The sequence below is a fragment of the Ipomoea nil genome, unplaced genomic scaffold (genome assembly GCF_001879475.1).
Source record: "Ipomoea nil cultivar Tokyo-kokei standard unplaced genomic scaffold, Asagao_1.1 scaffold1250, whole genome shotgun sequence".
In the NCBI taxonomy this organism is placed as follows: domain Eukaryota; kingdom Viridiplantae; phylum Streptophyta; class Magnoliopsida; order Solanales; family Convolvulaceae; genus Ipomoea; species Ipomoea nil.
This window is the reverse complement of record NW_017617678.1, coordinates 2,921,158-2,982,105: the sequence shown is the minus strand read 5'-3', so window position 1 is coordinate 2,982,105 and position 60,948 is coordinate 2,921,158. Positions and strand designations below refer to the sequence as shown.

At 38.1% G+C, this 60,948-nt stretch overlaps 1 protein-coding gene, 1 long non-coding RNA gene and 3 other non-coding genes across 5 annotated transcripts; 4 read left to right on the top strand and 1 right to left on the bottom strand.

The window, feature by feature from the left end:
* The first annotated feature begins 1,283 nt into the window (after positions 1–1,283).
* Positions 1,284–1,365, top strand: TRNAS-CGA. The gene has a single exon. It is a non-coding gene; the product is annotated as a tRNA-Ser (tRNA).
* A 15,425-nt stretch (positions 1,366–16,790) lies between these two features.
* TRNAS-CGA lies at positions 16,791–16,872 on the top strand. The gene has a single exon. It is a non-coding gene; the product is annotated as a tRNA-Ser (tRNA).
* A 1,235-nt stretch (positions 16,873–18,107) lies between these two features.
* On the top strand, positions 18,108–21,427 carry LOC109184152. Its single transcript, XR_002054713.1, has 4 exons — positions 18,108–18,171; positions 18,603–18,826; positions 20,271–21,169; positions 21,366–21,427. It is a non-coding gene; the product is annotated as an uncharacterized LOC109184152 (long non-coding RNA).
* TRNAS-UGA lies at positions 20,210–20,291 on the top strand. The gene has a single exon. It is a non-coding gene; the product is annotated as a tRNA-Ser (tRNA).
* A 4,488-nt stretch (positions 21,428–25,915) lies between the features above and the next one.
* LOC109184147 lies at positions 25,916–27,817 on the bottom strand. Its single transcript, XM_019334192.1, has 4 exons — positions 26,825–27,817; positions 26,319–26,718; positions 26,124–26,276; positions 25,916–26,022 (listed from the first exon to the last, which is right to left on the bottom strand). The coding sequence occupies exons 1-4, from the start codon at positions 27,815–27,817 to the stop codon at positions 25,916–25,918; spliced, it is 1,653 nt and encodes a 550-aa protein (XP_019189737.1).
* Positions 27,818–60,948: the final 33,131 nt, after the last annotated feature.

Below are 60,948 nucleotides of genomic sequence, written 5' to 3'. Positions count from 1 at the left end.
TATCCCTATATAAAGAGAGGTAGAGCAGTAGCGTTTTACACACAGTGAGAAACAAAGGAATTCCAGTAGCTTTTCATCTCAAAACTCTGCTTCTACTCTCTTCTTTTAGCCAACCAGTGTTCTAAGCTTTGCTTTGTTTGCCGGGTTACTTGTTTAGGTGCTTAAACAAGGAATCGTAGCACGTTTTATCCTGGGAAACCTAGGCTACAACGCTCCTAGCACTTGTGGGAAGTAGCAAATAAGGTTTTAAGGAAAAGAGCTTTGCGTTCGAACTCGTGCTAAATCTATACCCAAACACTCAACCTTTTCCTTCCCAGTTTTTCTTTTTCCCATATAATATTAATCTTTTCGTAGGATTATTATTTTTGGGATTTTTCAACCTTATTACCCAACAGGACTGATGTGATGGAGTCAATAGTTTAATGGCAGACTTATACAATACGCGCCCCCAAAGAAATAACGGGTTTTCTACTCACCTTTTTAAATGGAAGATATGTGTAGACTTTTCTATGATTACGGATTAATTATAGTAGTTGTGGTTAATTATCAACAAGCCTGTCTAGCTCAGTTGGTAGAATGCAAGGTTCTTAACCTTGTGGTCGTGGGTTTGAGCCCCACGGTGGGCAGGTTTTTGCTGTTGCCTTACAATGATCTTAACATGAGTGTCAACTTGTCAATATGTCCGGGTGGTTAAGGAGATAGACTCGAAATCTATTGGGCTTTGCCTGCGCAGGTTTGAATCCAGCTGTTGACGTTACACTTATCAATGTGTTAAAAACTATTGGGTTTTCCTGCTGGTGACGCATTTTATTGGCTGGCATGGCGTCGAGCTTCGTAGACCATCGCCTGTGGCGAGACAACGGCAGCGAGCTTTAGTGAGCTATATATCTGTGAGGCGAGTAGCGGCGTCCAGCTTTAGCGAGACCACCGTTAGCCATATATCTGTGAGGCCACAACGGCATGGGTAATGAGCGATGGACTGATGTGATGGAGTCAATAGTTAAATGGCAGACTTATGCAATACGCCCCTCCAAACAAATAATGGGTTTTCCACTCACCTTTTTAAATGGAAGATTAGTGTAGACTTTTCTATGATTACAGATTATTTATTGTATTGGTGGCTAATTATCAACAAACCCGTCTAGCTCAGTTGGTAGAGTGCAAGGCTCTTAACTTTATGGGCGTGGGATCGTGCCTCACGATGGGCAGTTTTTTGCTGTTACCGGTTGTTTTCCCTTTCAGTTTGTCTTTGATGTATCTATTACAATGATCTTAGCATGATTGTCAATATGTCCGAGTGGTTAAGGATATAGACTCGAAATCTATTGGGCTTTGCCTGCGCAGGTTCGAATCCTGCTGTTGACACATATTTATTGGGCACATTCACTTGTTAATATGTCAAAAACTATGTTCCAATCTTGCTGTTGACGCATATTTATTGGGTAAATTCACTTGTCAATATGTAAAAATCTCTGGCTGACATGGCGTCGGTCTTCGTAGACCATTGGCTGAGGCGAGTAGCGGCATTGACGAGACAGCGACTTCAAGTTTCAACGACCATCTACGGCGCGAGCTTTTGCGAGACCACCGTTAGCTATATATCTGTGAGGCGAGTAGCGTCGTCCAGCTTTGGAAACCAACCGTTAGCTATATATCTATGAGGCGAGTAGTGACATTGACGAGACAGCAACTTCAAGTTTCAACGACCATCTACGATGCGAGACAACGGCAGCGAGCTTTTGCGAAACCACCGTTAGCTATATATCACGACCATCTACGATGCGAGACAACGGCAGCGAGCTTTTGCGAGACCACCGTTAGCTATATATCTGTGAGGCGAGTAGCGGCGTCCAGCTTTGGAAACCATCTGCGAGGAAAGAAGATAATTTTCTGCTCAGTATTTTACTTATTTTTGAAATATAACTTCTTTTGTGTGTCCAAAACTGAACTTGGTTTCTTTATGTTGATGTATCTCCTGGAGGTATTATGGTTAATTTTCTGCATATTATGCCAGCATATGAAAATTTCCTCCAGTTTGAATAATTTTGTTACTCTATTCTTTTGCTTTTCATTGTTAAATAATTAATACAATTGATGAGTGACTTTGAAAATTATAATTCTTCATTTTGTATTGTTTCCCTCCAGGGGTGCAACCACCTATTAATTGCAGGAGGCTTTGCCACCCCCCCCCCCCCACCCACCCACTAACCCCCAACCCCTAACCAAGCTGGACTTTTCATTATAATCATTACACTTTCTGTTAGTGTTTTATTTGCTCGAAAAGAACCCCAACTTATAATTGGCAATATTATTATGGCATACTAAGATAAGATTAGCTTAGTGTTAGTTTTGTTCCACAGAAGACTGATCAATCAGACACAACAACAAAAGGACTGACACTGAAGATTTGTTTTAAGAAGCTAATTTCTTAAAAGCTTTACGCGGTTTTACAGAAGACAGATTTGGAAAGAAGATCAGCGTATCTGCTTTGGAAAGGTATGGACCGAATCTTTAAGATTACATTCTTCAAATATTGTCCTACCATCTACAATCAAAGACATCTATGGAAAGAGTGTTTTATCGACGGATCTATAAGTATCCTCATTCGAAGTGAATTAGGGTTACGCCTTTAGAAAGAAGAAACACTCCACATCAGTTTTATGAGATCAGATCTTTGATTATCATGCCTCTTCTCAATACAACTTGTTCATGGTGATTAAGATGACGAACTTGAGAAGAATTACTGCTGCTTAAACGAAAGGACACTGTGATCACACTGTTGTGGGAACAACTGTAAAGAGCGTCATTGAAGTGGACTGCATCAGAGTTGGCTCTCTAAGTGAAGGGATTTCATTGGGCTTCTGTATGCATAGCTCTCCACCTTCAACAATCCACTAAACCTGTGTAGACTGGGTATGTACCTTGTGTGGGGCACTTGGGTGAGATTATTGTTTATCTACCTTTGTACATTGGATTATGATTTAGTGGATTGGACGCCTATGTGATCGTCCCCCAGACGTAGATACACATTGTATCAAACTGGGTAAACATCCTATGTCTTTTGCTTGTGCTGTTATCTTTTCTTTAAATATCTCTATGATCTGTTATCACTGACTGACTTCATCGCTGAATCAGTCAGTCCTTTTCATCAGTTGATTAATCCAGTTAATCTGATTAAAAAGAGGAAATGCAAAATTACATGTGGTATCATTGCTTTTAAGTCTACATAGTTACTTGATCTGTACGAGTTGTTTTAGTTTTGCATTGTTCTCTGTCTTTTGGAAGTGCCTCTGTGTGTTCGTTGGCGTGTTGTTTTTGTTCAGGATGGACGCAAGTATGGAACCACCAGAACTAGATGGTCACAACTACTCTTTCTGGAAGACTCGCATGGAGATATATCTCCAAACACAAGGTACCAGGGTTTATCGTACTGTCCTAACTGGGTGGAGCCGTCCAATTGTTCAGAATGCGGATGGAACCACTAGAGATAAGCCCATGGAGACTTGGACAGACGATGAAATGAATGCCTCTGATCTAACAAAGCTTTGAACTCGATTGTAGGATCTTTGCGTGAATCTGTTTTTACTCTTGTCACAGGGGTAAGAGAAGCTAAACGTGTATGGGAAATTCTTGAAACCAGATTTGAGGGAACTAGTGATGTCAAGCAGTCGAAGCTACAAATGGTACTGTCAGAATTCGAAGCTCTTAGAATGAATGAAGAGGAAACTATTTCGACCTTTCACAGTCGGGTCCAGAATCTGATGAACAGAGCCTCAATTCTTGGTGAACTATTCACTGATGAGAGAATAGTCAAAAAGATCCTTCGATCTTTGCCTAAACTCTTCCGGATGAAAGTAACTGTTATTCAGGAACACACAGGTTGGGAAAAGAAGACTGTCGAAGAACTTATGGGAAATTTACACACATATGAACTAGACGTGCTTGCTGATGATGATCTTGCAAGAAACAGAAAAGGAAAATCAGTGGCTTTTGTGGCTGAGGCTGATCGAGAATCTGACATAGACGACATAGATGATGAAACCTTGGCACTTCTATCCAAGAATTTCAAGAAAATATTAAAAGGATTCAACAGAAAGAGTCAAGGTCAGCCCACCAGGACACAATACAATGGCAATAACTCCTCATATCAGAAAGCCGAAACAACTCCTTTTTCACAAAATAATCAATCTCAGACTGGTCGAACAAGACAGAACAGAAACAGTTCCACAGATACAGGGAGGTCTCTCAACCGGTCAGTGCAGTGTAGAGAGTGTGAAGGTTATGGACACATACAGGCTGAATGTGCAACGTATCTCAAGAGGAAAAAGTTTATGTCAGTAGCTACACTAAGTGATGATGAGGAGGAAACATCTAATGATCAGTAAGATGACAATGTGGGAAACTTTGTAGCCTTCTTTACAGCTACAGACATTCAGTCAGACGAAAACCAATCAGATGAAGAATCTTACATATCAACTGATGATTTTGAAGAGAGACATACTCAACTTGAAATACAATTTGCTAAACTTGTTACAAGCTGGGAACAACTAGTGAAAGTCAATAAAAATCTGAATGACGAGCTGAAGCAAAGGGATGATCTTCTAAAAAAACTGAATACAGACCTTGTCATAAAAGGAAGATCTCATCACTCAGATAAGATCCAGAGAAGGAAAACTGATAAAGGAATTGGAAGGTCTAAAGAAAAATATCCAGATGATGGACACTACATCAACCTTAGACAAGATTCTAGACTCAGGCAGAAATCCTAATGATAAAAAAGGTCTAGGATTTGAACGAGGTGAATCTTCAAATAATGCACCTATGTTTGTCAAAGAGGGTATGTTTAAGGCCACAGCAGTTCATAGCTTTGAACAAGGACAGTCATCTCGGTCAGTGTAGAAAATTGACAAGAGAAGGAGATATGACCAGACTGCAGATACTGACCTTGCCAAAGTAACTCATCAATCTCGTTATTCAAGGTTCAAAAATAAGTTTGTCAGAGTTAGACAATACACTCCCATTTGCCACTACTGTCAAACAAAAGGTCATACTCGGCCTGAGTGTTATTTTTTTTACAGAGATCAAAGGAAGGAAAAATATCAGAACAAGACTATTACACCGTTTACTAGACAGGTTTGGGTCAGAAAGTCAGAAGTTATATGTTACCCCACTATAGTTCTGACTGCGTCTACAACTGAAGCTAGATGGTATTTCGAAAGTGGCTGTTCCAGACATATGACTGGAAATGTAAAGTGTCTCATCGCTGTTCAACCAAGCAATGGATCTGTAACATATGGCGATAGACAAAAAGGGAAAATAGTTGGGAAAGATACCCTGAATGTACCAGGTTTGCCTCAATTATAAGAAGTTCTGTTAGTCAGTGAGTCGAAAGCTAATCTGATTACATCAGTCAGTTGTGTGATCAAATTTGGAATGTGTGCTTCGATCGTAACTGCTGCAGAGTTAGTGACAAAGCAAATCAACTTGTCATGGAAGGAACCCGATCCTCGGACAATTGTTATGTTTTGGCTAATGAAAATGCATGTCACCTATATCTAAATCTGATAAATCAAAACTCTGGCATAGACGACTGGGTCACGTAAACTTCAGGGATATGGATAAGCTGATCGAACTGGAAGCTGTGAGAGGTGTACCTAAGATCAGAATAGATCTGGAAAGGGTTTGTGGTGCATGTGCCATTGGGAAACAAATCAGAACTCCACACAAAGCAGTAAGAGGTATCACCACTGAAAAGTGTTTAGATCGTGTTCACATAGACCTCATGGGGCCAACACAGACTGAAAGCATTGGGGGAAAGAAATACATATTTGTGTGTGTAGATGATTTCTCTCGATACAGCTGGGTATACTTTCTAAGAGAAAAATCAGAAGCATTCAAGGCCCTTAAAACTCTGTGCATAAGGGTTCAGAAGGAAAAGAATGGGTCTATAATAAAAGTTCAGAGACTAAGAAGTGATCATGGAAAAGAATTTGAGAATTCACTATACTCAGATTTCTGCTCCGAGCACGATATATCACATGAGTTCTCAGCTCCTAGAACTGCTCAACAGAATGGTGTGGTGGAAAGAAAGAATCGAACCTTACAAGAAATAGTTAGAGTTATGCTACATGCCTCTCATCTGCCGCAGCGCTTCTGGGCTGAAGCAGTACACATAGCCTGTCATACACTAAATAGGGTCTATCTTAGACCAGGAACGACCAAAACACCATATGATATCATGAAGGGAAAGAAGCCAAACCTGAAGTATTTTCATGTGTTCGGGACAAAGTGTTATGTGCTGGCTGATAGAGAACAAAGAGGGAAGTTTGAACCTAAGAGTGATGAGAACATCTTCCTTGGATACTCTCCAAACAGTCGTGCCTACAGAGTCTACAACAAGAGAACTCAATCTGTGATGGAATCAGTATATGTGGTTATAGATGATAGTCCAGAAGAATCAGTAGACACAACAGTGACAGATTCAGTGGCAAAGCTTCCTCTCAGTGAACTAAATACTGCAGACAGTAACAGTCAGCCCAAATCACAAGAATCCTCAGATGAAGATCAAGAAAGTTTGGAACAGGAGATAACTCTCATAAATGATACAGGTAAAGACAAACCCACCAGAACTCAGAAAAATCACCCATCAGATAACATCATTGGTGATCCAACAGATGGGATGAAGACCAGGAGCAAAATAAGAAATAATTTGATAGAAATATCTGGGTCTGCTTGCTATACCTCAAAGATAGAACCCAATAATGTAAAAGAAGCTTTACAGGATGATTTGTAGATCAAGGCAATGCAGGAGGAGCTACATCAGTTTGATCGAAATCATGTTTGGGATCTAGTTTCAAGACCTGATGGTGTCAACATAATTGGAACAAAGTGGATCTTCAAAAAAAAACTGATGAAGTTGGGAATATTGCAAGGAACAAAGCTCGGTTTGTGGCACAAGGGTACACTCAGATAGAAGGCATTGACTATGATGAGACATTTGCTCCTGTGGCTAGACTAGAGTCAATCAGAATTCTGCTAGCTGTTGCATGCATTCTGGGATTTACATTGTTTCAGATGGATGTCAAGACAGAGTTTTTGAATGGGTACCTGCATGAAGATATCTATGTGGCGCAACCTAAGGGAATTGAAGATCCAGAGCAGCCATCGCATGTCTACAAGCTTAGAAAGGCTCTCTATGGTCTTAAACAAGCCCCACGTGCATGGTTTGAACGCCTGACTTAGTATCTGCTACAGCATGGTTATAAACGAGGGAGTGTTGACAAAACTTTATTCGTAAAAACTACTGGAAGTCATGTCACCATTGCTCAGATCTATGTGGATGACATTGTGTTTGGATCAACTCTACAGAAATACACAGATGAGTTAGTAAAAGTTATGAAAGAAGAATTTGAGATGTCAATGGTTGGTCAACTGACATACTTCCTAGGACTGCAAGTTAAGCAAAGTTCTGAAGGGTACTTTATCTCACAAGAAAAGTATGCTAAGAATTTAGTCAAGAAGTTTGATCTGGAATCATGTAAACCATCCAGGACACCGATCTCCACCTCCACAAAAGTATCCAAAGACGACACAGGTGTATCAGTGTATAACACAGTCTACCGAAGCCTGATAGAAAGTCTGATGTACTTGACGGCTAGTCGACCAGACATAATGTTTAGTGTTGGAATATGTGCAAGGTATCAATCTGATCCAAAGGAATCACACCTCATAGCTACTAAACGAATTCTGAAATATATAAAAGGAACGATTCAGTATGGTCTATGGTACTCCAAGGACAGTGAACTGAGTCTGATTGCATACTGTCATGCTGACTGGGCAGGGAACATTGATGACCATAAGAGTACATCTCGTGGTTGATTCTTTGTTGGTAAGAACTTGGTGTCATGGCTGAGTAAGAAACATAACTCAATTTCTTTAAGTACTGTAGAGGCAGAATACATAGCTGCTGGTGGATGTTGTACTCAGCTAGTATGGATGAAACAGATGTTATTAGACTATGGTCTTACTCAAGGAATTATGACACTCTATTGTGACAATGTCAGTGCTATTAATATCTCAAAGAATCAAGTTCAACACTCCAGGACGAAGCATATTGATATAAGGCATCACTACATCAGAGACCTGATAGAATCATAGGAGATTGAGTTGGAATATATTCAAACTGAGAAACATTTGGCTGATATCCTAACTAAGCCCCTAGACGCAAACTGGTTTGAGATTCTCAGATCTGCTCTGGGAATCTGCAGAATTGACTAATAGGGTAGATCGTCACTCAGAAGGAGAGTGCAAGGTTTACGTATTCTGGTCAAATTTAAGTTTTGACTTCCTTTTAAACTCCCTTCATTTTTGTTAAGAAAATATCTTTACCTAAATTACCATAAAAGTGATTAGGCTTTTTCAAATTTGAAATATGCCAAGCATCCGTTTCTTGCCTAAAAAGGAGGTATACCGTTGCGTCAATCACATCAGCTCTGCATGTATTCTGACTAGCTGCATTTATTGGGGTTCCTCTCCCTTGGGTTTATAATCGAGTATCGAATAAGACTTGAGAGAACAAACAAGAGACTATCTCTGCACACAGACTATATTCTCTTTGATCTCCTATCTAGGGTTTACTTCTTCGTCTTCTCGAATCTGTCATCAATGGCGGATGCAGTTCGTAATATGATCATCAAGCTTGGAAGAAAGGTTCATTCACAAGAAACAGCCACCAAACATGTCAAAACCTTGCTTCTGTTGGCTATGAAGAAAAAATTGAAGCTTGATCCCCTTCTCCGCGATGAAATCATTGTCACTGTACTGTCCGATTATCCAGAGTTTTATGCCGACTGGTCCAACGATGACACCAGTGATCTATTGCTGTTGGCCTCTGAAGCAGGTGATGACATTAATCCGGCGTCTATTCCAGAGCCCTCAGATGGAAATCATGCTGGGGCGTTCCTCCATTACTTTGCTAAAAGAACCCTTGAGTCTGAAGAAATCTCCCGTCGTCAAGAAATTGCTCAACCCCTGTATCTTCAGTCTGCTGAGAATGAAGCCAGACATCGTATTGAGATTCTGCGAAACAGGTCAAATTCCTCTGACTCCCCTATAGAAATTTCACCTAATAAACCTGAGGATCTAGTGTCTAATGCTGCCCCATCTATTGTTCCTGTTGATTCTTAGAATGTGCCTGCTTTAGTCTCTGAGAAATCATCTGTATCTGTTGATCCTCCTTGCTTACCTGTTGAGAAGTCTGATCCCTTGAATAGTGAGTCTCTTAAAGAGTCTGTAGAGGAAGACAAACCGATTGATGAGTCCAACAATCTGAGTCTGGTTGTGTTCTCTGGTGATAATATTGATCTGTCCCCTGCTGTGATTGCTGATGATCCTAAAGAAATTTCTCCTGCTGATGATTCTTCTGCTGTACCTGCTGATGACTTTTCTGTTTTACCTGCTCATGTTGAGATTGTTAATTTCTCAAGCCCCCATACCGAGAGATTCACCCATCTGAATCTCAGTCTACATTTCCACATCGTTAGGTGAAAGCCTGGAACATGTGCGACACTTTGCTGGTTTACCTTCTGCTTCCATTCCTCAACCATACCGAGAGATTCACCCATCTGAATCCTCGAGTGAAGATGAAAAAATACTGGCTGAAGTCTGTGGCACCCAAGCTCCTACATCTCAGGTTCCAACTGTTGAGACTACTGCTCATCCTGATTCCACCACACTCAAAATACAAGAGGTCACTAATCTCCTTGGTGGTTCATCTGCTCATGTGTCTGATTCTAGTCACTCTGTGTCTCCTGTCCACTCCCCATCCAAGGAGACAAGAAGGTCGAAAAGAAAGAATGTTCCTGTGAAGGTTGTGGTTGAATCTGGTGAGGACACTGCTGATGTAGATCAACCAGAGAAGAAAAGGAAGTCTAGTGAGCCTGCAAAACCTGAGACCAATCCTCCTGTTCAACAAGTGTTTAAGACTCTACGGTCTTCTGTTAAGCAAAAGGGTTCTGTTGCTACTCAACCAACTGTTGTCCCCACATCTTCCACCAGAAAAGTGAAACCTGCTACCCGTGCTAGAGGTCGGAGCATTACACCTGAGGTTCAAGCTGTTGAAAGCCCTGACACATCCATTTACAGACCTCAGTTTGTTTCCCCTACTGCTCAAGCCAAGTGGTCCACCATGGTTAGAAGAGATCTGATTGTCCAAAGATCTATTGATGAAAACCAGATGAATTCGGTCTGTGATGTTCTGCCTTTGCTGAGAGAAGTGAGTCTGCTGAAAACTGTCACTGCCTTCTGTCCTTATTCAAAGCTGCTCACCTACGAATTTTACTGTAATCTCAATGATGAGATGGACAATTTGTCTGGAGTGCGTCCAATGCAGATTTTCATTCGTGGGAAATGGTATGTGTTTGGCCCTGACATGATTAACGAGTACTTTGGCCTGCAAAGAGTCCAAAAGGAGGCTATCACTGACTAGGATGCAGTGGCCAAAACAATCACTGGTGGACAAGCTGACAGATGGCCTACTGGTGATAAGGATACTCTACCTAGCTCTCAGCTCACCTCCAAGTATGTGATTCTTCATCATCTTGCTCTGCATAACTGGCTCCCTTCGGCGCATTTCCACACTGTCGGCAAGCAACTGGCCAGTCTCTTATTCAGAATTGGAACCAAGATGTCCTTTGATCTTGGGTCGTGGATCTATTATCATATTCTCGCTCTGATTCACCCGAGAGAACAAAAGGTACGGATGCCCTTTCCTAATTTGATCTTTGGAATTCTTACATCTCAGGGCCTTGAGCCTATGGCGAGTGAGGTGATCAGTCCGACCCTTCTCTACACGGTTGACCGACGTCTATTGACTGGAGATCATATATGCGATGTTACACCGGTGAATGCCCCCTCCAATCCTGAGACTAATACAGTGGCGGATGACTCACCACATGCACGAGATCTTCAACTCTCTATCCAATTGAAGGCGAGAGTCTCTGAGCTCGAGACAGTTCATGGCATAATCGCTAAATAGCTAACAGGGGCTCGCACGGAATTGGCCACTGTTCATCTTCGTTTAAGCCTGACTGAGGCCTCTGCTGCTGATCCTGTGAAGTCTGACAGTGAGACTCCCTCCAACGCTTGACTTGCCTTTGGCTCTCTTTTGGCAAAAAGGGGGAGTATGAACTCAAGAGGAGTTGTTTGTGTTTGTGTACCATCTGGCCCTGGCTGGGCGATTGACTGTGATGGCATCTCTTGTTTGAAGAATGTTTCTTGTCTTTGTTTTGATCCAGCATGACATGTATGCTGTGTTTTTATCTCTGCTATGTAATTGAATATTGGTTCTGTTTTGTTTTTAATATCCTATCTTAGTCTTTTGCAGTATTATACTTCTTTTTACGTAGTCGAGTTGTTTTGCCAAATAATAGCCAAAGGGGGAGTTTATTAGTGTTTTATTTGCTCGAAAAGAACCCCAAATTATAATTGGCAATATTATTATGGCATACTAAGATAGGATTAGCTTAGTGTCAATTTTGTTCTACAGAAGACTGATCAATCAAACACAACAACAGAAGGACTGACACTGAAGATCTGTTTTAGGAAGCTGATTTCTTAAAAGCTGTACGCGGTTTTACAGAAGACAGATTTGGAAAGAAGATCAGCGTATCTGCTTTGGAAAGGTATGGACCGAATCTTTAAGATTACATTCTTCAAATATTGTCCTACCATCTACAATCAAAGACATCTATGGAAAGAGTGTTCTATCGACGGATCTATAAGTATCCTCATTTGAAGTGAATTAGGGTTACGCCTTTAGAAAGAAGAAACACTCCACATCAGTTTTATGAGATCAGATCTTTGATTATCATGCCTCTTCTCAATACAACATGCTCATGGTGATTAAGATGACGAACTTGAGATGAATTACTGCTGCTTAAACGAAAGGACACTGTGATCACACTGTTGTGGGAACAACTGTAAAGAGCGCCATTGAAGTGGACTGCATCATAGTTGGCTCTCCACCTTCAACAATCCACTAAACCTGTGTAGACTGGGTATGTACCTTGTGTGGGGCACTTGGGTGAGATTATTGTTTATCTACCTTTGTACATTGGATTATGATTTAGTGGATTGGACGTCTATGTGATCGTCCCCCAGACGTAGATAAACATTGTATCGAACTGGGTAAACATCATGTGTCTTTTGCTTGTGCTGTTATCTTTTCTTTAAACATCTCTATGATCTGTTATCACTGACTGACTTCATCGCTGAATCAGTCAGTCCTTTTCATCAATTGATTAATCCAGTTAATATGATTAAAAAGAGGAAATGCAAAATTACACTTTCTTTCACCTGTTAAATTAATATTATAATGTTTTTTTTGCCCCCCTCACCAAGCATTGTCATACTTGTGAATATAACCATAAAATTGTGTGTGTGTGTGTGTAAATAACCATAAAATTATTTTGTTCTCATAATATTATACTTCACGTATAAATATAAACGGTTGACTAATTTGGTCTCAAGTTAACGGTGGACTAATATTATAAAATAGTGTAATACAATTCCTATTCTAATCTATACTATATACTATATATAAAAACAAAATCCAAAACTTTAACTTCCCGCCAAATTCCTAAAAAAGAAATCTCTCTTTCTAATAAGAGGAATCTGCCCAGTTTGAACATAATTCCCACACTACCGCCGTCTAAAGATTGAACCTTGGTCTTTTCTCTCAAATGCTACCCACTGAACCATTTAGCTAAACCCGTGCGGGCTTAAAAATTCCTATTTTAATCCTATATATAATAAAGCCATATGGTTTTGTGAAAATTAAATGGTGATAATCAACATTTAATTTTCACAAGACCATAATAATATTGTTATTGTGAAAATTAAATGGTGGTAATCAACATTTAATTTTCACAAGATCATAATAATATTGTTAATTATAATAACAATAACAATAATAATAATAATTGCAATAATAATAATGATAATAATTTCCACGGACAATTTCTAATATATATATATATATATATATATATATATATATATATATATATATATATATATATATATATATATATATATATATATATATATATATATATATATATATATATATATATTTATTTATTTATTTATTTATTTATTTATTTATTTATTTATATTTCAATTTCTACTGGCTAATTATTGTGTAAATGATGGCCCACATAATTGTATGGATCATTAATATCAAATACATTTTTAATATATTAAAAATACATTATTTTTATATTGAAAGTACCTTACATACATATATAATGTACCCTTAGTATATTTAAAATATACTTTTTATTGCATGCAACCCCAAAGTTCATAAGTTTGAAATTAATATATGGCATAGCTAGGCGACCTAATATTTAAGATTGTTGATGTGCATATTGAGGACTACGGAGACAAAGATGCGTTATTCGTGGATTCATCGGATACTATCCAACAACACTCTCCAACTTAATTGACGTGAAGTAGGCTTAGTAACATTAAGTGTTGGTCCCGAAAGGGTGGCGAGAAGTCTAGAGGGGGGGTGAATAGACTTCTCTAACTTTTTCAAACTTCTTCTGCAAACAACACTTTGTAACTTCAACTCTAAGTAACAAGCATAAACAAGTATTACAACTTAGAGTGTGCACAGCGGAATTGTAACGGCAAAGTGTTATGCTTTAAACTGTGTCGTGCTCAAGAGAGATTTTATACATGCATCACGTTAGAAACACTTGATATAGATGTAGGATGATGTATATAAAATTTCACTTGCATGCAAACGAGGGAACTATCAAACCCAGACAGATAAAGATACGCAATAAACCGTAACGGGTTAGTTCACAGATAATATAAGCATGCACGAAATATATATGAGCAGTAAGTAAATAGAGAGAGAGATTTATAGTGGTTCAGAGGTGGTGTAATCCTCCTAGTCCACTCTTCTCCTTTCACTCCAAGGAGGAAATTCACTATTCTTCGATCACCCAGATACAGTAGTGAATAAGTGCCCAGCGACACTTCTCCGAGTGCTTCGCACAAAGCTACACTCCACCAAGGTTTTGCGCAAGCTCCTCTTGTTACTCCGCCTTCCCGAGTACTTCGCACCAAGCTTTACTCCTACACCACGAGAACTACGCACAAAGCTACGCTCTCATCGGGTTTTCACAAGCTCCCCTTGTTACTCTGCCCGTTACAACCGAGTGCTACGCACAAAGCTACACTCCAACTAGGTTTTTCACTCTCCCTAGTTACTCTACCCCTTTTCTACACTCAGTAGAAGATTTACAATAGAGATAAAATTTTTCTCTCACTCAGACTTGAATTTAATCGTGTATAGCTCAATATATTGCTTCTTGGCTGATTTGAATATTGCTTGCTTTTCTCTTTGTTTTTCAGCCGTATTCCAGTTGTTGTTGTCTTCAAGTCTGCTTGGGCATTTTATAGCAGATGAAAGCTATTTGCCCGTTGATCAACTTTCGATCTTGATCGTCCAATTTGAATTGTAGTTGATCAAATAATTTTGCCAACTTGGTCTGCAAAAATCATTTCGCCGTCTGTCAGAAGATTTTGAGAAATCTCGTAGTTGCTCTCCTTTAATCTGACAAAGCTTTTCTTTGGAATGGGTAGCCTCCAAATTTGAATTTCTCTAGCATAACTTTTGTTGAATTATTGATCTGATGTGCCAAGTTGATCAAATAATTTATCTGCTGATTCTTGCTTGAGTATTAAAAAGATTTCCTTCGTATATCAGCTTCTTCTTCTCCTTCGACTTCTTCTGCAGAAACAGAGCTTCAAAATAATGTTTCTGTCTAATTCTATCATGATGTCATAGCTCTTTTTGATGATGTCATGTCCCAATAGTGTATCATGTTCCACCTTGTATCATGGACTATATACCATGTTCCACCTTGTATCATGGACTACATATATCATGTTCCATTTCATATCATGAGCTAGCTATCATGTTCCACCTTGTATCATGGACTAGATATCACGTTCCATTGTATATCATGGATCAATATCATGTTTTTATAAAATTGCTTCAAGTGGGAATTAAACTGTGAATCATTTGCTTTACTTGGCAAGGCTTCTTCCATCTCAACTGGATATCCAATTAATATAATCCAAGACTTAAATTCTTTTGTCTTGTCTCTTCCACGTGTTCTCCACTAGCATTACCACACTGTGATGTCATCACCCGATAGTAGTGACATCATCATCCGATAAATATACCTATCACGATATAAAATTATTCTTTCATGATAGTATTGCCTGATATTACTATCATGATATTTTCTTGTGACATCATATATTGCTACTTCATGATAGCAATTCATCTTTACACCAAAATTGCTCTCAATGAGAATTAAACTATGGATCATTTCACATTAGACATGTTTCAACAAGTCTTCTAACATCTCATCCATCTCAACCTTTGGTGACTTGATGCTTCATAAATGTGTTTAAGCTGTGATCCCGCTTTCATTTATTCTTCCTTCAAACTGCTTTCACGTAGACTTCATGTAGGCTTCATGGCAGTGGTGCACTATACTTTGTGAACCAGAACTGACTCAAATAAAATAAAATTGAGGTCTACAAAATACATTTGGCTCATCAAAACTTATACAATATATTCCTAACATTAAGATTATATTCTTGAATTATTAGTTCTCATCTTTTATTGATTACACACTTAATTCGATAGTATTTGAAAGAAAAAATCAATGTTCGAACTAAGATCTTGATTTTGGTCTTTAAAGGTCAATTGTATGTTGCTACATCTAGAGTTAGAAATCTCAAAGGTCTAAAAATTTTGATCTGTGATGACTCTAAAATTGTAATTCAATTACTATTGTAGTTTACTAAGTTCTTAAAAATTTGTAATATTAAATAGTATGTACTAAATTTTTAATATAGTTTAAGATTTGTAGTAATCACCCACCTTAAATATTATTTTAATTGTAAATATATTTATGTTCATAATTTTATCATAGGAATTCACATATAATAATTATTAAATAACAAAAATTTTATATATGAATAAACCTCATATAGGGTATTTTTTATAACATATTTTCCGTGCATCGCACGGGACAAATACTAGTATTATAAAATAGTGTAATATGATTCCTATTATAATCTATATCTATATCTATATTATATATAAAAACAAAATCCTGATCTTTCACTTCCCGCCCGATTCCGAAAAAATCTCTCTTTCTAATAAAAATATATTGTTTTCTACTTTTCTATTCGTACTATAATTCTAGGTTAAAATTCGTATTCTAATATTATAAAATTGTTTAATACAATTATTATTCTAATCTATAGTATATATAAAAAAAAATCCTGAACTTTAACCATGAGCTCGTATTAATTGTTACTCATAATTAAGATGTCTAAATTTTACTAAGTCTCCGTGTTTGGAAGTCAGTTTGCATGGGTAATGAGCGATGGACTGATGTGATGGAGTCAATAGTTTAATGGCAGACTTATGCAATACACGCCCCCAAACAAATAATGGGTTTTCCACTCACCTTTTTAAATTGAAGATTAGTGTAGACTTTTCTATGATTATGGATTATTTATAGTATTTGTGGCTAATTATCAACAAGCCTGTCTAGCTCAGTTGGTACAGCGTAAGGCTTTTAACTTTGTGGTTGTGGGTTCGAGCTTTATGGTGGGTAGTTTTTTGCTGTTACCGGTTGTTTTCCCTTTCAGTTTGTCTTTGATGTATCTATTACAATGATCTTAGCATGAGTGTCAATATGTCCAAGTGGTTAAGGAGATAGACTCGAAATTTATTGGGCTTTTCCTGCGCAGGTTCGAATCTTGCTGGTGATGCATTTTATTGGCTAAACCATCGGCTGTGGCGAGACAACGGCGACAGCCAGCTTTAGCGAACTATATATTTGTGAGGCGAGTAGCGGCGTCCAGCTTTAGCTAGCCATATATTACAACGGAGCTTAGCTATATATATGTGATATGTGAGGCTTACAACGGAGCTTAGCTATATATATGTGATGTGATATGTGAGGCTTACAAATGTGAGGCTTACAACGGAGCTTAGCTATATATATGTGATATGTGAGGCGAGTAGCGGCGTCCAGCTTCGTAGACCATTTGCAATGTTAGACATCGGCAGTGGCGAGACAACGGCAGCGAGCTTTAGCGAAACCGCCGTTAGCTATACTTCTGCTCAGTATTTTACTTATTTTTGAAGTAAAACTTCTTTTGTGAGTCCAAAACTGAATTTGGTTTCTTTATGTTGATGTATCTCCTGGAGGTATTATGGTTAATTTTCTGCATATTATGCCAGCATATGAAAATTTCTTCCAGTTTGTATAATTTTGTTACTCCATTCTTTTGCCTTTCATTGTTAAATAATTAATACAATGGATGAGTGACTTTGAAAATTATAATTCTTCATTTTGTATTGTCTCACTCCAGGGGTGTAACCACCTATTAATTGCAGGAGGCCTTGCCCTACCCCCCCCCCCCCCCCACCCCAACCCCTAACCAAGCTGGACTTTTTATTATAATCATTAGGCTTTCTTTCACCGGTTAAATTAATATTATAATGTTTTTTTGCCCCCCCCCCCCCCCCCCCCCTCACCAAGCTTCGGCAAATTATGTTGTGGAACCGTGTCCACCTTTATTCCAAAACGGTCATAATTGTGCATATAGAGTTCAAAAATTATGAACGTAGAGTTCTATCATTATGAACATTGAGTTCTGTAATTGTGAATATAGAGTTCGATAATTGTGAATATGAAGTTCAAAAATTATGAACATAGAGTTTTATAATTATGAACATAGAGTTCAGTAATTGTGAACATAAAGTTTTATAATTGTAAATATTAAGTTTAATAATTGTGAATATTTAGTTCAAAAATTATGAGCATAGAGTTCAGTAATTATAAACATAGAACCGTGTCCACCTTGATTCCACGGTAGATAACAATTGCCAAGCTTCTAGAGTAAGCATTCAACAAAAGTATCTGCCCCATCTAACAGCTTCTAGAGTAATCTTTCAACAAGATTTCAGCCGCACTCCCCTTAAAAGCTTCCAGAGTAAGCTTCCAAAACATTTCAACTGCTTGTGCGACTATGCGAGAACTCCGGTCTCCAGTGGCTTACCAGGTTTGTCTCTCTCTCTCTCTCATTTCTCTTTTCTTAATCGTTTTTGAAATTGTGATTCATGATTTTACGACTGAGCTTTAATGTATGCCACTGCAAATTAATTTTCCTGTTTCTCGAAATGCCAGTGTCATCCATACTTCATCACCAGCTAAAAGAACTCAATGTTATGCTTCAAGTTTCGTGAAATTCTAGTATTACCCGTTTTTAATTAAGTACGCTGTTGAGTTCTAGGTTTAGCTAGAATATTTCATTAGTTTTAACAGTAATCTACTCTCATAATTACAAGTATAATTGATTAGAATTTACACTGCTAAACAACTGAAATTACTAGTTTACACAACGGAAATTACTAATTTAACAGCAATTTCATTTGTTTAAACATTCAACATGTTTTATTACTAATTTACAATATAATTGATTGTAATTTGCAGTGTTAAACACTGGTGCAGTAAAAGCGGCTGACTGGTTTATATAATGCAAGGACGGGGCCAGGATTAAATAATGCGGTGATTGGCCCACAGCATTATTTAATCCTGGCTCCGCCCCTGTCTCCCTCTTCTTCCCGTTCTCTGTGAAATCATATCTAGCTAACTCTCTCATTCCCTTCTTCCACTATCCAGTAAATACAATTGATTGGTGTTAAACCCATAAAAACGTAAGTATCTTCTTACAGATCTCAAGTTTTCTTTTTCCTTTTTCTCTTTTCTTTTTTTTTTTTTTGGGGGGGGGGCGGGGGGGGGGGGGGGGGTTAAGGATTTCAGTGGTTAATGAAATATTTGTGTTTTACAACAAGTTGAAGAGATATGTGGTTAATGAATTATCTGTCATTCGTTTTTTTTTTTTTTAATTACAATTAATTTTGTGATAGTAAATAAATAAATAAATAAATATATATATATATATATATATATATATATATATATATATATATGTGTGTGTGTGTGTGTGTGTGTGTGTGTGTGTGTGTAACCATAAAATTATTTTGTTCTCATAATATTATACTTCACGTATAAATATAAACGGTTGACTAATTTGGTCTCAAGTTAACGGTGGACTAATATTATAAAATAGTGTAATACAATTCCTATTCTAATATATACTATATACTATATATAAAAACAAAATCCAAAACTTTAACTTCCTAAAAAAATCTCTCTTTCTAATAAAAGGAATTATACCCACTTTGGACATAATTCTCACACTATCGCCGTCTATTGAGGATTAAACCTTGGTCTTTTCTCTCAAATACTACCCATTAAACCATTGAGCTAAACCCATACGGGCTTAAAATTCCTATTTTAATATTATAAAATAGTTTAATACAATTCCTATTATAATCTATATCTATATTATATATAAAAACAAAATACTGATCTTTCACTTCTTGCCCAATTCCTAAAAAATCTCTCTTTCTAATAAAAATATATTGTTTTCTATTTTTCTTTTTGTTCTATAATTCTAGGTTAAAATTCGTATTCTAATATTATAAAATTGTTTAATACAATTCCTATTCTAATCTATACTATATATAAAAACAAAATTCTGAACTTTAACCATGAGCTCGTATTAATTGTTACTCATAATTAAGATCTCTAAATTTTACTAAGTCTTCGTGTTTGGAAATCAGTCCACATGGGCAATGAGCGATGGACTGATGTGATGGAGTCAATAGTTTAATGGCAGACTTATGCAATACGCGCCCCCAAAGAAATAATGGGTTTTCCACTCACCTTTTTAAATGGAAGATTAGTGTAGACTATTCTATGATTACGGATTCTTTATAGTATTTGTGGCCAATTATCAACAAGCCTATTTAGCTCAGTTGGTAGAGCGCAAGGCTCTTAACCTCGCGGTCGTGGGTTTGAGCCCCATGGTGGGCAGTTTTTTGCTGTTGCCGGTTGTTTTCCATTTTCAGTTTGTCTTTGATATATCTATTACAATGATCTTAGCATGAGTGTCAACCTATATCTATTACAATGATCTTAGCATGAGTGTCAACCTATATCTATTACAATGATCTTAGCATGAGTGTCAACCTGTCAATATGTCCGAGTGGTTAAGGAGATAGACTTGAAATCTATTGGGCTTTGCTTGTGCAGGTTCGAATCTTGCTGTTGACCCATATCTATTGGGCTTTCCTGCTGGTGATGCATTTTATTGGCTGACACGGCGGTGAGAAGAGGAGTGGCGTCAAGCTTCGTAGACCATCGGCTATGGCGAGACAATGGCAGCCAGCTTTATATCTGTGAGGCGAGTAGCGGTGTCCAGCTTTGCTTTATCGAGACCAACGTTAGCCGGCTACAACGGCAGCGAGCTTCCCGTTAACTATATTATATCTGTGTGGCGAGTTGCGGCGTCCAGCTTCGGCAACCATCTGTGAGGGGTTAGCCATATATCTGTGAGGCTACAACGGCAGCGAGCTTCCCGTTAACTATATTATATCTGTGTGGCGAGTTGCGGCGTCCAGCTTCGGCAACCATCTGTGAGGGGAGCTTCGTAGACCATCTGCAATGTTAGACATCGGCAGTAGCGAGACAGCGACTTCAAGCTTCAACGACCATCTACGATGCCAGACACGGCAGCGAGCTATAGCGAGACCACCGTTAGCTATATATCTGTGAGGCGAGTAGCGGCAGTGGCGAGACAACGACTTCAAGCTTCAACGACCATCTACGATGCGAGACAACGGCAGCGAGCTTTAGTGAGACCACCGTTAGCTATATATCTGTGAGGCGAGTAGCGGCGTCCAGCTTTGGCAACATCTGCGATTTGAGATTTTTTGCTGCGTCAATCAGAAACTTGAGATTTTTCACCCATCATAAGCTGAGCTCCGAACATTTTGGGCGGTGCAAGGCGGAGAATGATGTTGAGACTTGAGGATAAACCCTAGTATACTCATTACTTGAAATTGGGTTCAAGTAATTGGCGTCAAAAAACAAAGTTTTGGTGGGAAATAATTTTCAGACATCAATAGCGAGAGGAACAACATCTTTCATAAGTATAAAAATAAAATTTTGTCACTAAATCATAAACCTTTAGCTAGAGTAATTTTTAACCCTTGCATAAACTATGCAAATAATACATTTTGTGAGGGGTTTTTCCACCCGTCACTAATTTTTTGTCACTAAAGATTGTTTTTCTTGTAGTGTTAGTAGCATTATTCGCTAACGGGTGCTACCCCTTATGTTTTACAGGTTCAAAGTAGATCGTTGCGAGCGCGCTAGAAGATGGATTAGTTTAGCGTAGCTCCCTTTTGTCTCGTAGCTTGTTATGGAGGCCTATGTGCCTATAGATTTGAACTTGTGAATTCGATACTATGTTTTGGATGGTTAAGTACTTGTCTCCTAGCCTGTGCATCTAGCTCTTAGTTAGATGTGGCGTGACATTCCCGATTTGACTGTTAGCTTCCGCTTAGTTTTAATCAAATGGTTAGATTTATCTTTATTCCTAAGCTTTAATTGTTTTATAAAATCGGGGGTGTTATAGGTAAACTAGAGAATAATTAATGATTGCCATAGAAATCCTAGAAGAATATAGAATACAAGAATATTTAATTATGGTTATATTATTATTGTGCCTCACGAAATAGAATACAAGAATATTTATTTAAGGTTATATTATTACTGTGCCTCACGGTCATTATATACTAACAAGACTTGACAGGAAAATAGTAATAATATTAATGGTAATAATAATATCTAAAAGTAATCAAGTGTTAATTATAATAATAATAATAATAATAATAATAATATTATTATTATTATTATTATTATTATTATTATTATTATTATTATTATTATTATTATTAATAATGTAATAATTATGACATAGAATAAATCTTAAATATATATATATATATATATATATATATATATATATATATATATATATATATATATATATTTATTTATTTATTTATTTATTTATTTATTTATTGTTCAAGTATAATAAAAACAATATGTAATAATAATAATAATAATCCAAACAACACTACATACAAAATAAAATTAAAAATAAAAATAAATAAAGAGAAGAAGAAGAAGAAGACAAAGGGCTCTCCTTTGTAAAAGATGCGGGATCATTTTTATCCCACATAAAAAAATGTTACGAAAGAGGAGCTCTTGAAGGTCCTCTATATAAGAGGAGCAATGCTCCTCTTACAAAAATAATTGCTTGCCCATTAATCTGGGCAAGTATTAAAAGCCAAAAAATTCTTATGTAAGAAGTCTTAGCCTAATGACTTTTTATTTTAGTTTTTTTTTTTAAATTATTTATTATTAGGGGTGTTAGATTAACCCAATTTGTATATGTGTTGTTTTTGTTGTTAGATGTTTAGAGTAAAAATTTTGAGTTATTAAATAATATTTTTTGTGTTTTGATTAAAGACAAAATCTTAAAATGGCAAGTTTGTTAAAATTTTGGCGAACTTTCAATAACTTAACAAGGTCATTATCTAATAATTATTATGCAAGTTAACAAGTGAATTGTATAGATATAAAAGTTCGGAAAGTAGGAAAATAATTTCTGAAATAATGAGTTATTTTTAAAAAAAAAACATTTTTCTTTTTAATGTTTGACTACACAACAGAAAATTGTTGAAAAGAAAATTTATATTATTATTTTTATTATTATGTAATAAATTAATAATAAAATAAAATTACAATAATAATATTATTATAAATATTAATAATATAATAATAATCAAAACAAAACTATATACAAAATAAAATTTAAAAAAAAAAAAAAAAAAAAAAAAAAAAAAGGAACCACGGGCTCCCCATTGTAAATGATATGGGATCATTTTGATTAGACATCGAAAATGTTGGAAAGAGGAGCTCTGAGCAATGCTCCTCTTCCAAACATAATTGTTTGCCCATCAACGTGGCAAAGACGCCAAAATGCTCTTATTTAAGAAGCCTTAGCTTAATGGCTTCTGATTTTAGTTTTTCTTTTAAGAAAATATTTTACAAACAACAATGATAAATAAAATCTTCAAAGTTATAGCACCGCATGTGTACATCTAGATATTAGCTAATAATTTGAGCAATTATTTGCACAAATTCAAGCATTGATAATATCAAAACACATAAACAATCCAAATCATATCTTTAATTGCACTATATAATATTTAATGTTCTAATTTAAATAATTATATATCAATTCAAATATTCTTAATATATTATAACAAATCCATTCTGTGCATCGCACGGGTGAAAATACTAGTATAATCTTTAGCTTTATATATATAAATATAATAATGCAGAATCTAGCCACAAAATTTTTCCTCCAAAGTGTTAATGCATTTTTATAGAAACAAGATTAGCAAGTATGAATGCATTCATTGTGTGGGTAGATGTATTTATACTTATTTTTTTAAAGTTATTATGTGTATTTATATTTTATAAATTATATTTTATTATTATACCACTATCTCTATCTCTATATATATTAAAGCATAATGAAGTATGAAAAAAAGTTTATTGTGTTCAAATTTATTTGTAAAATTTTATATTTAATAAAATTTGTGTATATATTCATTTAAACCTCAATTGTAATGAATTTAACTCCACATATATAAAGAAGAGAAATTAGATAAAAATAAATAAATATAGTTCTTACATAAATAATCTTTTTCAAATGAATAAGTTTTTGGTAGAGATTTTCGAAAAATATCGCCTGTTATTTTATTTACAAATTTTATTTTAATACGTTAGTTATATAATTAAAGTAGTTATTTCAAATTCAAATTCCTTTCAAAAATATTCAAATTCAAATTCATATAATTAAACTTTTAAAATATTAAATATTATATTGTATAGTTATACTTACATTTTTAATCAAACTAATTCTAAGCTCAAGAACTCAAGTACATTTTTCTGTTTCCACAATCATTTACTTTCTTTGCTAATTCACAGGATGTCAAAAATTTAATTGGTAAATTTGTTAAATTAATAATAGTTCGTGCATCGGACGGGACAATCACTAGTTAAAAGTAAAAGGAAAAAGGGCCAAATTGGCCACTGAACGTAACACAATAGTGCAATCAGGCCACTGGACCTAAAAAATGTTCAATCACCCCACTCAACAACGCAAATCAGTCCAATTTCACCGTGTAGCCGGTTACAAACTCTTCTTCCGGTCATGAAGCTGAGCTGGCAGATTACATGGCATTAGTAGGCATCTTTTATTTCTTTTTCTTATTTTTGTTTTCTTCCCACGTGAACAGGCCTCCATAGCCATTCAAATCCCCAAATCCATTTCCTCTTCAACGTTTGAAACTTGATTCCAGAAAACACTCCATAGGTGTCTTCTTTCCCTTTCTTCTTCAACGCTCGAAAGCTTCTTGTTCTTGTATTTCTCTTGTTGTTACAGAAACCCTAGGCGCAGGTGTATTAGTAACGTAACTGCAATGGCTTTTTCCGATTCACGGTCGTCTTCAACTTCTCCAAAAATTCTAAATCGCAATTATACTCTTCAATACGAGCCATGTTTGTACTGTAAATGTGGGTTGAAATCCCCATTATGCACAGTTCGGGATAGTGGAAGAAAATTTTTTGGATGTCAAAATTGGAAGGTTAGATTTATTGCTTTTGTTATTTCATATTTTGTTTGAGTTTGCATTAGGGTTTATCGTGTTTTTTCACGGCAATGGATGTGGATTTTTCGTTTATGTTGAGGATATTATGCACGGAATGGGAGCTATAGAGTATGAATCTACCAAAAATGATTTAATCGAGTTAAAAAGAATTGTTGAAAGTTTAAGAGATGAAGTTGTGGTGGTCCAAACGAGTTTGGGGAGGATTGAAGAAGCCACGAAGAAAATTGGTACAATTGACAATCATAAGTCAGTGAAGATGCTTAAAGTTGTAGGTGTTGGTGTTGTAGTTATTTTAGCTGCAATTGTATGGCTTAATGTTAGGCTTATTCCTAAATCTGGACTTGCTTGTATTATGTAGTTTTATGGTTGTTTGTGATGAAAGAATATGAATGGTTGTTTATTGATTTGGTTGTGTTCACTGTCAAGAATAAATGAAGTGAGTAAATGATATGATTTCAATCATGTTTAAGCCTATCACTGCCATGTGAATTTCAACATTATTGCATTGCCATTGACAATTTACCATAAGCCATAAGGTGAAATAATAAAGTTTAAGCCATAAGCTGAAAGAATAAAGCTTAAGCAATAAGCTGAACCAAACAAATCATAGTTGTATTTCACTGCCATAAGCTGAAAGAATAAAGCATAAGCCATAAGTTGAACCAGAGAAACCATAAGTGTATTTCACTGTCATTCACAAGTTAATTCATTCACAAGTTACAAAAGAGTAGTACTGACAGCAATTAACAAAAATCATATTCAACTACATTCAAATGCCATTCACAGACCATTCTTAACAAAATACAAGTTTCCACAGGCAGATTCCATTCACAGTGCATTCTTAACAAAAATCATGATTAACTAATGTGTCTTCTTGGCAGAGGCACTTTTTTTCATCCCAACTGAAAGCACTTGTTGTCCTCTTCCTCCAGGCTACATAACGCATAAAGGTGAATACATTAGTCATGCTAATTATAACATATAAAAGTATCTAAATATAAGAACCATGATTCACTTACATTTAATATTTGTGCTCCAGTATTTGGGTTGATGTATACACCAAAGCCACCCGATCTCTTCCTTTGTTTACTTTTCCTAGAGGTTGAGGCACCACCACCAACTGAGGTGGCAACAGATGATGAGGCATCAGCTAGCATTGGAGTTGAGGCAACAATAGATGATGAGGCAACAACAGATGATGGGGCAGCAGCTGGCATTGAACTCTTTGCAGGACAAACTTTCTTTTGATGTCCCTTTTGTTTACAAATGGAACATGTCATAACTCGACCTTGCCTTGAAATTTTCCCAACGGAGGGTTCATTAGGCTCACGGGTTCTTTTTTTCTTTGGCCTACCAGTCATTGGCCTGGGTTTAGGGGCTAATATTTCTTCACTATTAGTCCTAGGCCAGCTGATTTCACCATTGAGTGGTTGGATAGTGTGGCTATAGATCTTCTTGTACACTTCATTGGAGTAGCAGTCATCTATGTATTGTTCTGGATCTTTGCCTAGATCAAATATGGCACAACATGCATGTGCACAAGGTATACCTGTGAGGTCCCAAGATCTACAAGAACAACTTTTCCCTTTTAGCTTCACTTTGAATTGTTGTCTTCCCTTCTTGATCTCATAGCCATCATCCCCGTTGAAATCCACATGCCAACCTATACTTTCCACTATGTTCTCATTGAGTTTTTTCATTATCCTAGGTCCAAAGTTACCAGGCCATTTGTCTACCACTTTTCTACACCTTGCAATCCTTGTCATAGTAGCTACCCTTATATCTTCCAACATCTTCACTATTGGTTTGCTCCTTGCCTTAACAATTGTTCCATTAAATGCTTCACACATGTTGTTATCTACTGAATCACATTTCACTTCAGTTCTCATAAAAGCTTTGCACCAAAACTTTGCAGGATAGTTGGCCAAATCCTCTTTAGCTTTTGCATCCTTTAAACCCAGTTGATAGGCAGGTTTTCAGCTGGAAACACATATACCTTTCTTCCCAACTACAATGGCAAAGAAAAGGACAACCCTCAACACATTTTACTCTCACCCTCATACTCTCATTTTTGTAAAAGTATACATCCCTTTTAAAGTGCACTGCATACTTGATCATAGCAGCCTTAAACTGTGTTACATCCTCAAATAACATCCCTTTTTCAAGCTCAGGGAAATCACATTCTGGATTATAAGAGGGCAGCCTAAATTTATTAGATGGAGGTGTTTTATGTTGTGTAACTTCTTCTTCTTCTGACTCCTGGGTTGGTGGGTCTGCTGAGTCATAATAATAGTCATCACTACATGCCTCACCCTCAGTTTTTTTCTGTTTACTCCCCTCTAGGCTCACTTCAATGTCCTTAGCCTTGGTGGTCTTAACCTTGCCGTTTCCCTTTCCCTTTCCCTTACACTTAACAGTACAATCATTTTCCTCGTCATACTGCAAATTCACATTAATGTGTATACCATCTTCTTGTGTAACTCCTCCAATATCATTATCAAAATCAGTGTGTTGATTGTCTTCTTCATCAGAATCATTGTCTTCTTCATCACCTTCATTCCCTTCATCATTCCCATCCCAATTCCCTTCATCATTCCCATCCCAATTCCCTTCATCATCCCCTTCACCTACATTACAATCTCCCTCATTTGTTTCCTCATTAACCTCATCATTCCCTTCACACCCAAGTAACAAATAGCTTGGGATTAAATCAGCTTCATCTATTCCATGATCTACATATATATCACATGACTTAAATCTAATTGCTAGTGCAGTGAGGTCTAGCACAGTTGCATCATTCCACAAAACTCTTAGTTTATCCAATGGCTCATAGACTGCTTTATAATAGAGTGTCTCTATTTTTCCATACTGCCCTTCTTTTATGAACTTCACTAAGTGTGGGTAGGAAAGCAAATCTGAGTCTATATCAACATTCACAACATCTCCATTTATGTACTGTAATTCTGACCCTTTAACAAAATTCCCCCCATGGTGTATTATTAGATGTACACTGCACATCTCTAGGAAACCTAACAACAAACAATCCATTCTCAGTATTTAAATTACAAATTCAATTACACAATTTATCCATTCAATCTATTAAATTTAGGGTTTATGTTTGACAATTCTGACTCAAAACATAGGGTTTATGTTTGACAATTACACAAATCTGACTCAAATTTTAGGGTTTATGCTTGACAATTCTGACTCAATATTCCACTTTTCTACTTTAATTGTTAAGGGTTTAGGGACCACATCACTGACTCACTATTCCATTCAACAACGCAAGCAATTTTCTACTTTATCCTTAGGGTTTAGGGACCACAACTCTGACCCAATATTCCATTCAACAATGCAACCATTTTTCTACTTTATTCTTAGGGTTTAGGGACCACATGAATGAACTAAAGCAATGCTCAACAAGAATGGACCACATAGTATAACAACAAAATAGAGACCACATAGCACACCAAACTCAAAGCAGAGATATCGGAATTTCTGTTAACAAACAATAAAACTCGCATGCTTTTCACACCAAAAAAAAAAATAATAATAAAATTGAACTAACAATGCCAGAGTACCTTAACTGCAAATGCGGAGTGGAATCCTTTGAACTCTTCAAACAATGAACTAACAACGCCAGAGTAATTTTTGATTTACTTTGATTTGGGTTCGACTAGGGTATTTTCTAATTGCATTGGGGATGTGGGGTTTTCTATATAATAGCTTTACACGTGGGAAGAAAACAAAAATAAGAAAAAGAAATAAAACATGCCTACTAATGCCATGTAATCTGCTAGCTCAGCTTCATGACCGGAAGAAGAGTTTGTAACCGGCTACACGCTGAAATTGGACTGATTTGCGTTATTGAGTGGGGTGATTGAACATTTTTTAGGTCCAGTGGCCTGATTGCACTATTGTGTTACGTTCAGTGGCCAATTTGGCCCTTTTTCCAAAGTAAAATCCTCCATCTAGCATTTTCCCGCCCAAACTCATTTTATTGGTCAAAATATTTAATTATGGTGAACTATCGAATAATTAATGATGGTAATAGAAATCCTAGAAAAATATAGAATACAAGAATATTTAATTAAGGTTATATTATTATTGTGTCTCATGGAATAGAATACAATAATATTTAATTATGGTTATATTATCATTGTGACTCACGGTCATTATATACTAACAGAAATTGACAGGAAAATAATAATAATAATATAATAATATAGGTGGTAATAATAATATTATCTAAAAGTAATCAAGTGAATAATAATAATAATAATAATAATAATAATAATAATAATAATAATAATAATAATAGAAATAATAATAATAATAATAATAATAATAATAATAATAATAATAAGAATAATAATAATATTAACGTCAGAATTATAACATAGAAAAAAATATAATAATTAATATATATATATATATATATATATATATATTGTTCAAGTAAAGTAAAAACTGTATGTAATTGACGATAATAACGTTACCGGTAAATAATAATATAACAATGCTATAAGAGAATACGATAGTTGTATTGCTTTTGTCTCAGTATAGAAAGTACAATGTGTCCCCTACTCAGCTGAGGGAAGTTTTATTTATGCTAGGTCCTAACGGTAACAACATGAAGAGTCATCATTGTGGAGCTGAGCTAACGGCAAGAATATGAAGAGTCATGAATGAGGCGTTGAGGCTTTAACTCTCTCTCATCAAAGGTGGCATCAATGGTGGCTTCAAAGACAATAAAGGTGACACCTGTTGGAATTCCTAACCGTTGGAGTTCTGCCCGTTGGGTTCCCATGTGATGCTGAGTCAATGCCCATTTGTGATCCGGGTCGGGTGCCAGCCCTATTATCCTGTCACCAGTCCCCCTACTCCTGAGGCAACGGATGTGTTTGAGTTGACTTGGGAATAAAGCTGAATTTGCTTGATATCGTGCAGAATCCTGATTGATCCCGAGTATGTGATTTTATTTTCCAAATCACACATGAATTTTTTTTTTTTTTTATGCTGGCCGAGACGGGCTGCGGCTTAGGCAGGCCGAGGTGCGTGCCTCCGGCCGAGGCGTCGCTTCAACCGAGCGTGGCCGAGGCGTCGCCTCGACTGATCGTGCCGAGGCGTCGCCTCGACCGATCGTGGCCGAGGCGTGCGCCTCGGCTGACCGTGGCCGAGGCGTCGCCTCGACCGATCGTGGCCGAGGCGTGCGCCTCGGCTGACCGTGGCCGAGGCGTCGCCTCGACCGACCGTGGCCGAGGCGTGCGCCTCGGCTGAGGTGGCCGAGGCGTAGCCTCGACCGATCGTGGCCGAGGCGTGCGCTTCGGCCGATCGTGTTTTTTTTTTTTTTTTTTTGCCGAGACGGACTTCAGCGTTGGCCGAGGCGCCCGCCTCGGCCAACCCCTCGACTAATCGTGGCCGAGGCGTCGCCTCGACCGATCGTGGCCGAGGCGTAGCCTCGACCGATCGTGGCCAAGGCATGCGCTTCGGCTGATCGCGGCCGAGGCGTAGCCTCGTCCGATCGTTTTTTTTTATTGTTTTTTTTTTCGGGGCCGAGGCGCAGGCGCGGCCTCGGCCTTTGGCCGAGATGCGGCCTTGGCCTGTGGGGCCGATGCGTGACCTCGGCCACTGGGCCGAGGCGCGACCTCGACCAGGAGGCCGAGGTGTGTGCCTCGGCCTTGGCTGAGGCGCGACCTCAGCAAATTTTTTTTATTTTTTTATTTTTTTATTTTTTATTTTTTTTGAGACAACATGGGCGGACCACAAGCACGAGATATTATTCCAAAAGATTTCAGAATGCAAAGCGGGCGGACCGCGATTTCCAAACACCAGTTCCAAACGACTACTAGAATATTAAGGAAAATACTTAATCAAATGTTCCTAGCTCCATACCCGATTGATCATCCTTACAGATGGTGTGGACTTATAGATCATTTCTGCCAATCTTTTTGCATGCTTTAACGTAACAACTGCGAGCCGCTCGCTGGTCTCCTCTGACGACCCCTATCCCATTCGGAGTGGGGAACTTCATACACAAGTGTTCCACCGACACTCTGGCCTTGAGGTTCTCCAGTGCCGGTCTCCCCAATATGATGTTGTGCGCGCAAGTGAGTCTTACCACGATGAATTCCAAGTCAAGTTTGCGAATGTTAGGGCTCTTGCCTATCTCCACTGTTAAGACCACTAACCCCTCCGTCTCCACTGAATCACCCGTAAATCCAGAGAGTGGGGCACGTACTTCTTTGAGCTGGTTCTTAAGTATCCCTAACTTGGTGAAGGCATCGTAATACATCACATTGACTGAGCTTCCCGTGTCGACTAAGATGCGGCGGATAATGACATCATTGACGTCCATCTCAATTACCAGGGCGTCACGATGGGGTAACGGTCCCTCTGGGAGGTCATCATCAGAGAAGGTGATGGCCTCCTGTCTCTGTTTCTTTTCTCTGGGAAGACTCGCCACTTCTCCCATGTGTAGCCGCCGGCTCCACTTCTTTCTTTCCGCGGGCGTGTCGCCCCCTGCAGGTCCACCATAGATAAAGTGTATGGTGTGCTTCTTTTGTCGTCTGGGCGCCACCTCGGTTTCTTTCTCGCTATCACTCTGCTCAGATATTTGGTCGTGGTCTCTTTTTTTGGCGTTTGAGGTGGACGGCTCGGTGCTATCCTCATTCCTCCAGACATTTTTTGGTGGATTGTGTTGCGGCTGTTGCTGCTGCTTGGATCGCTTGACGAAATGTCGGAAGTAGCCCTGCTGGATGAGGTCTTCTATTTGTCTCTTCAAAACGTGACACTCATCCGTATCGTGTCCGACATGCCTATGAAACCTGCAGTACTTTGTTTGGTCTGCCTTTGGGGAGACCTTCATGCACTCCTCGGGGAATTCTACCATTCCCATCTCCCCAGCTTGCTTTAAAATGACACTGACGGGATGGGTAAGGGGAGTCAAATTACGCAAGGGGACCAGGCGAGGCCGTTCGTGGTCTCGGCCTTTCCCTGCGGTCGGGTGGTTCGAGAGTGGTGCCTGGCTGGGCGGACCAGCTCTCCCAGGCTTCCCATCTTTCCTACCATCCTCTTCGTCCTTCTTCTTCCTGTCGACGTCCTCTGCTTCGGCATAGCGGCTAGCCGTCCTCATCAGATCTTCGTAAGAGCGGGGGTGGTGAGCGTTCAGCTGCTTGTGGAAATACCCTGATCTTAAGGCATGGATAAATATCGGGATCGCCGCCTTGGAGTCGAAGTCGTAGACATTATTGACTTCCTTTTTCCATTTGATCAGGAAGTCTTTGAGGCTCTCGCCTCTATCTTGCTTCACTACACAGAGGTGAGAGAAGGGTTTCTTGCGATGTATGCTACCGGAGATGTTAGGAAGCTCTTGGATAACTCCCCAAAGTTTTGGATCGACCCATCTGGGATAGTGTTGAACCAGTCTTGGGCCGCTCCATCCAGTGTGGACAAGAACGCTCGGCACATGATGGCGTCCTCTGCCCCGATCATTACCATAGAAGCCTTGTACCTCTTCATGTGGACACGTGGGTCAGTGGCCCCCGTGTACTCCTTGATGGCGGGCAACCTAAAGTCCCTCGGCAAAGGTACGTCCATGATGCTAGGGGAGAATGGTGCTGCCATCCGTACCTCAGGTTCCGGCGACTGCTCCCGTGCCTCCACCCTTCTTGCTAACTCCTCGATTCTTCTCTGCAGCTTCTCGACCAGGGCCGACTCGTCAGGGTGCCGACGCGGGGCCGGCTGCCGCTCCTCCATGTGTCGGCGTGGAGCTAGTTCATCGACGTGCTGTCTATCTGAGTGTCGACGCGGAGCGGGTTCCTGGACGTTCCGTCCATCCAAGTGTCGGTGTGGGACCCGCTCATCAGCGCGTCGCTTCTCCGCCGAGTGCCGACGCAGAGCCGGCTCATCGACGCGTCGCTCCTCCAAGTGTCGACGTAGGGCCGACTCATCAATGTGTCGGCGTGGGGTCGGCTCCCGAGACTCGCCCACCTCCTCTGTGGGTGATCTCTCGGCTTGTCTGTTCTCGTGTTGGCGAGGGCCTCTGGTAGAGGACCCCTCGGCCCGTGATCCTAATCTTTGCCGCACGGGCGCCCTCTGTCCCAATCGTTCTGGCGCAGATTGGGAAGGGCCTGGTTGTCGTCTGGCTGGTCCACTTCTTTGGGCCTCTACCCCTATTTGCTGGGGCCGCGGCGTGGGCACTTGGCCTTGCAGTCCCACCGCCACCTGATTTAGCGCCGCCGTCACTGCTTGCTGAATGATATCGGCGGTCGCCTGGAGGTTCACGGCTTGGTTCACCCCCCCATTGTTGAGTTGGTCTCGAAGGTCCCCTGGCCTCCCGTTCACGGCTTGGTTTACCCCTCCATTGTTGAGTTGGTCTCGAAGGTCCCCGGGCCTCCCGTTGTTGAGCTGTTCTCGGAGGTCCCCTCCGCGATTGTTGGTGAGTTGGTCCCGGAGGTCACCTGAGGCATTGCCATTGTTCACGTTGCGAGAACCGTGGGAGCTGCGGGACGCCATTCTTTCAGGCTTGCTGTTGAAAGAGGAAAAGAGTAGTGTTGTAGCCGCTTGAGTATTGGACTCAGGCTCTCAATGAAAGCACCAATGACGGTAATAACGTTACCGGTAAATAATAATATAACAATGCTATAAGAGAATACGATAGTTGTATTGCTTTTGTCTCAGTATAGAAAGTACAATGTGTCCCCTACTCAGCTGAGGGAAGTTTTATTTATGCTAGGTCCTAACGGTAACAACATGAAGAGTCATCATTGTGGAGCTGAGCTAACGGCAAGAATATGAAGAGTCATGAATGAGGCGTTGAGGCTTTAACTCTCTCTCATCAAAGGTGGCATCAATGGTGGCTTCAAAGACAATAAAGGTGACACCTGTTGGAATTCCAAACCGTTGGAGTTCTGCCCGTTGGGTTCCCATGTGATGCTGAGTCAATGCCCATTTGTGATCCGGGTCGGGTGCCAGCCCTATTATCCTGTCAGTAATAATGTAATAATAAAATAAAATTACAATAACAGTAATCATAATAATAATAATAATAATAATAATAATAATAATAATAATAATAATAATAATAATAATAATAATAATAATAATAATAAAAATTAAAACTACATACAAAATAAAATTAATATTAAAAAAAATAAGAAGAAGAAGACGACAAAGGGCTCCCCTTTGTAAATGATGTGGGATCATTTTGATCCTACATCGACAATGTTTGGAAATAGGGGCTCTTGAGGTCCTCTATATAAGAGGACCATTGCTCATCTTACAAACATAATTGCTTGCCCGTCAATGTGGGCAAGTATTGAGAAGCCAAAATGCTCTTATTCAAGAAGACTTAGCTTAATGACTTCTTATTTTAGTTTTTTTTTTTTTAAAAATTATTTATTATTTATTATTTATTATTAAGGGGGTTTGGGAAAGATTAACCCAAAATATGTGTTGTTTTAGTTTTTAGCAGTTTGGAGTAAATTGTTGAGTTATTAAATAATATTTTTGGTGTTTTGATTAAAGTCAATGTTAAAATGGCGAATTTGTCAATAATCAAACAAGACTATTATCTATTAATTATTATGGCATTTAACAAATTAATTAATTGTATCGATATTAAAGTTCGTTTGAAAATTATGAAAATAATTTCTGTAAAATGAGTTATTTTTTAAAAAATAATTTTTTTTAAATATTTGGCTGCACAGCAGAAAATTGTCTAAAAGAAAATGTATATTATTATTATTATTATTATTATTATTATTGTTGTTGTTGTTGTTGTTGTTGTTGTTGTTATGTATTAATCTAATAATAAAATAAATTGCAATAATAATAATAATAATAATAATAATAATAATAATAATAATAATCAAAACTAAACTAAACTATATACAAAATAAAATTAAAATTAAAAAAAAAAAAAAAACAAAGGGGAACCACGGGCTCCCCTTTGTAAATGATGTGGAATCCTCCCACATCGAAAATGTTTGGAAAGAGGAGCTCTTGAGCTCCTCTTCCAAACATAATTGCTTGCCCATCAACGTGGGCAAGTATTGAGAAGCCAAAAGGTTCTTATTTAAGAAGTCTTAGCTTAATGACTTCTTATTTTAGGTTTTTTTTTTTCAAAAAATATTTTTCTTTTTAATGTTTGGCTGCACAACAAAAAATTGTTTAAAAGAAAATTTATATTATTATTATTATTATTATTATTATTATTATTATTATTATTATTATTATGTAATAATAAAATATAATTACAATTATAATAATATTAATATTTAATTAATAATATAATAATAATCAAAACAAAACTATATACAAAATAAAATTAAAATTACAAAAACAAAAAACAAAAAAAAAAAAAACAAAACAAAAAAAAAAAAAAAAAAAAAAAAAAAAAGACAAAACGGAGCCACGGACTCCCCTTTGTAAATGATGTAGGATCATTTTGATGCCACATCGAAAATGTTTGGAAAGAGGAGCTCTTGAGTTCCTCTATATAAGAGGAGAAATGTGTAATGCATTGCTCATCTTCCAAACATAATTGTTTGCCCATTAATGAGAAGCCAAAATGCTCTTATTTAAGAAGCCTGACTTCATATTTTAGTTTTAATTTTCTGAAAAAAAAATTCTTTTTAATGTTTAGCTGCACAGTATAAAATTGTCTAAAAGAAAATTTATATTATTATATTATGTAATAATGTAATGTAATAATAAAATATAATAGCATTACAACAACAATAATAATAATAATAATAATAATAATAATAATAATAATAATAATAATAATAATAATAATAATAATAATAATAATAATAATAATAATCAAAACAAAATTATATACAAAAAAATAAAAAAATAAAATAAAAAATAAAAGCAAAAAAGGCAAAGGGCTCTCCTTTGTAAATGATGTGGGATCATTATGATCCCACATCGAAAATATTTGGAAAGAGGATCTCAAAAGTAAGAGGAGCAATGCTCCTCTTCCAAACATAATTGCTTGCCCATCAACATGGACAAGTATTGAGAAGCCAAAACTTCCAAACATAATTGTTTGCCCAGTGGACAAGTATTGAGAAGCCAAAAAGCTATTATATAAAAAGTCTTAATGACTTCTTATTTTAGTTTTTTTAAAAAATTAATTAATTTATTAATTTATTTATTTATTTATTAGGGGGTTTGGGTAAAGATTAATCTTAATCTTTCCCCTAAATATATATGTGTTGTTTTTGTTTTTAGTAGTTTGGAGCAAATTGTAGAGTTATTAAATAATATTTTTGTGTTTTGATTAAAAACAAAATGTTAAAATGACGGATTTGTTAATAATAATAATAATAATAATAATAATTAAATAAATAATCTATACAGGTATCTATACTATATTATTATAATTAAAAACAAAATCATTTTTGCTTGATTTCACGCCTAAACAATAGTAAATAGTAAAGGTAAATTAAAAAAAAAAGGAACGTAAACTAAAAAAAGAAATAGAAATATGTCACAATAATATTCTACATCATCAATTATAAATGGAATGAGAATTATGTAAATCGAAAAAAAAATGAATATTAATAATTGACTGAAAATTAAAAATGGAAAAATGTATGGAAATTAGGTTAATTGGAAAAGAAAATGAATATTAATAATTGACTGAAAATTGAAAAAAATAATCCAAAATTGACTAAAATGAAAAAGAAAATGGTCAAATTATTGCATTTTAATTTTTCACAATTATATTACACTGTAGAATAAATCAAATCACAATTATATCATAAATCTTTCACAATTTCAAACGATGGAACGAAATATTTCAATAATAATATTCTACGTAATCAAGTAAAGAAAAACTAAAAATGGAAAGGAAATATTTCAATAATAATATTCTACATCATCAATAGTAAATGTATATTTTAAAAAAACAATAAAGGTAAATTAAAAAGGGAACGAAAATTAAAAATGAAATGGAAATATTTTAATAATAATATTCTACATCATCAAATAAAAATGGAACGAAAATTAGCTAAAAATATCACTACATCTATATTTTAATTGACTAATTGTCTGAAAATAAAAAAGAATACTTGACTGAAAATGAATCTAATATTACTAGCTAATTGACTAAAAATATAAACGGAAATGAATATTAGTAATTGACTGCAAATAAAAAATGATCCATGATGGACAAAAAAAAAAGAAATGGTCAGATCATTGCATTTTAATGAAAAATGGAACGTAAATTTAAAATTTGTCGAAAATATTTCAATAATAATATTCTACATCATCAATAGTAAATGCATATTTTAAACAATAGTAAATGTAAATTAAAAATGGAACGGAAATATTTCAATAATAATATCCACAACAACAATTAAAAATAGAACGAAAATTAGCTAAAAATATCACTGCATTTGATATTCTAATTGACTAATTGACTGAAAATAAAAAAGAATAATTGGCTGGAAATGAATCTAATATTACTAATTGACTGAAAATATAAAAGGATCACTAATTGAGTGATATTCTACCATTATATATTTTCATCCGAGTATCCGTCCTTATGAACTGAAGGTGTTAGCTCTAGACGAGGATGGACAAGATTGTGTTGACAATACCAATGTCGTCTACAAAGAGGTTTCAATAATATGTAATTATAATCGGTGATATTATGTTTTTTTTTAAATGAAAAAATTGCTATATATCTAGACAAAAAATATATCTTCCATACAAATGAATTAGGATAGCAATTCATTCCTATAACTGAGTTGTTAGAGAACAAGTACATTTGTCTAATTTATGAAAATACGAAACAATGATAAATAAAATTTTCAAAGTTATAGCACCGTATGCGTACATCTAGACATTAGCTATTAATATGAGCAATTATTTGGACAAATTCAAAAAATGATAACATCAAAATACATAAACGATCCAAACCATATCTTTAATTGCACTATGTAATATTTGATGTTCTAATTTAAATAATTATATATCGATTCAAATATTTTTAATATATTACAACAAATCAATTCCGTGCATCGCACGAGTGAAAATACTAGTAGAAGATAAAAGAAGGTTTGTGGATGCCCTAATATTCACTCTCGAATCTCGACTCATCACCTAAAATTTGATCCATGCAGATAGAGTGAACACTCAATCGCCATACCCTTTCCGAATTTTAATGAGGGAGAGAATGGTAATTTTACGGCAACTACAAACACATCAAATGTATATAATTAAAATCATCGGTAAAACCTATATATCTCTCTAGGGTTTCTAGAGTTCTCTCTCGTTTTTTCTAGGGTTTCTGCCTAGGGTTCATATTTTCTTGCGCTTTGGATTACTGGAAGAAGGCGAAGGCTCTCGGTTGCTTGCGTTTTTTCTTTTGTTTCTGTGCGGTGCTTGTTAGACGTCGCTTTCCGGAGCGGTGTGTTGCAGAATAAGCCGTGCAAAACTGCACGCTGGTTTGTCGATGGATCAGCAAGGACGGACGGACGACGTGGAGGAGTTGGTGGAGGGGTACGCCGGTATTGATCTGCATGATGAGGATCTTCTGGTACTGGTCGAAGTAGGGCGGTCAGTGGAGGAGGCGGGGGACCGTCGGACTTGGGTTTTGGTCGACTGTTTTCTGACGAGGCGGTTGGTGAAGCTCGAGTTTATGCAGTAGGTCTTGGCCTCTGCATGGCAGCCTGTGTGTGGGGTTCAGGTATCCGGTTTGCAGCCTAATCTCTTTATGTTCGTGTTTTATCACCAGACGGATTTGCAACGGGTGATTGATGAGGAGTCTTGGTCTTTTGATAACCATACTTTGGTTTGTAGACCGGTCACGGAGGGGGTCTTGCCGGTGGATGTGGTGCTTGACAGCGTGGATATGTGGGTCCAGGTTTATGACCTTCCTATGGGTTATACATCTAGGGTGATTCTTGAGCAGATAGGCAATTTTCTGGGGAAGTTTGTGAAGGGGGATGAGAGGTTTGATGATCGCCCGTGGAAGGCTTTCTATCGTATTCGGGTGAGTATCCCGGTTGATACTCCTTTGCGACGAAGAACGAAACTGGAAAAATGTGATAAAACATGCTGTTGGGTCAATTTCAAATATGAGAGGCTTCATACGTTTTGTTTCTTCTGTGGCTTGTTTGGCCACTCGAATAAGTTCTGTTTGTAAGCACGGAACTCAACTTTGTCAGTTGATCAGTATCCTTATGGGGCCGAGATGAAAGTGGGTCTCCCGCGTGGTCCAAGGCCGGTTGGCCATTCGTGGCTAATCCCGGTTGGGGGGGAAGAGGGAGGAGGTGGTAGATCAAGTGGGGGGGTGGTGAATTGGTTGTAATCCCGGATGATCCCCAGGTATTGGTGGATGGGGTCTCGGTGGGGCCGAAACGGAGAAGGGAAGAGGGGCGGGATGGTGAGGGAGGTGTGGCAAGGGGTGGGGAGGATGTGACAATGGCCGATATTTCAAAAAACTTGTTCATGGCGGGTACTGGTTCCCAGCCCCGCCCGTCGTTATGAGTACTCTGAGCTAGAACTGTCGTGGCTTGGGTGATCCACGCACAGTTCGAGAGTTATTGGATATAGCGTCTAGGAAGAAACCTGATTTTATATTCTTAATGGAAACGAAGGTTGGTAGGAATCATGCAGAACGTTTACGAGTACGGTTGGGGTTTGAAGGCTTGTTCTATGTGGACAGTAGGGGTTTGAGTGGAGGTTTGGCGTTACTGTGGAAAATAAATAATTCGGTTAGTCTCTTGAGTTATTCCCAGAATCATGTTGATGTACGTGTCACGCTGCCTGAATATGAGCCCTGGAGAATGACGGGTTTTTATTGTTTTCCACTACAGAATCAAAGTGCCACCCCCCCACTGCCATGGGTGGTTTTAGGTGATTTTAACGACTTGTTGTTTCAGTATGAGAAACGGGGGCGTCACCGGCATCCGGAACCTCTCTTGAGAGGGTTTGATGAGGCGCTGGAGGATTGTGGATTGGGCCAGATCCCTTTGATCGGGTATCAGTTTACTTGGGAGAAGAGCAAGGGGACGGAGACCTGGGTAGAGGAAAAGTTGGATAGGGTGGTGGCGAGTGATGGTTGGCCTGTACTGGTGGAAGGGGCATGGGTCTATGATATATTAACTAGAAGGTCTGACCATTCGGTACTCTTTCTAGATATACGGCCTGACGTAAGGGACAGGGCAGGCAGTCGGGGTTTTCGATTTGAAATGGCCTGGTTGGTGGATGGTGGTTGCAGGGAGGTGGTGGAGGAAGCTTGGGGTAATTGGGTGGAGGGTTTACAGGCCCGTTTGCAGAGGTGTGCTATGAAACTACAAAGATGGGGGGGTGATCGTTTCCATAAATTTAGGGAACGTATTGCAACCCTAAAGAAGCAGAAGTTGATTTGTAGGGGGCAGAGGACTCTACAGGCATTGGCCGAATTTCGCCAACTGGAGGCTGAGTTGGCTATACTTGAGGAGCAAGAGGATGTTTTCTGGAGGCAGCGGGCAAAGTAGCATTGGCTCCAAGGGGCGGATGCGAATACATGTTTCTATCACAGGTATGCTTCTGCCCGTAAACGTAAGAATACTATTTGCGTCTTAAAGATGAGTCGGGGAGGTGGGTAGTTGGGGATGGATTGGAGCCAGTTGTGATGAATTATTATAATGATATTTTTACTGCCAATCCGGCTGTGGTAGATGGGGCTGATTTCTTTGCTTCAGTAACTCCGCGTGTAACTCAGTCCCAAAATGAGTGGTTAAACCGACCCTATGATCCGGGGGAGGTTAAGGCTGCTATGTTTGCCATGTTCCCTGATAAAGCCCCGGGGCCTGATGGGATAAATCCGGGTTTTTATCAACAGTTTTAGGATGTTGTGGGGATGGATGTGACTGATTTCGTTCTTGATTGCTTAAATTCGGGATCTTTGCCGCCTGGGTTAAATGAGTCAAATATTGTGTTGATCCCTAAGAAGCAGACTCCGGAACTTGTAGCTGATTTGCGCCCAATTGCCCTTAGTAATGTGGTATATAAAATAATTGCTAAGGTTATTGTTAATCGTATGAAACCTATGTTGGGTGATATAATATCTGGTTCTCAAAGTGTTTTTCTTCCGTGGAGGCTTATCACTGATAACATATTAATTGCGGCGGAGGTGGGGCATTTTTTGAATAGGAAGCAGCTAGGTAGGGTTGGTTGGGGAGCCCTAAAATTGGATATGGCAAAGGTCTATGACAGGATGGAGTGGTCGTTTCTGAGAAAGATGTTAGTGGCACTGGGGTTTGACATGGGGTGGGTGAATTTAATTATGGAATGTGTTACCACCGTGTCGTATAATTTCATGATTAATGGGGCATCCGGGGGGCAGTGGATCCCATCCAGGGACCTTCGTCAGGGTGACCCTTTGTCCCCATATTTGTTCATTATATGTGCAGAGGGGTTATCTCTGTTATTGCAGCAAGCTCAGGATAGGGGGGATTATCTTGGATTAAGAGTTGCAAGGGGAGCGCCTGCGCTCTCGCATTTATTCTTTGAAAATGATAGCCACCTTTTCTTTAAGGCTAATATCCAGGAGGCAGGGGTTATCAGAAGATGTTTGACATCGTATGAGGAACTTTCTGGCCAGACTATCAACTATCATAAGTCTAATATTTGCTTTAGCAAGAATACTCAGTTTGTGGATAGAAATGTTGTGGCAGTGGTCTTCGGCGTGCAGCAGGCAGCCAATTTTGGCAAGTACCTGGGCTTGCCGGCCTTTGTAGGGAGGAATAAACGGGCTGTTTTTGCATATATTGGTGATAAGGTTAGGCAGAGAATTGGCTCCTAGAATAAAAAACTTTTGTCTCAGGCAGGAAAGGAAATTCAATTAAAATCTGTGGCGCAGGCCATGCCTAATTTTACTATGAGCGTTTTTTTATTGCCTGACACCTTATGTACAGACCTGGAACGAGTTATGAACAGATTTTGGTGGCGAAATGGAAGGGATGGTGGAGGAATACATTGGATGGCATGGGATAAATTGAGTAAGCCAAAGAAGTTTGGCGGGTTGGGATTCAAGGATTTGAGTGCATTTAACTTGGTTATGCTGGGTAAGCAGGGGTGGAGATTACTTACCAATCCTCAATCTCTGGTTGCCAGAGTTTATAAAGCCAGGTATTATCTGAAGGCTGATTTTCTGAATGCCACAGTTGGAAACAACCCAAGTTTTTGTTGGAGGAGTGTCATGGCCTCTCATAGTCTAATTCGCCGTAATATTAGACGTAGGATATGTGACACCCCAAAATCCAAATTCAATTAAGGGATTAATTGAGTAATTAATCCTATTTCAATTTGTAATTTAATTCCTTAAATTCCTGAAATTTAATAGTTGGAGACTAGTAATTGACTAGTCAACCCCAAAGTCAAAGTTGTACATTGAGCTTTGTAAGGAGTTCCCTTGTTCCTTACACTTCCTTATGTTAGTAAGGGTATTCTTGACCTTTCACTTGTTGTTGGTATTGTAACCTAACCTAGTAGACCACCTTCATTCTCTCCTTACACTTTTCTAAAAATCTAGCTCCACCTTCTCTCTAAAAAGGTGAGTAGCTTTTCTTCCAAGCCAAGTTGAAGCTTTGCCAAAACTTCAAGAGTTGCTTCCAAGTTTCAACCTTTCATATATTTGGGCATCTAGGAGGGTAAGATCTAAGTGCATCTTGTGTTTTTGGTTTTATCTAAGGTGTTTTTTTCTTAAATATAGGATCTTTTGGTGTGTTCTTGAAGTGGGTTTGGAAAGTGAGCCTTGTGAGGAGCTTGTTGAGGTGTAAAGTGAAGTCTTTAGTCTACAAGAGGAAACCCATGCTCTACAAAATCTATTTTGCTTACTTATATGTGATTTCTTGGATTCTACATGTGTTTTGCTATGAAATGTGAGTGTTTGTGCATGATATTGTGAAAATGCATATCTAGAGCTTGTGTTTAGGGTTGTTTTGTGCCATTGCTTGGCATTTCCTTTGATTCAAGTCATTTTGTTGTGTTTGGTGAGATTTGGCATGTTTTGGACTTGAATTTGAGTTGGAGATGAAAAATCCGCGAAGTGTGGTTTTGTGGTACAGGACATGTACCCGGGGGTGGAACGACGGGCGAGGCACCACCCGTCGCCCCACCCGCGGGGTACAAGGCGTGTGGGAAGAGTGTTCCCGCGGGTGGAACCACGGGCGGGGCACCACCCGTGGGCCCACTCGCGGGTACACTACGTTGGTTGTTTGGGGATTTGTTCCCCGAGATTCTTTTGACTCGGTATTTGGTCTTTTGACTTCCGGTTGTTCTTTTGTGGAACTATTTGAGTGTTTTCTTGATGTTTCGTATGTCTAGAACTATATGGTAGGATTCCATGTAGTTTTTGGTGTCGTGAATCGTGCAAAGTGTTCAACATTGTGTTTCGTTGAACCGTGATGAGTCTTGTGTGTTCTTCGGAACTACGTTTGGTTTACCCGTTTGATAAGCATGCTAGTTTGGTGCTTAAATGCTAGCGTGTGTGTTGTTTGTACCTTCCGATTGGTTGATGATAACTTGTGTTATTCATCGTTGTGTTGTTGGACTGTGATCCATTCCTTGATTGAGTATGGCTTCATATCTTCGTTGTGATCCGTTGATTGGTTCCTGTTGTGGTGTGATGTGTGTGTGGCTTTACCTGGATTGCACGATTAGTGGAATGGGACACTAGTCACCAAGGTATTGCAGCGGTCCTCGTGGTGGCCGTGACGCGATTATGGAGTTGTGGCCTTTGTGTAAGGTTCACGTGTTTATGGGGGATAACATGTGTTATCCAGGGCATGTGTTGCCATGTGTGATCGGTACCTCGTGTACTATGAAATCGGTGGTTTTGTTGGAGGGATTGTTGGAGGGGGAACGACGCTTCCCGGGGGAATAAGGTTGGACTTGGGGTACAAGGGTCCTGGAGGTAAAGGTTGGAACTCGACATAAGGTTGGGGGTAGCCATAAGGTTGGAACCGGGCATAAGGAATGCATATCAACTCGTGATGAGTGATGTCACGAGGGCTTGTGTAGCCGTGGTTGTGTGTTTTCTTCTTGTGACGTGCGTAGTCACAAAGGCATGTGTTGCCTAGGCATGTGTTGCCGTTGGTCTTATCTTTATCCTTTTGAGTTGTTGTTATCCTTTATGGTCTTGGGATGTGTTCCCGTGTTTTTGTTGAGAGTGGTGAGTCTCGTGTTGACTAATACTCTTGGGTTTTTACTTATATACACTTATGTATTCCGTTTTGAAAATGGCTTTATAACTTATATCATATCTATGTATGTTATTTCACAAGTATTGGTGGGTTACTAGCATTATTCGCTGACCGGGCATCGTCCCATGTTTTATTGTGTTCTTTCAGGTGATGTCTAGGCGAGTGCGCAGTCTAGTGCCTGTTAGCATAGCTTCTCCCATTGGTTTTATGGCCTGTGGGCCGCTCTAGTTGTAGACTGTTGAGACTTTTGGATAGTTGTAAACAATGCAGATTTTGCCGTAGCGTTCTTCCTTGTTGGTGAACGTGGCATAACACCCCATGACTTGGATTTATGTTTATCCAGTTACCTTTTAGTCTTCCGCTGTGTTTGTTGTTTAGTTGTGTTATCTACATGTTTAAGGTTTTTAATTAGCCAGTTTTTAGGGGGTGTTACAGGATAGAGAATGGAAATGGTACTCTCGTGTGGGGAGATCCGTGGTTGATAGGTGATTCTACTCCTATGATTTTATCTAATAAGCCTGAGCATTTGGGTGAAGTGAAAGTTTCTGGGTTAATAGACCCGGTGACCTAAACATGGGATACGCCTCTTCTTAATGAGCTATTTCTGCCAGATGATATTACCCGGATTTTAAAAATCCCTATAAGCCCGGCATATGATGATTTGTGGTATTGGTTTGGGGACCCTAAGGGGGAATACACTGTGAAAGGCGCTTACCGTGAATTGATGGGAGTCATTCCAATGCATCCCAATGGCTTCTCGTCATGGAATTGGATTTGGAACCTAAAGATACCACCAAAGTGGAAAACTTTCTTGTGGAGAGCTGTGAGTGGTGTGCTTCCCACTATGGATAATTTAATAAATAGGAGGGTAGATGTCCCAATTGTGTGCCCTTTGTGTGGTCTTTGCTCAAAAAGTATTTTACATACACTTGTGTTATGTGATTATTCTAAACATGTATGGAATATTTTTGGATTGACGGTGCAGTGTATGGTGGGAGATGATTTTGGTCTGTGGCTTGAGGCTTTGTTCCAGATTATTGATGATACCCACCTCGCCTCTATGGTGGACACCATGTATCACATATGAGGCATGTGACACCCCAAAAATCCACATTCAATCCAAGGATTAATTGAGTAATTAATCCTATTTTATTTGAGGAATTAATTCCTAAAATCCTGATTTTTAATACTCAAGGACTAGTATTTGACTAGTCAAACCTTAAAGTTGTGTTGTACCTTGAGCTTTGAGGGGAGTTCCCTTGTTCCTTACACTTTCTAAAGGTTAGTAAGGGTATTCTTCACTTTTCACCAAGAGTTAGTATTGTAACCTAACCTAGAAGACTTCTTCATTTCATTCCTTACATTTCCTAAAAATTAGCTCTACCTTCTCTCTAGAAAGGTGAGTAGCTTATTCTCAAAGCTAAGTTGAGACCCTTGTCACGATTCCAAGATTTGCTTCCAAGATTCAACCTTTCACCTATTTGGGCATCTAGGAGGGTAAGATCTATGTCCATCTTGTGTTTTTTGTTCCATCTTAGTTGTCTTTTTCTTAAAGGTAGGATCTTTATGATCTTTTGGTTTAATCTTGAAATGGGTTTGGAAAGTAAGCCTTGTGGGGAGCTTGTTGTGGTGTAAAGTGAAGTCTTTTGCTCTACAAGAGGTAACCCATGCTCTACAAAACCTATTTTGCTTACCTATATGTGATTTCTTGGATTCTACATGTGTTTTGCTATGAAATATGAGGGTTTATGCATTTGTCTTGTGATATTGCATATCTAGAGCTTGTGTTTAGGGTTCCTTTGTGCCATTGCTTGGCATTTTCCATGGTTCAAGTCATTTTGTTGTGTTTGGTGATATTTGGGATGTTTTGGACTTGAATTTGTGTTTGGAGAAGAAAATCCCCGAAGGGATTATTTTGCACAGGTAGATGTACCCGCGGGCGGAACGACGGGTCGAGCTCCACCCACCGCCCACCCGCAGGGAACATAAGCCAGTGGGTAATGTACCAGCGGGCGGAACCACGGGTGGGAGCCTACCCGTGGGTCCACCCGCGGGGAACACGGCGGAGTTGGATCGGGATTTGTTCCCCGTGATTCGTTTGACTCGGTATTTGGTCTTTTGACTTCCCGTTGTTCTTTTGTGGAACTATTTGAGTGTCTTCTTGATGTTTCGTATGTCTAGAACTATATGGTAGGAATCCGTGTAGGGCTTTGGTGTCTTGAATCGTGCTAAGCGTTCAACATTGTGTTTCGTTGGACCATGAGGTATCTTGTATGTTCCTCGGAACTATCTTGAGTTTCCCCGTTGATAAGCATGCTAGTTTGGTATCTAAATGCTAGCGTGTGTGTTGTTTGTACCTTTCGTTTGGTTGATGATAACTTGTGTTATTCATCATTGGTGTTGTTGGGCTGTAACCCGTTCCTTGATTGAGTATGTTTCATACCTTCGTTGTGATCCGTTGATTGATTCCTGTTGTGTTGTGATGCGTGTGTGGCTTTACCTGGATTGCACGATTAGTGGTATGGGACACTAGTCACCAAGGTATTGCAGCAGTCCTCGTGGTGGCCGTGACGTAATTATGGAGTTGTGGCCTTTGTGTAAGGTTCACGTTTTTGGGGGATAACATGTGTTATCCGGGCATGTGTTGCCGTGTACGGTACCTTATGTACTATGAATTGGTGGTCTCGTTGGTGGTCGTTGGTGGGGGACGAAGGTCCCGGGGGAATAAGGTTGGACTTGGTTGTACAGGGGTCCTAGAGGTAATGGTTGGAAGAAGATATAAGGTTGGGGTAGCCATAAGGTTGGAACAGGGCATAAGGTAGACATATCAACTCGTGATGGGTGATGTCACGAGGGCTTGTGTAGCCGTGTTGTGAGTTCTCTTTCTTGTGACGTGTGTAGTCACAAGGGCATGTGTTGCCATCAGTCTTGTCTTTATCCTTTGCGTTGTGGTTAACCTTTGTGGTTTGGGATGTGTTCCCGTGTTATCCTTGTTGAGAGTGATGAGTCTTGTGTTGACTGTCGATCTTGGTTTTTGACTTATATACTTATGTATTCCGTTTCAAAAATGGTTTTACAACTTATATCTATCTATGTATGATATTTCACATGTATTGGTGGGTTACCAACATTATTCGCTAACCGAGCGTCGTCCCAATGTTTATCTTTGTATCTTTCAGGTGATGTTTAGACGAGCGCGATGTCTAGTGCCTGGTAGCTTAGTACCTTTATCCTCGTTTTGTGACCTGTGCGCCAATGTAGTTTTAAACTGATGTCTTTGGGATAGATGTATACACTTGCAGATTGATCGCCGTAGCGTTTACCGTGTTTGGTAGACGTGGCATAACACCCCGTTTGGATTTCTTTTATCCAGTTTTCGTTTTATCTTCTTCCGCTGTGCTAGTTTTGTTGTATGATCTGCAGGTGTTAAGGCCTTTTATATAGGTCGTGTTTTGGGGGGTGTTACATTTGGTATCAGAGCCTTGGTTTTGAGCCTAGGAAGGGTTAAGTCTAGACTTTCTAAGTGGTTAAGTGTGTGTTTTGAGACCTCTAAGCGACCTTAAGAAGCTAAGTGTTAAGCTTAGGACTCTAGGTTGCGTGGTGAGATGTGTGTTGCTTTCTGTCTTGCTTGTTTGCTCTCTTTTGGTAACCTCGTTGTTGTTGTAGTAGTTGTGATGCCTCCTCGTCCACGCGCTCGCACCCCGGAGACCCCGACCAACGAGCAGCTCGCCCAGAATCTCCATCAGCTGACGCAGATGACGCTGACGCTCAGTGAAGCCTTGCTAAACAACAATCAAGTTGTGCCACCTCCTCCCCCTGCTGGGCACCGAGATGTAGGTCGTTTGGTGTCGGGACATCGGCCGCCAACCTTCGCTGGCGAAGAAGACCCAGTAGTCTTGAAAGAGTGGCTACGGGTGTTTGATAAGATCTTCACCGTTGTGGGTTGCCCCGAGGAGAGAAGAGTAGAACTGGCAACGTTCTACTTCTGTCAAGAAGCGGATCTGTGGTGGGTCCATGAAGGTCCGACCCTCCTTGAAGAGCCTGAGTTTGATTGGACCGCGCTCAAGGACAGAATGCGCGAGAGGTTCTACCCGGCAGATGTGCGAGCCGCCATGTTTTATGAGTTCCTTCACCTGCAGCAAGGATCCCTATCTGTGGTCGAATACCACAAGAAGTTCTTAGAGTTGGCGCGCTTTACGAGGATGCTTGTGCCTACGGAGCTTGCAAAGGTTGAGCGTTTCGTTACCGGTCTGAATTATGAGGCACGAAAAGCGTTGACGGTAATTAAGCCAAGTTCCCTTAAGGATGCGTATCTGAGTGCCGCGGATCTGTATCGTGTTCAGCAGCTTCAAAAAGGATCGTATGAGCTAGCTAGAAAGAGGGTTGAGAGCGCAGGTTCTTCCACCTTCAAGAAGCCCCGACCGAGTTTTCAAGTCAAGGCAGTGGCATCCTCTTCTCAAGGACCTAACCGGATGGAGCAAGGGAATCAAGCTAAGTCGGTTGTTTGCCGAAGATGTGGGAAGGTGCACGCAGGCCAAGGTTGTCATGGCCAAGTGCTTCGGTGTTTCCGATGTGGAGATCGTGGTCACAAGGTCGCGGAGTGCCCCCAGTTAGCTGGTCAAAGAGTGTTGCCGCCACCCCCTGGAGCCGGAGGAGCATCGGGGGGGAGTTCGGGTCGCGGAGCTGTCGGAGCTAGGCCACCTGGAAGGGTCTTTGTGATGGCGCATTCACAGGCTGAGTCGGAGTGCTTGATGGAGGATGAATTGGCAGGTAACCCCTTTCCTCTAGCCTATCCTTGTTTTTCCGAGATCATCGCGTTCGTTGTTGTCTTGAGTGTTACCTTGTGTTTCGTAGTTGTCTTTTGCTTGGCAATCCTTGGTATGTTTTTCCTTGATAGCAATTCTTTTGGGGTTTAGTGTAAACTCTTCTTGCTAAGTGATTTCTTTAGTTTGGTATATAAGCTTCGTTGTGAAGTTAGCAATCCATCCTAGTAATGTTTTGTGATTTGGGTCAATTCTATAATCTTTATACTTGGTCGTTCTTACAACAATTCCTTGTGAACTTCCTAAATTTTCGAAGTATTCTTTGAATTTGGAAATAGCAAAATTCATACCAAAAACATTTCCTTGTGTAACTTAAAAACCAAGCCTAATGTTTAATTATAACCTTTGAGTTTCAAACCCAAGCCTAATCTTTATCAACCCAACCTCTAAACCACTTGAGCCAATTGTCTTTCTTGGAACCTAACCAATTTTAATCCCATCTAAACCACAAATTCCCACTTTACCCAAAATCCCCAAATTAAATCATCTTTTTCCCTAATTTCTTCCAAATCCCTAAAATCCCCAAACTCTCTTTCTCTTTCTTTCCTCCCCACTAGTGTGTAGCCGAAACCCACCCCCACCCGTAGCTTCACCTGCAACCCGCCACCACCACCTGCCCATCGCCGAGCCACCACCGTCACTGTTCGCCGGAGCCACCGCCGCCAACCTGTTGTGCGTTGCGTCGCCGAGAGCAGCCACGAGAGAGAGAGAGAGAGAGAGAGAGAGAGAGAGAGAGGCAGCGTGAGTGTGAAGAAGGAGTTGTGGGCTTCTTTTGTTGAGCTTTGGGTCATCTCTTGCCATGCCTAGAAGGTCAAGTTTGGCTAGGAAAGCGGAATGGGTGGATGCCCATTACCTTGTTCTTGAAGGTAAAGCTTTTGATCCGGAATCTTTTCCTAGTTCCTTGTTGGATATGCTTAGGTATCAAGGTTTGTTGGATGGGTTTCTTGCCATAAGGGCCGAGACTTACCCGATTTTGGTTAAGGAATTCTATCATCACATGGTTGTGACAAAGGAGAGTGATAAGTTTGAGATCACCTCTAAGGTGAGAGGTGTGAAGGTTGTGTTATCTGAAAAGAGGTTGGCTCAGTTGTTGAGTTTGTCTGCTACCGGAGTGGCTTAGTACAGCGGTCATTCTTGGATTAGTACGGATACCATGGGGTACCGTGACTATTTGAGCTATCTGTTGGGCCGTACGAGTGGTTTCACTCAAGCCTCTAGGCCGGAAAAGAAGTGGTTGTCTGCGGAGCAAAGGATCTTGGTGATGTTGGTGTCGGATTGTTTGTTGCCTAATAACAACAACAGCAGTTTGTTGGGTAAGTTGGAGTGCACCTTTGCCTTTTGCCTCAAGAACGTGGTTAAGTTCAACTTGCCTGCTTTGATGTTGCAACACATGGCGTTTTGCCGGGATCACAAGGAAGAGCTTACCTTACGGGATGGTGTTGAGTTGGATCTTGGTTAGGAAGGGTGTTAGTGTGGACGGTTGTCTTCCGAAGGCCGTGGGAAATATGGTGTTGGATGCCACCAATCTTCGGAGTTGTAATATGTTCCAGTTAGATGATGGTGAGTACATCACGCTTGAGGAGGTTGCAAGGAAAGCACCTAAAGAGCGGGCGGAATTAGCTGCTGAGCTTGGAATCCATGCCGGGAAGTTGAGCCTCGCAGTCCAGAGTTTGGGCGGTGACGAAGAAGTTGAAGAGGAAGCAGACCAAGAAGAAGAAGTGGGAGCACCGGAGGCCGCCGAAGCTGAAGAAAGTGATTCGGACAATGAGGAAAGCCGGAGGAGGAAAGAAGCTCGCACGAAGAGGGAGCATGACGGCATGCCGCATGAGGAGCGCATTGTCACCTTGCTTCGTCAGCAGAACAGCATGATCGTAGAAGGCTTCGCGTTTTTGAAGGCGCAGTTCGTCACAGTGCATCAGAGGCTGGATCAGATTGAAGCCAGTTCGAGCCGCAGAGACGAAGACGAAGAGGAGTCTGAGGAGGCCGAAGAGTCAGAGAGTGAGGAGTTCTAGCTTGTGTTGTGGTAATCCCGTTCGCCTTTTTCCTTGTTGTTTCCTTCATAGTCGTTATTAGTTTGGTGGTAGGTTGTTGCTTGCTTTATATGCTTGCTTGTTTTTGCTTGTTGCCTTGTTGTTTAGCTAGCTTGAGAGTTGGTGTTTGGAGTTAGTTGTCTTGTTCTTGGTTGTTGTCTAGAAGTCGGTGGTTGTGTTGAGGCTAGAGTTCTTGATGCTCAATCTATCCGTATGTTAAACTCATGCCAATCCTTGAATTCAAAATGCCTTCTTTCTTGCTTTCGAATACTTCTTTGCCTTAAAATCTTTGTGAGTTCTTTTGGAGTCTTTGACCAAAAGAGTTGTTCTTGCACTTCTTGTCACAACATTGTTTCCTTTCACCGTTTGCTTTTAATTCGTCGTACCCAAGCTTCGGGGACGAAGCTTCTTTGAAGGGGGAGAGGATGTGACACCCCAAAAATTCACATTCAATCCATGGATTAATTGAGTAATTAATCCTATTTTATTTGAGGAATTAATTCCTAAAATCCTGATTTTTAATACTCAAGGACTAGTATTTGACTAGTCAACCTTAAAGTTGTGTTGTACCTTGAGCTTTGAGGGGAGTTCCCTTGTTCCTTACACTTTCTTAAGGTTAGTAAGGGTATTCTTGACTTTTCACCAAGAGTTAGTATTGTAACCTAACCTAGAAGACTTCTTCATTTCATTCCTTACATTTCCTAGAAATTAGCTCTACCTTCTCTCTAGAAAGGTGAGTAGCTTATTCTCCAAGCTAAGTTGAGACCCTTGTCAGGATTCCAAGATTTGCTTCCAAGATTCAACCTTTCACCTATTTGGGCATCTAGGAGGGTAAGATCTATGTCCATCTTGTGTTTTTGGTTCCATCTTAGTTGTCTTTTTCTTAAAGGTAGGATCTTTATGATCTTTTGGTTTAATCTTGAAATGGGTTTGGAAAGTAAGCCTTGTGGGGAGCTTGTTGTGGTGTAAAGTAAAGTCTTTTGGTCTACAAGAGGTAACCCATGCTCTACAAAACCTATTTTGCTTACCTATATGTGATTTCTTGGATTCTACATGTGTTTTGCTATGAAATATGAGGGTTTATGCATTTGTCTTGTGATATTGCATATCTAGAGCTTGTGTTTAGGGTTCCTTTGTGCCATTGCTTGGCATTTTCCATGGTTCAAGTCATTTTGTTGTGTTTGGTGATATTTGGCATGTTTTGGACTTGAATTTGTGTTTGGAGAAGAAAATCCCCGAAGGGATTATTTTGCACAGGTAGATGTACCCGCGGGCGAAACGACGGGTCGAGCTCCACCCACCGCCCACCCGCGGGGAACATAAGCCAGTGGGTAATGTACCAGCGGGCGGAACCACGGGTGGGAGCCTACCCGTGGGTCCACCCGCAGGGAACACGGCGGAGTTGGATCGGGATTTGTTCCCCGTGATTCGTTTGACTCGGTATTTGGTCTTTTGACTTCCCGTTGTTCTTTTGTGGAACTATTTGAGTGTCTTCTTGATGTTTCGTATGTCTAGAACTATATGGTAGGAATCCATGTAGGGCTTTGGTGTCTTGAATGGTGTTAAGCGTTCAACATTGTGTTTCGTTGGACCATGAGGTGTCTTGTATGTTCCTCGGAACTATCTTGAGTTTCCCCGTTGATAAGCATGCTAGTTTGGTATCTAAATGCTAGCGTGTGTGTTGTTTGTACCTTCCGTTTGGTTGATGATAACTTGTGTTATTCATCGTTGATGTTATTGGGCTGTGACCCGTTCCTTGATTGAGTATGTTTCATACCTTCGTTGTGATCCGTTGATTGATTCCTGTTGTGTTGTGATGCGTGTGTGGCTTTACCTGGATTGCACGATTAGTGGTATGGGACACTAGTCACCAAGGAATTGCAGCGGTCCTCGTGGTGGCCTTGACGTGATTATGGAGTTGTGGCCTTTGTGTAAGGTTCACGTTTTTGGGGGATAACATGTGTTATCCGAGCATGTGTTGCCGTGTACGGTACCTTGTGTACTATGAATTGGTGGTCTCGTTGGTGGTCGTTGGTGGGGGACGAAGGTCCCGGGGGAATAAGGTTGGACTTGGTTGTACAGGGGTCCTGGAGGTAATGGTTGGAAGAAGATATAAGGTTGGGGGTAGCCATAAGGTTGGAACAGGGCATAAGGAAGGCATATCAACTCGTGATGGGTGATGTCACGAGGGCTTATGTAGCCGTGTTGTGAGTTCTCTTTCTTGTGACGTGTGTAGTCACAAGGGCATGTGTTGCCATCAGTCTTGTCTTTATCCTTTGCGTTGTGGTTAACCTTTGTGGTTTGGGATGTGTTCCCGTGTTATCCTTGTTGAGAGTGATGAGTCTTGTGTTGACTGTCGATCTTGGTTTTTGACTTATATACTTATGTATTCCGTTTCGAAAATGGTTTTACAACTTATATCTATCTATGTATGATATTTCACATGTATTGGTGGGTTACCAGCATTATTCGCTAACCGGGCGTCGTCCCAATGTTTATCTTTGTATCTTTCAGGTGATGTTTAGACGAGCGCGATGTCTAGTGCCTGGTAGCTTAGTACCGTGTTTGGTAAACGTGGCATAACACCCCGTTTGGATTTCTTTTATCTAGTTTTCGTTTTATCTTCTTCCGTTGTGCTAGTTTTGTTGTATGATCTGCAGGTGTTAAGGCCTTTTATATAGGTCGTGTTTTGGGGGTGTTACAAGGCCAACGTAACATGGCTGTGTGGGAGTGTAAATTGGTGCCTCGACGTTGGGTTCACGCGATGGCAGTGGCTACGATTGATGCTTGGCGCGCAGCGTGGAAGCATGGTGCGAAGACAACACCTGGACAGATGCGGGGACGGTTGCGGCAGGCGGCATCTCCACGCATTACGATAGTTGATACTCACGGCTTGCGCTGCTTCTTTGATGCAGGTTATAACGCAGCATCCAGGAGGGGTGTGTTTAGCATCATCTTGCAACATGCGGACGGTGGATTTTTTGCAGCTAAAAACGGCCCGTTGCCAACATTCCAAAGTCCTTTCATGGCAGAAACACTCTCATGCAAGGAGGCCCTATCTTGGCTTATTGATCGGGGCATTTCTAAGGTTACACTACGGACGGATTGCTCAAATCTATGTCACGCCCTTACTACTTCAGCGACGGACAGGCCCAGCCCTGGGCAAGTGCAGGCTGGGCCCTTGCCCAGGGCCCATGCTTGGAAGGGGCCCACCACTCCCATGACCTCTTATATATATACCATAGTATTTCGTATAATTATTTAACATACATTAACATTATAGGTCTTTGTGTTAGCTTAGTTGGTAGGACTTTACTTTTTTTGTCCATATGGTCAATGGATCGAATCCCCCTAGATGTTGTTTTTCATAAAATTTCCTGTATGTACTAGTTAATAGATAAATTAGGGATATTATTATAATATGTTTTTAGTTGGTTGAGTTGGTAAGACTTGTAGTTTGTAATTTTGTATACTCATGGTCAAGAGATCAAATCCCCTCATATATATTTTTACATAAAATCTTTCCTCCCTACTTTTTAGTAGATGAATTTAGGGATGTTATTATAATAAAATTGTAAATTACCAAATTAATTTCTATTTTTAATTTGTATTTTTTTAAATTTAATTTGTAATTTTGTGATTTTTTTTTTACCTTTAGTAGACTTGTAGTGAGATTTATAATATAGATTGATTTGTGATTCATATCAAATTTTGAATCTATTTCTATTTGACTAATTTACTACTTATATTTAGAATATGTGTTATTTTGTGAACTTTATAATGAGTTATGTATAAGTGATTTAGTTATGAAAATATTTTAAAAGATAATTTAAATTTTTTTTTTTATGAATTATCTAGTCAATGTAGTAGTTTAGAAGTTTCATTGTGTGTCATCGTATTCAAATCAATCTAGAAAAATTTGAAAGTGATCTAATTAAAAAAAAAAATTATAAATATGATATTAATATAGAAGATGTGTGATTTAGTATGTGTTTTTTATTCAAACTATTATAATATGTTTTTAGTTGGTTGAGTTGGTAAGACTTGTAGTTTGTAATTTTGTATACTCATGGTCAAGAGATCAAATCCCCTCATATATATTTTTACATAAAATCTTTCCTCCCTACTTTTTAGTAGATAAATTTAGGGATGTTATAATAAAATTGTAACTTACCAAATTAATTTCTATTTTTAATTTGTATTTTTTTAAATTTAATTTGTAATTTTGTGATTTTTTTTTTTTAACCTTTAGTAGACTTGTAGTGAGATTTATAATATAGATTGATTTGTGATTCATATCAAATTTTGAATCTATTTCTATTCGACTAATTTACTACTTATATTTAGAATATGTGTTATTTTGTGAACTTTATAATGAGTTATGTATATATAATATACTTTGTGATTTAGTTATGAAAATATTTTAAAAGATAATTTAAAATTTTTTTTTTATGAATTATCTAGTCAATGTAGTATTTAGAAGTTTTATTGTTTGTCATCGTATTCAAATCAATCTAGAAAAATTTGAAAGTGATCTAATTAAAAAAAAAAATTATAAATATGATATTAATATAGAAGATGTGTGATTTAGTATGTGTTTTTTATTCAAACTATTATAATATGTTTTTAGTTGGTTGAGTTGGTAAGACTTGTAGCTTGTAATTTTGTATACTCATGGTCAAGAGATCAAATCCCCTCATATATATTTTTACATAAAATCTTTCCTCCCTACTTTTTAGTAGATGAATTTAGGGATGTTATTATAATAAAATTGTAACTTACCAAATTAATTTCTATTTTTAATTTGTATTTTTTTTAATTTAATTTGTAATTTTGTGATTTTTTTTTACCTTTAGTAGACTTGTAGTGAGATTTATAATATAGATTGATTTGTGATTAATATCAAATTTTGAATCTATATCTATTCGACTAATTTAGTACTTATATTTAGAATATGTGTTATTTTGTGAACTTTATAATGAGTTATGTATATATAATATATTTTGTGATTTAGTTATGAAAATATTTTAAAAGATAATTAAATTTTTTTTTATGAATTATCTAGTCAATGTAGTAGTTTAGAAGTTTTATTGTTTGACATCGTATTCAAATCAATCTAGAAAAATTTGAAAGTAATCTAATTAAAAAAAAATTATAAATATGATATTAATATAGAAGATGTGTGATTTAGTATGTGTTTTTTATTCAAACTATTTTATTCAATTAGTTATGTTTCATATTTGAGCGTTTTGATTTATTGTTCCCAATAATTAAGATTTTATGTTATGCTCTTTTTTTGTAAGTTTTATTTTATAAATTTTTTTTAATAATTACTTTATTATTTATTATAATAATAATGTGATTGTCTATAAGCTATATTTGGTTTTAAACTATTTATTCATTTTATAAACTATATAATTCTTTATTTTTGAAAACACTGATGCGGTTATTGATTATTTTGAATTCACGAATGCATCTATAATTGTTTTCATGTATATGTAAAATTGTTAAAAACTTGTGAATCTTATTTAAGTTATTGGACATTACTATTTTTTTCTTATTTAATTTAAATTTTAGTTATAAAAATATATATTAATTTAATATAGGGCCCATTTTTGTTGCTATGCCCTGGGCCTATAGAATGATAGGACCGGCCCTGGCGACGGAGATTTGCTCATATGATGGTTTAGCTGTTTCAGCGTGATGTGAATTACTTAGTTCTTTTACTTCGTGTTCTTTTGTTACTATTCGTCGTACGTCTAATTTTTTAGTACATTTGTTAACTTCTGTAGCCTATTCTCAGGCAGACTCTATGACATGAGAAGATGATTCTCCTATGTTTATTTCGACTTTGATGGATTAATAAATGCAGCATATACTTTCAAAAAAAAATCATCGGTAAAACCTAAAGGCATAAGATAAGACATACAGCCACCGTCCAACAGCAATTCGCTTTCGGAGATGAGATAAGGCGATATGGACAATGTTGCGACGTGGAACATCGACAGCGGTGCAAACGACAAGCCAACGGTTCAATCCCTACCCTCCATTTTACCAGTCACAAAATTTGTTTTACTACACGAAATGTTACAACTTTAATTTATTCAAATTTGACAGCCTTGATCTGATCTGATGAGCTTACATTGATCAAATCCTCACCATCCAATTGATTACATTGAGAAGCACTCCAGTGAATGGATTATTATTATTTGACTATACATAGGACAAGCTGGGGCACTACAAGGGACACCATAAAAGAGATGTTTTCTTGTTGCATACAAGAAATCCAAACAATGGCCCCTTCAACGTTATCAAATATGTTATGGATGCGCTTGAACATTTGGGAGCATGTAAATCATGGATCTGACTCAATAGCTCAGCAGATATGGCTAAATGTCGATGCATATAAGAGATCTGTTCACTTTATATAGGCATAATTCCCACATTACCGCTGCCGAGATTTAAACCTTAGCTTGGTCTGTTCTCCCAAATACTGTTTACTGAACAAGTGAATTAAGTGTGTGCGGGCTGGAGCAATCTGTCTACTCCAATCTCGCCGTTGCCGCTCTAATTGCACTACTCTCTTAAATGAAGTCTGCATTACTACAGTTGACACTACTATCAATCATTATTGTGTGGACCATGGTCCATACAAACTGTGTAGACCATATTTTGTATATTGTAAAATAATGTACATTCACTCCTTCAGTACAAAAATAATGTACTTTTAATATATTAAAAATGTACATTGTATTCAGGGGATGTATATTATTTGTATACTGAATGTACATTATATTATATAATGTTCATTCAGTACACAAATAATAATATACATTTAGTATATTAAAAATGTACTTTTTATTATGGTCCACACACCACTGTGTGGACCATAATTTGCCCACTACAATAGGCTAGGCAATGGGCCTCAGCTATTTTGATTAATCGTGAGAGTATCAACATTATTTCTAGTTCTCAAAATGAGAAAGTTGAAATTAATATGTGCAGTTATAAAAACACTGCTTGTGGCATGCATGCATGGATGATTGCCACCAAAAGCAAAAGTGGTGGCAATCATATCCAAGATCCAACCACTTCGAACCAAAATTAAACTTCACGAAATTATGATGAAACTAATTACTAAACGTAATTAATTCATAAATTTATAAAATTAAATTCCATTGAATAACCAATTTTTTTTATAACACATAGCAGGCTTCCCCAAGTTCGGAAAATGGGGACCAAACTCCATTGATGTTTGAGGAGAGGTTCAAAATCCCACCCCGTTGGTGAGGCTAAGTGATCAACCACTATATATGTTAGTTTCAGCTCGAAGTTAGAGTTGAATAACCACTTTTTTCCTATTAATCTCCTTAATTGGTGTATAGGTATGGCCATCAACAAGAAAGAACATGTTCGAGACTCCCTCAGACTTTCTATTCCAATCATTAACATGATTTGAATAAAATTACCATTGTATATGTAATATATATAATAATTAAATATGAGTTGATAAAACTATCTTTTATGTTTCTAGCATTAATATTGAAAAATATATGGAGGATTGAATCAAATTAAATAGCATTGTAATCTTAAAACTTGCCAACTCATTATCAGGATAACATTTTTGCACTCCATCAAGCTATTACCATCTTCATCACTTAAAAAAATAATTTAATTACAAAAGTTAGGTAAGAAAAGATAGATACACATGGAAGTGTGAAACAATATAATCGTAAATTGTCACTTTTATTTGTACCATAAGGAGCATATATGCATGAACTATAGGCCAGATATAATGAATTAGAGAGGTCACAATAATGGAAGTAGGCATTTCAAATCATGGCACAAGTGGGAAGGAAACTATGAATTTGGTATGCTAACTAAAGATATATATGATAAGGTTCCTACCCTAAAATACAGAGGGAGAGTGTACACAAAGAGGGACAAAAATTTAGAGGGAGGGGGCTTAGCTAGCTTTTTAACCCTAAAAAGATGGTGTGAAGCAAAAGCAATTAATGTGGACAAAAGAGAGGATACAAGGTAGAAAGGACCAAAAGCCCAAATTAAAATACAAGAAACAAAGCAAGATTTGGCAAGTAGGCCACTTGATGATGTATGATGATAAGTACTAAAGTGATATATAACCCTCCCACCACATCCGAGTTATATTACATGTGTTTCAATCCTATCTTATTCTTAATTCTCTGATGTATTGATAGATCATCAATTTTAAAGTAATTCATTTTTGCTCACTCTTTTCTTTCTAACTTTGCGGACTACGCAAATTATGCCGTGGAATCGTGTTCACCGAGAATGGTGAACACAAGTCAAAACGACGTCGTTTTTAGGTAAAAAAAAAAAAAAATCGCGGATGTGAAGTTAACGGCGCGTTACTGATCAAATTATGAATTTTCTGTTATGAGATTATGAATTTTATGAAAATTCATAATCTCATAACAGAAAATTCATAATCGCATAACAGAAAATTCATAATCTCACAACTGAAAATTCATAATCTCATAACAGAAAATTCATAATCTTATAACAGAAAATTCATAATCTCATGGTTCCAAAGTGAATGTGTAGGCATGGTTCCAAAGTGAATGTGCAGGCATGGATTCATAATTTTATGAATGTCCGTGATTTCGGACGGGAATATGTAGGCATGGTTCCAAAGTGAATGTGCATGCATGAATTCATAATTTATGAATGTCCGAAACTCCGAAATTATGAATGTAATGAAAATTCATAATCTCATAACAGAAAATTCATAATCGCATAACAGAAAATTCATAATCTCATAACTGAAAATTCATAATCTCATAACAGAAAATTCATAATCTCATGGTTCCAAAGTGAATGTGTAGGCATGGTTCCAAAGTGAAGGCAGTCACGTAATTAAAAAAAAAAAAAAAAAAAAAAAAAAAAAAAAAGATAACGGTGCACTAACACCGTTGGAACCGTGTTCACCATTACCGTGTTCACCATGAATGGTGAACACGGTTCCATGGCATAACGTCTGTGCGGACTAGCCCTGGGCACGTCTACCTAGGACCACTGCGTTTGGGGCCCAACTATATATATATATATATATATATATATATATATATATATATATATATATATATATATATATATATATATATGTCCATAATCAGGTGCGAACTGACCTTATCGTGCGAATCTGCGAACTACTGAAGGATTGTACCTCACTTATACTACATAATTGCACCGCACCGAATACGATTGTACTGTAAAGGTCCTCTAGGCAGGGTGCCATTGCAGTGCCCTTGCGTTGTAATCCTTCAGTAGTTCGCAGGTTCTCAGGTTAAGGCCGCAAATGATTATGATAATATATATTTAGTTCGCAGGTTCTCAGGTTAAGGCCGCAAATGATTATGATAATATATATATATATATATATATATATATATATATATATATATATATATATATATATTTGTGTGTGTGTGTGTGTAAGTTTTTCAAAACGAAAATTGTTAAAATCTTAATTACAATCAAGTATGTTGAATTTAAATATGCACAATACGTGTCACTTTTTTATTTGAAATTCTAGATGTATTTTTTAAAAAATATTTAATATATTGTCATAACTTTTTGAACAGTTGTGTTACACATATACTATTGTTTTACATGTGCGATACACGCAAAAAATTACGGAGTATGACATTATGAATTAAATAAAAATTTAAAAAATAGAAAAGATGTTAAAATGTACTCCGTACAATATAATAATATAGTTGAACTTCCATATATTTGGTCAAGTATATATTTTCATAGCATAAAAATTAAAATTTGATATGGTTAATATAGTCGCTAATTATATACATATTTTTAGATAAATTTATAAAGAAAATTTACATAATTAAATTAATTTATTCATTTTCAAAAAAAAAATTATTCATAATTATATTTCATATATATTAGAATTCCAACAATATGAATAATAACTAGGAGAATTATGTTTAAAAATTAAAAAATATTTAAATTTTGTATGAGTAAATTTAAACTCTTTTTGAATGATGCTACTAGCTCTATTACATTATAGTATCTGTTCATATACTTTCTCAATCTACTAAAACACAAAGAGCTAA

Excerpts from the sequence above, each read along its gene's own strand:
- LOC109184147 (XM_019334192.1), bottom strand. The coding sequence starts at position 27,817 with ATGGATTGTTTGTTGTTAGGTTTCCTAGAGATGTGCAGTGTACATCTA. Across the intron at positions 26,719-26,824 it reads ACAAAAATGAGAGTATGAGG|GATGCAAAAGCTAAAGAGGA; the intron begins GTGAGAGTAAAA and ends CTGGGTTTAAAG. Across the intron at positions 26,023-26,123 it reads TAAACCCAGGCCAATGACTG|GGACATCAAAAGAAAGTTTG; the intron begins GTAGGCCAAAGA and ends TGTAAACAAAAG.